Raw genomic sequence first — 72,089 nt, 5'->3', positions numbered from 1 at the left:
ATTTGTGACGGTCTCTGCTGAGGGCGACATCAATGGGACACAAACCATAGAGATAGAACTTGGAATTACTTTATTGTGTCAAGTTTCAAAGAGCTAGCACAAACCGTGTTCGATTTAGAGTTCCAACTACATGTATCCATATAGGAGAAAACAGAGTGAAACCTAAAAATTAAAACTGTTACTGCCTACGAACGGTTTAACGTAGAAGAATGAAATTTGGTGAGCCAAGTGGGATTGGGGTACTGATCATTACCTGAAAGTGTCATCAAGATTGTGTGAAAAAATGTATGCTGAGATTTCAGGAAACTCATACCTTTTTCGAAGATTGGCAACCCCTTTCCATGGAATTGATTTGCCCCGGTTTCTGCTTAGGGCTACATCAATAGGAAACAAACCATAGAGATAGAACTTGGAAGTACTTTATTGTGTCAAGTTTCAAAGAGCTAGCAAAAACCGTGTTTGATTTAGAGTTCCAACTACATGTATCCATTTAGGAGAAAACAGAGTGAAACCTAAAAATTAAAACTGTTAGTGCCAATGAACGGTTTAACCTAGAAGAACGAAATTTGGTGAGCCAAGTGGGATTGGGGTACTGATCATTACCTGAAAGTGTCGTCAAGATTGGGTGAAAAAATGTGTGCTGAGATTTCAGGAAACTCGTAGTTTTTTGGAAGCCTGGCAACCCCTTTCCATGAAAGGATTTGCGCCGGTCTCTGCTTAGGGCTACATCAATAGGAAAGAAACCTTAGAGATAGAACTTGGAACTACTTAATTGTGTCAAGTTTTCAAGAGCTAGCACAAACCGTGTTTGATTTAGAGTTCCAACTACATGTATCCATATAGGAGAAAACAGAGTGAAACCTAAAAATTAAAACTGTTACTGCCAACGAACAGTTAAACCTAGAAGAACGAAATTTGGTGAGATAAGTGGGATAGGGGTACTGATCATTACCTGAAAGATTGGGTGAAAAAATGTGTGCTGAGATTTCAGGAAACTCGTAGTTTTTTGGAAGCTTGGCAACCCCTTTCCATTAAAGTGATTTGCTCCGGTCTCTGCTTAGGGCTACATCAATAGGAAACAAACCATAGAGATAGAACTTGGAACTACTTTATTGTGTCAAGTTTCAAAGTGCTAGCACAAACCGTGTTTGATGTAGAGTTCCAACTACATGTATCCATATATGTGAAAACAGATTGAAACATAAAAATTAAAACTGTTACTGAAAACGAACGGTTTAACCTAGAAGAACGAAATTTGGTGAGCTAAGTGGGATTGGGGTAGTGATCATTACCTGAAAGTGTCATAAAGATTGGGTGAAAAAATGTGTGCTGAGATTTCAGAAAACTTGTAGTTTTTTGGAAGCTTGTCAACCCCTTTCCATGAAAGTGATTTGCGCTGGTCTCTGCTTAGGGCTACAACAATAGGAAACAAACCATAGAGATAGAACTTGGAACTACTTTATTGTGTCAAGTTTTCAAGAGCTAGCACAAACCGTGTTTTTTTAGAGTTCCAACTACATGTATCCATATAGGAGAAAACAGAGTGAAACCTGAAAATTAAAACTGTTACTGCCAACGAACAGTTTAACCTAGGAGAACGAAAATTGGTGAGCCAAGTGGGATTGGGGTACTGATCATTACCTGAAAGTGTCATCAAGATTGGGTGAGAAAATATGTGCTGAGATTTCAGGAAACTCGTAGATTTTGGAAGCTTGGCAACCCCTTTCCATGAAAGTGATTTGGGCCGGTCTCTGCTTAGGGCCACATCAATAGGAAACAAAACATAGAGATACACTTGGAACTACTTTATTGTGTCAAGTTTCAAAGAGCTAGCACAAACCTTGTTTGATTCAGAGTTCCTACTACATGTATCCATATAGGAGAAAACAGATTGAAACCTTAAAATTAAAACTCTTACTGCCAATGTTCGGTTTATCCTAGAAGAACGAAATTTGCTGAGCCAAGTGGGATTGGGGTACTGATCATTACCTGAAAGTGTCATCAAGATTGGGTGAAAAAATGTGTGCTGAGATTTCAGGAAACTCGTAGTTTTTTTTAAGCTTGGCAACCCCTTTCCATGAAAGTGATTTGGGCCGGTCTCTGCTTAGGGCCACATCAATAGGAAACAAAACATAGAGATACACTTGGAACTACTTTATTGTGTCAAGTTTTCAAGAGCTAGCACAAACCGTGTTTGAATTAGGGTTCCAACTACATGTATCCATATAGGAGAAAACAGAGTGAAACCTAAAAATTAAAACTGTTACTGCCAACGAACAGTTTAACCTAGGAGAACAAAAGTTGGTGAGCCAAGTGGGATTGGGGTACTGATCATTACCTGAAAGGGTCATCAAGATTGGGTGAAAAAAATGTATGCTGAGATTTCAGGAACCTCGTAGTTTTTTGGAAGCTTGGCAACCCCTTTCCATGAAAGTGATTTGCGCCGGACTCTGCTTAGGGCTACATCAATAGGAAACAAACCATAGAGATAGAACTTGGAACTACTTTACTGTGTCAAGTTTCAAAGAGCTAGCACAAACCGTGTTTGATTTAGAGTTCCAACTACATGTATCCATATAGGAGAAAACAGAGTGAAACCTAAAAATTAAAACTGATACTGCCAATGAACGGTTTAACCTATAAGAATGAAATTTGGTGAGCCAAGTGGGATTGGGGTACTGATCATTACCTGAAAGTGTCATTCAGATTGGGTGAAAAAATGAGTGCTGAGATTTCAGGAATCTCGTAGTTTTTTGGAAGCTTGGCAACCCCTTTCCTTGAAAGTGATTTGCGCCAGTCTCTGCTTAGGGCTACATCAATAGGAAACAAACCATAGAGATAGAACTTGGAACTACTTTATTGTGTCAAGAATCCAAGGGCTAGCACAAACCGTGTTTGATTTAGAGTTCCAACTACATGTATCCATATAGGGGAAAACAGAGTGAAACCTAAAAATTAAAACTCATACTGCCAACGAACGGTTTAACCTAGAAGAACCAAATTTGGTGAGCCAAGTGGGATTGTGGTGCTGATCATTACCTGAAAGTGTCATCAAGATTGGGTGAAAAAATGTGTGCTGAGATATCAGGAAACCCGTATTTTTTTTAAGCTTGGCAACCCCTTTCCATGAAAATGATTTGCGCCAGTCTCTGCTTAGGGCTACATCAATAGGAAACAAACCATAGAGATAGACCTTTGAACTACTTTATTTTGTCAAGTTTCCAAGAGCTAGCATAAACCGTGTTTGATTTAGAGTTCCAACTACATGTATCCATATAGGAGAAAACAGAGTGAAACCTAAAAATTAAAACTGTTACTGCCAACGAACGGTTTAACCTAGAAGAACGAAATTTGGTGAGCCAAGTGGGATTGGGGTACTGATCATTACCTGAAAGTGTCTTCAAGATTGGGTGATTAAATGTATGCTGAGATTTCAGGAAACTCACAGTTTTTTGGAAGCTTGGCAACCCCTTTCCATGAAAGTGATTTGCGCCAGTCTCTGCTTAGGGCTACATAAATAGGAAACAAACCATAGAGATAGAACTTGGAACTACTTTACTGTGTCAAGTTTCCAAGGGCTAGCACAAACCGTGTTTGATTTAGAGTTCCAACTGCATGTATCCATGTAGGAGAAAACAGAGTGAAACCTAAAAAGTAAAACTGTTACTGCCAATGAACGGTTTAACCTAGAAGAACGAAATTTGGTGAGCCAAGTGGGATTGGGGTACTGATCATTACCTGAAAGTGTCATCAAGATTGGGTGAAAAAATGTATGCTGAGATTTCAGGAAACTCGTAGTTTTTTGGAAGCTTGGCAACCCGTTTCCATGAAAGTGATTTGCGCCAGTCTCTGCTTAAGGCTACATAAATAGGAAACAAACCATAGAGATAGAACTTGGAACTACTTTACTGTGTGAAGTTTCCAAGGGCTAGCACAAACCATGTTTGATTTAGAGTTCCAACTACATGTATCCATATAGGAGAAAACAGAGTGAAACCTAAAAATTAAAACTGTTACTGCCAACGAACGGTTTAACCTAGAAGAACGAAATTTGGTGACCCAAGTGGGATTGGGGTACTGATCATTACCTGAAAGTGTCTTCATGATTGGGTGAAAAAATGTATGCTGAGATTTCAGGAAACTCGTAGTTTTTTGGAAGTTTGGCAACCCCTTTCCATGAAAGTGATTTGCGCCAGTCTCTGCTTAGGGCTACATCAATAGGAAACAAATCATAGAGATAGAACTTGGAACTAGTTTATTGTGTCAAGTTTCCAAGAGCTAGCACAAACCGTGTTTGATTTAGAGTTCCAACTACATGTATCCATATAGGAGAAAACAGAGTGAAACCTAAAAATTAAAATGGTTACTGCCAACGAACAGTTAAACCTAGAAGAACGAAATTTGGTGAGATAAGTGGGATTGGGGTACTGATCATTACCTGAGATATTGGGTGAAAAATCGTGTGCTGAGATTTCACTAAACTCGTAGTTTTTTGGAACCTTGGCAACCCCTTTCCATGAAAGTGATTTGCGCCAGTCTCTGCTTAGGGCTACATCAATAGGAAACAAACCATAGAGATAGAACTTGGAACTTGTTTATTGTGTCTAGTTTCAAAGAGCTAGAAAAACCGTGTTTGATTTAGAGTTCCAACAACTTGTTTCCATATAGGAGAAAACAGAGTGAAACCTAAAAATTAAAACTGATCCTGCCAAGGAACGGTTTAACCTAGAAGAACGAAATTTGGTGAGCCAAGTGGGATTGGGGTACTGATCATTATTTGAAAGTGTCATCAAGATTGGTTGAAAAAAATGTGTGCTGAGATTTGAGGAAACTCGTAGTTTTTTGGAAGCTTGGCAACCCCTTTTTTGAAAATGATTTGTGCCAGTCTCTGCTTAGGGCTACTCAATAGGAAACAAACCATAGAGATAGAACTTGAAACTACTTTATTGTGTCAAGTTTCCAAGGGCTAGCACAAACCGTGTTTGATTTAGAGTTCCAAATACATGTATCCATATAGGAGAAAACAGAGTGAAACCTAAAAATTAAAACTGTTACTGCCAACGAACAGTTTAACTTAGAAGAACGAAATTTGGTGAGCCAAGTGGGATTGGGGTACTGATCATTACCTGAAAGTGTCATCAAGATTGGGTGAAAAAATGTGTGCTGAGATTTCAGGAAACTCGTAGTTTTTTGGAAGCTTGGCAACCCCTTTCTTTTAAAGTGATTTGCGCCGGACTCTACTTAGGGCTACATCAATAGGAAAGAAATCATAGAGATAGAACTTTCAACTACTATATTGTGTCAAGTTTCAAAGAGCTAGCACAAACCGTGTTTGATTTAGAGTTCCAACTACATGTATCCATATAGGAGAAAACAGAGTGAAACCTAAAAATTAAAACTGATACTGAAAACGAACGGTTTAACCTAGAAGAACGAAATTTGGTAAGACAAGTGAGATTGGGGTACTGATCATGACCTGAAAGTGTCATCAAGTTTGGGTGAAAAAATGTGTACTGAGATTTCAGGAAACTCGTAGTTTTTTGGAAGCTTGGCAACCCCTTTCCATGAAAGTGATTTGCGCCAGTCTCTGCTTAGGGCTACATCAATAGGAAACAAAAAATAGAGATAGAACTTGCAACTACTTTATTGTGTCAAGTTTCAAAGAGCTAGCACAAACCGTGTTGATTTAGAGTTCCAACTACATGAATCCATATAGGAGAAAACAGAGTCAAACCTAAAAATTTAAACTGTTACTGTCAATGAACAGTTTAACCTAGAAGAACGAAAATTGGTGAGCTATGTGGGATTGGGGTACTGATCATTACCTGAAACTGTCATCAAGATTGGGTGAAAAAATGTATGCTGAGATTTCAGGAAACTCGTAGTTTTTTGGAAGCTTGGCAACCCCTTTCCATGAGAGTGATTTGAGCCGGTCGCTGCTTAGGCCTATATCAATAGGAAACAAACCATAGAGATAGAACTTGGAACTACTTTATTGTGTCAAGTTTCAAAGTGCTAGCACAAACCGTGTTTGATGTAGAGTTCCAACTACATGTATCCATATATGTGAAAACAGATTGAAACATAAAAATTAAAACTGTTACTGAAAACGAACGGTTTAACCTAGAAGAACGAAATTTGGTGAGCCAAGTGGGATTGGGGTAGTGATCATTACCTGAAAGTGTCATAAAGATTGGGTGAAAAAATGTGTGCTGAGATTTCAGGAAACTCGTTGTTTTTTGGAAGCTTGGCAACCCCTTTCCATGAAATTGATTTGCGCCAGTCTCTGCTTAGGGCTACATCAATAGGAAACAAACCATAGAGATAGAACTTGGAACTACTTTATTGTGTCAAGTTTCAAAGAGCTAGCACAAACCGTGTTGGATTTAGAGTTCCAACTACATGTATCCATATAGGAGAAAGCAGAGTGAAACCTAAAAATTAAAACTGATACTGCCAACGAACGGTTTAACCTAGAAGAACGAAATTTGGTGAGCCAAGTGGGATCGGGGTGCTGATCATTACCGGAAAGTGTCATCAAGATTGGGTGAAAAAATGTGTGCTGAGATTTCAGGAAACTCGTAGTTTTTTGGAAGCTTGGCAACAACTTTCCATGAAAGTGATTTGCGCAGGTCTCTGCTTAGAGCTACATCAATAGGAAAGAAACCATAGAGATAGAACTTGAAACTACTTTATTGTGTCAAGTTTCCATGAGCTAGCACAAACCGTGTTTGATTTAGAGTTCCAACTACATTTATCCATATAGGAGAAAACAGAGTGAAACCTAAAAATTAAAAATGTTACTGCCAACGATCTGTTTAACCTAGGAGAACGAAATTTGGTGAGCCAAGTGGGATTGGCATACTGATCATTACCTGAAAGTGTCATCAAGATTGTATGAAAAAAGTGTGTGCTGAGATTTCAGGAAACTCGTAGTTTTTTGGAAGCTTGGCAACCCCTTTCCATGAAAGTGATTTGCGCCAGTCTCTGATTAGGGCTACATCAATAGGAAAAAAACCATAGAGATAGAACTTGGAACTACTTTATTGTGTCAAGTTTCCAAGATCTAGCACAAACCGTGTTTGGAGTTCCAACTACATGTATCCATATAGGAGAAAACAGAGTGAAACCTAAAAATTAAAACTGATACTGCCAACGAACGGTTTAACCTAGAAGAACGAAATTTGGTGAGCCAAGTGGGATTGGGGTACTGATCATTACCTGAAAGTGTCATCAAGATTGGGTGAAAAAATGTGTGCTGAGATTTCAGGAAACTCATGGTTTTTGGAAGCTTGGCAACCCCTTTCCATGAAATTGATTTGCGCCAGTCTCTGCTTAGGGCTACATCAATAGGAAACAAACCATAGAGATAGAACTTGGAACTACTTTATTGTGTCAAGTTTCAAAGAGCTAGCACAAACCGTGTTGGATTTAGAGTTCCAACTACATGTATCCATATAGGAGAAAACAGAGTGAAACCTAAAAATTAAAACTGAAACTGAAAACGAACGGTTTAACCTACAAGAACGAAATTTGGTGAGCCAAGTGGGAATGGGGTGCTGATCATTACCTGAAAGTGTCATCAAGATTGGGTGAAAAAATGTGTGCTGAGATTTCAGGAAACTCGTAGTATTTTGGAAGCTTGGCAACCGATTTCCATGAAAGTGATTTGTGCCAGTCTCTGCTTAGGGCTACATCAATAGGAAACAAACCACAGAGATAGAACTTGGAACTACTTTTTTGTGTCAAGTGTCCAAGGGCTAGAACAAACCGTGTTTGATTTAGAGTTCCAACTACATGTATCCATATAGGAGAAAACAGAGTGAAACCTAAAAATTAAAACTGATACTGCCAACGAACGGTTTAACTTAGAAGAACGAAATTTGGTGAGCCAAGTGGGATTGGGGTACTGATCATTACCTGAAAGTGTCATCAAGATTGGGTGAAAAAATGTATGCTGAGATTTCAGGAAACACGTAGTTTTTTGGAAGCTTGGAAACCCCTTTCCATGAAAGTGATTTGCGCCGGTCTCTGCTTAGGGCTACATCAATACTAAACAAACCATAGAGATAGAACATGGAACTACTTTATTGTGTCAAGTTTAAAGAGCTAACACAAACCATGTTTGATTTAGAGTTCCAACTACATATATCCATATAGGAGAAAACAGAGTGAAACCTAAAAATTAAAACTGTTACTGCCAACGAACAGTTTAACCTAGAAGAACGAAATTTGGTGAGCCAAGTGGGATTGGGGTACTGATCATTACCTGAAAGTACCATCAAGATTGGTTGAAAAAATGTGTGCTGAGATTTCAGGAAACTCGTAGTTTTTTGGAATCTTGGCAACAACTTTCCATGAAAGTGATTTGCGCCAGTCTCTGTTTAGGGCTACATCAATAGGAAAGAAACCATAAAGATAGAATTTGGAACTACTTTATTGTGTCAAGTTTCAAAGAGCTAGCACGAATCGCGTTTGATTTACAGTTCCAACAACATGTACCCATATAGGAGAAAACAGAGTGAAACCTAAAAATTAAAACTGTTACAGCCAACAAAGGGTTTAACCTAGAAGAACGAAATTTGGTGAGCCAAGTGGGATTGGGGTACTGATCATTAACTGAAAGTGTTATCAAGATTGGGGGAAAAATGTATGCTGAGATTTCAGGAAACACGTAGTTTTTTGGAAGTTTGGCAACCCCTTTCCATGAAAGTGATTTGCGCCAGTCTCTGCTTAGGGCTACATCAATAGGAAACAAACCATAGAGATAGAACTTGGAACTACTTTATTGTGTCAAGTTTCCAAGAGCTAGCACAAACCGTGTTTGATTTAGAGTTCGAAATACATGTATCCATATAGGAGAAAACAGAGTGAAACCTAAAAATTAAAACTGATACTGACAACGAACGGTTTAACCTACAAGAACGAAATTTGGTGAGCCAAGAAGGATTCGGGTACTGATCATTACCTGATAGTGTCATCAGATTGGGTGAAAAAATGTGTGCTGAGATTTCAGGAAACTCGTAGTTTTTTGGAATCTTGGCAACCCCTTTCCATGAAAGTGATTTGCGCCGGTCTCTGCTTAGGGCTACATCAATAGGAAACAAACCATAGAGATAGAAATTGGAACTACTTTATTGTGTCAAGTTTAAAGAGCTAACACAATCCATGTTTGATTTAGAGTTCCAACTACATATATCCATATAGGAGAAAACAGAGTGAAACCTAAAAATTTAAACTGTTACTGCCAACGAACAGTTTAACCTAGAAGAACGAAATTTGGAGAGCCAAGTGGGATTGGGGTACTGATCATTACCTGAAAGTGTCATCAAGATTGGGTGAAAAAATGTGTGCTGAGATTTCAGGAAACTGGTAGTTTTTTGGAAGCTTGGCAACCCCTTTCCATGAAAGTGATTTGCGCCAGTCTCTGCTTAGGGCTACATCAATAGGAAAGAAACCATAGAGACAGAACTTTGAATTACTTTATTGTGTCAAGTTTCCAAGGGCTAGCACAAACCGTGTTTGATTTAGAGTTCCAACTACATGTATCCATATAGGAGAAAACAGAGTGAAACTTAAAAATTAAAACTGTTCCTGCCAACGAACGGTTTAACCTAGAAGAACGAAATTTGGTGAGCCAAGTGGGATTGGGGTACTGATATTTACCTGAAAGTGTCATCAAGATTGGGTGAAAAAATGTGTGCTGAGATTTCAGGAAACTCGTAGTTTTTTGGAAGCTTGGCAACAACTTTCCATGAAAGTGATTTGCGCAGGTCTCTGCTTAGGGATACATCAATAGGAAAAAAACCATAGAGATAGAACTTGGAACTACTTTATTGTGTCAAGTTTCTAAGAGCTAGCACAAAATGTGTTTGATTTAGAGTTCCAACTACATGTATCCATATAGGAGAAAACAGAGTGAAACCTAAAAATTCAAACTGATACTGCCAACGAACGGTTTAACCTAGAATAACGAAATTGGTGAGCCAAGTGGGATAGGGGTACTGATCATTACCTGAAAGTGTCATCAAGATTGGTTGAAAAAATGTGTGCTGAGATTTCAGGAAACTCATAGTTTTTTGGAACCTTGGCAACCCCTTTCCATGAAAGTGATTTGCGCCAGTCTCTGATTATGGCTACATCAATAGGAAACAAACCATAGAGATAGAACTTGGAACTACTTTATTGTGTCAAGTTTCAAAGAGCTAGCACAAACCGTGTTTGATTTAGAGTTCCAACTACATGTATCCATATAGGAGAAAACAGAGTGAAACCTAAAAATTAAAACTGATACTGCCAACGAACGGTTTAACCTAGAAGAACGAAATTTGGTGAGCCAAGTGGGATTGGGGTACTGATCATTACCTGAAAGTGTCATCAAGATTGGTTGAAAAAATGTGTGCTGAGATTTCAGGAAACTCATAGTTTTTTGGAACCTTGGCAACCCCTTTCCATAAAAGTGATTTGCGCCAGTCTCTGATTATGGCTACATCAATAGGAAACAAACCATAGAGATAGAACTTGGAACTACTTTATTGTGTCAAGTTTCAAAGAGCTAGCACAAACCGTGTTTGATTTAGAGTTCCAACTACATGTATCCATATAGGAGAAAACAGAGTGAAACCTAAAAATTAAAACTGATACTGCCAACGAACGGTTTAACCTAGAAGAACGAAATTTGGTGAGCCAAGTGGGATTGGGGTACTGATCATTACCTGAAAGTGTCATCAAGATTGGGTGAAAAAATGTGTGCTGAGATTTCAGGAAACTCATAGTTTTTGGAAGCTTGGCAACCCCTTTCCATGAAATTGATTTGCGCCAGTCTCTGCTTAGGGCTACATCAATAGGAAACAAACCATAGAGATAGAACTTGGAACTACTTTATTTTGTCAAGTTTCAAAGAGCTAGCACAAACCGTGTTGGATTTACAGTTCCAACTACATGTATCCATATAGGAGAAAACAGAGTGAAACCTAAAAATTAAAACTGATACTGCCAACGAACGGTTTAACATAGAAGAATGAAATTTGGTGAGCCAAGTGAGATTGGGATACTGATCATTACCTGAAAGTGTCATCAAGATTGGGTGAAAAAATGTATTCTGAGATTTCAGGAAACACATAGTTTTTTGGAAGCTTGGCAACCCCTTTCCATGAAAGTGATTTGCGCCGGTCTCTGCTTAGGGCTACATCAATACTAAACAAACCATAGAGATAGAACATGGAACTACTTTATTGTGTCAAGTTTAAAGAGCTAACACAAACCATGTTTGATTTAGAGTTCTAACTACATATATCCATATAGGAGAAAACAGAGTGAAACCTAAAAATTAAAACTGATACTGCCAACGAACGGTTTAACCTAGAAGAAGGAAATTTGGTGAGCCAAGTCGGATTGGGGTACTGATCATTACCTGAAAGTGTCTTCAAGTTTGGTTGAATAAATGTATGCTGAGATTTCAGGAAACTCGTAGTTTTTTGGAAGCTTGGCAACCCCTTTCCATGAAAGAGATTTGTGCCAGTCTCTGCTTAGTACTACATCTCTAGGAAACAAACCATAGAGATAGAACTTGGAAATACTTTATTGTGTCAAGTTTCCAAGAGCTAGCACAAACGGTGTTTGATTTAGAGTTCCAACTACATGTATCCATATAGGAGAAAACAGAGTGAAACATAAAAATTAAAACTGTTACTGCCAACGAACGGTTTAACCTAGAAGAACGAAATTTGGTGAGCCAAGTGGGATTGGGGTACTGATCATTACCTGAAAGTGTCATCAAGATTGGGTGAAAAAATGTGTGCTGAGATTTCAGGAAACTCATAGTTTTTTGGAACATTGGCAACCCCTTTCCATGAAAGTGATTTGCGCCAGTCTCTGCTTAGGGCTACATCAATAGGAAAAAAACCATAGAGATAGACCTTGGAACTACTTTATTGTGTCAAGTTTCAAAGAGCTAGCACAAACCGTGTTTGATTTAGAGTTCCAACTACATGTATCCATATAGGAGAAAACAGAGTGAAACCTAAAAATTAAAACTGATACTGCCAACGAACGGTTTAAACTAGAAGAACGAAATTTGGTGAGCCAAGTGGGATTGGGGTACTGATCATTACCTGAAAGTGTCATCAAGATTGGGTGAAAAAATGTGTGCTGAGATTTCAGGAAACTCGTAGTTTTTTGGAAGCTTGGCAACAACTTTCCATGAAAGTGATTTGCGCAGGTCTCTGCTTAGAGCTACATCAATAGGAAAAAAACCATAGAGATAGAACTTGAAACTACTTTATTGTGTAAAGTTTCCATGAGCTAGCACAAAATGTGTTTGATTTAGAGTTCCAACTACATGTATCCATATAGGAGAAAAGAGAGTGAAACCTAAAAATTAAAACTGATACTGCCAAGGAACGGTTTAACCTAGAAGAACGAAATTTGGTGAGCCAAGTGGGATTGGGGTACTGATCATTACCTGAAAGTGTCATCAAGATTGGGTGAAAAAATATGTGCTAAGATTTCAGGAAACTCATAGTTTTTTAGAAGCTTGGCAACCCCTTATATGAAAGTGATTTGCGCCAGTCTCTGCTTAGGGCTATATCAAGATGAAACAAACCATAGAGATAGAACTTGGAACTACTTTATTGTGTCAAGTTTCAAAGAGCTAACACAAACCGTGTTTGATTTAGAGTTCCAACTACATGTATCCATACAGGAGAAAACAGAGTGAAACCTAAAAATTAAAACTGTTACTGCCAATGAACGGTTTAACCTAGAAGAACGAAATTTGGTGAGCCAAGTGGGATTGGGGTACTGATCATTACCTGAAAGTGTCTTCAAGATTGGGTGAAAAAATGTATGCTGAGATTTCAGGAAACTAATAGTTTTTTGGAAGCTTGGCAACCCATTTCCTTGAAATGATTTGTGCCGGTCCTGCTTAGAGCTACATCAATAGGAAACAAACCATAGAGATAGAACTTGGATCTACGTTATTTTGTCAAGTTTCGAAGAGCTAGCACAAACCGTGTTTGATTTAGAGTTCCAACTACATGTATCCATATAGGAGAGAACTGAGTGAAATCTAAAAATTAAAACTGATAATGGCAACGAACGGTTTAACCTAGAAGAACGAAATTTGGTGAGCCAAGTGGGATTGGGGTACTGATGATTACCTGAAAGTGTCATCAATATTAGGTGAAAAAATGTGTGCTGAGATTTCAGGAAACTCGTAGTTTTTTGGAAGCTTGGCAACAACTTTCCATGAAAGTGATTTGAGCAGGTCTCTGCTTAGGGCTACATCAATAGGAAACAAACCATAGAGATAGAACTTGGAACTACTTTATTGTGTCAAGTTTGAAAGAGCTAGCACAAACCGTGTTTGATTTAGAGTTCCAACTACATGTATCCATATAGGAGAAAACAGAGTGAAACCTAAAAATTAAAACTGTTACTGCCAGCGAACGGTTTAACCTAGAAGAATGAAATTTGGTGAGCCAAGTGGGATTGGGGTACTGATCATTACTTGAAAGTGTCATCAAGATTTGGTGAAAAAATGTGTGCTGAGATTTCAGGAAACTCGTAGTATTTTGGAAGATTGGCAACAACTTTCCATAAAAGTGATTTGCGCCGGTCTCTGCTTAGGGCTACATCAATAGGAAACAAACCATACAGATAGAACTTGGAACTACTTTATTGTGTCAAGTTTCCAAGGGCTAGCACAAACCGTGTTTGATTTAGAGTTCCAACTACATGTATCCATGTAGGAGAAAACAGAGTGAAACCTAAAAATTAAAACTGTTACTGCCAACGAACGGTTTAACCTAGAAGAACGAAATTTGGTGAGCCAAGTGGGATTGGGGTACAGATCATTACCTGAATGTGTCATCAAGTTCGGCTGAAAAAATGTGTGCTGAGATATCAGGAAACTCGTAGTTTTTTGGAAGCTTGGCAACCCCATTCCATGAAAGTGATTTGCGCCAGTCTCTGCTTAGTGCTACATCAATAGGAAACAAACCATAGAGATAGAACTTGGAACTACTTTATAGTGTAAATATTCCAAGGGCTAGCACAAACCGTGTTTGATTTAGAGTTCCAACTACATGTATCCATATAGGACAAAACAGAGTGAAACCTAAAAATTAAAACTGATATTGCCAACGAACGGTTTAACTTAGAAGAAACAAATTTGGTGAGCCAAGTGGGATTGGGGTGCTGATCATTACCTGAAAGTGTCATAAAGATTGGGTGAAAAAATGTGTGCAGAAATATCAGGAAACTCGTAGTTTTTTGGAAGCTTGGCAACCCCTTTTTATAAGTGATTTGTGCCAGTCTCTGCTTAGGGCTACTCAATAGGAAACAAACCATAGAGATAGACTTGGAACTACTTTATTGTGTCAAGTTTCCAAGGGCTAGCACAAACCGTGTTTGATTTAGAGTTCCAACTACATGTATCCATGTAGGAGAAAACAGAGTGAAAAATAAAAATTAAAACTGTTACTGCCAATGAACGGTTTAACCTAGAAGAACGAAATTTGGTGAGCCAAGTGGGATTGGGGAACTGATCATTACCTGAAAGTGTCTTCAAGATTGGGTGAAAAAATATATGCTGAGATTTCAGGAATCTCGTAGTTTTTTGGAAGTTTGGCAAACCCTTTCCATAAAAGTGATTTGCGCCGGTCTCTGCTTAGGGCTACATCAATAGGAAACAAACCATAGAGATAGAACTTGGAAATACTTTATTGTGTCAAGTTTCCAAGATCTAGCACAAACCGTGTTTGATTTAGAGTTCCAAATACATGTATCCATATAGGAGAAAACAGAGTGAAACCTAAATATTAAAACTGATACTGCCAACGAACGGTTTAACCTAGAATAACGAAATTTGGTGAGCCAAGTGGGATTGGGGTACGTATCATTACCTGAAAGTGTCATCAAGATTGGGTGAAAGAATGTGTTCTGAGAATTCATGAAACTCGTAGTTTTTTGGAAGCTTGGCAACCCCTTTCCATGAAAGTGATTTGCACCAGTCTCTGCTTAGGGCTACATCAATAGGAAACAAACCATAGAGATAGAACTTGGAACTACTTTATTGTGTCAAGTTTCAAAGAGCTAGCAAAAACCGTGTTTGATTTAGAGTTCCAATTACATGTATCCATATAGGAGAAAACAGAATGAAACATGAAAGTTAAAACTGTTACTGCCAACGAACGGTTTAACATAGAAGAACAAAATTTGGTGAGCCAAGTGGGATTGGGGTACTGATCATTACCTGAAAGTGTCATCAAGATTGGGTGAAAAAATGTGTGCTGCGATTTCGGGAAACTCGTAGTTTTTTGGAAGCTTGGCAACCCCTTTCCATGAAAGTGATTTGCGCCAGTCTCTGCTTAGGGCTACATCAATAGGAAACAAACCATAGAGATAGAACTTGGAACTACTTTATTGTGTCAAGTTTCCAAGAGCTAGCACAAACCATGTTTGATTTAGAGTTCCAACTACATGTATCCATATAGGAGAAAACAGAGTGAAACCTAAAAATTAAAACTGATACTGCCAACGAACGGTTTAACATAGAAGAACGAAAAATGGTGAGCCAAGTGGGATTGGGGTACTGATCATTACCTGAAAGTGTCATCAAGATTGGTTGAAAAAATGTGTGCTGAGATTTCGGGAAACTCGTAGTTTTTTGGAAGCTTGGCAACAAATTTCCATGAAAGTGATTTGCGCCAGTCTCTGCTTAGGGCTACATCAATAGGAAACAAACCATAGAGATAGAACTTTGAACTACTTTATTGTGTCAAGTTTCCAAGAGCTAGCACAAACCGTGTTTGATTTAGAGTTCCAAATACATGTAATCATATAGGAGAAAACAGAGTGAAATCTAAAAATTAAAACTGATACTGCCAACGAACGGTTTAACCTAGAAGAACGAAAATTGGTGAGCCAAGTGGGATTGGGGTACTGATCATTACCTGAAAGTGTCATCAAGATTGGGTGAAAAAATGTATGCTGAGATTTCAGGAAACTCGTAGTTTTTTGGAAGCATGGCAACCCCTTTCCATTAAAGTGATTTGCGCCAGTCTCTGCTTAGGGCTACATCAATAGGAAACAAACCATAGAGAAAGAACTTGGAACTACTATATTGTGTCAATATTCCAAGGGCTAGCACAAACCGTGTTTGATTTAGAGTTTCAATTACATGTATCCATATAGGAGAAAACAGAGATAAACCTAAAAATTAAAACTGTTACTGCCAACGAACAGTTTAAACTAGAAGAACCAAATTTGGTGAGCCAAGTGGGATTGGGGTACTGATATTTACCTGAAAGTGTCATCAAGTTTGGGTGAAAAAAATGTGTGCTGAGATTTCAGGAAACTTGTAGTTTTTTGGAAGCTTGGGAACAACTTTCCATGAAAGTGATTTGCGCAGGTCTCTGCTTAGGGCTACATGAATAGGAAACAAACCATAGAGATAGAACTTGGAACTACATTATTGTGTCACGTTTCAAAGAGCTAGCACAAACCGTGTTTGATTTAGATTTCCAACTACATGTATCCATATCGGAGAAAACACAGTGAAACTTAAAAATTTAAACTGTTACTACCAATGAACGGTTTAACGTAGAAGAACGAAATTTGGTGTGCCAAGTGCGATTGGGGTACTGATCACTATCTGAAAGTGTCATCAAGATTGGGTGAAAAAATCTGTGCTGAGATTTCAGGAAACTCGTAGTTTTTTGGAAGCTAGGCAACGGCTTTCCATTAAAGTGATTTGCGCCAGTCTCTGCTTAGGGCTACATCAATAGGAAACAAACCATAGAGATAGAACTTGGAACTACTTTATTGTGTCAAGTTTCCAAGGGCTAGCACAAACCGTGTTTGATTTAGAGTTCCAACGACATGTATCCGTATAGGAGACAACAGAGTGAAAGCTAAAAATTAAAACTGATACTGACAACGCACGGTTTCACCTAGAAGAATGGAATTTGGTGAGCCAAGTGGGATTGGGGTACTGATCATTACCTGAAAGTGTCATCAAGATTGGGGGAAAAAATGTATGCTGAGATTTCAGGAAAATCGTTGTTTTTTGGAAGCTTGGCAACCGCTTTTTATGAAAGTGATTTGTGCCAGTCTCTGCTTAGAGCTACATCAATAGGAAACAAACCATAGAGATAGAACTTGGAACTACTTTATTGTGTCAAGTTTCCAAGGGCTAGCACAAACCGTGTTTGATTTAGAGTTCCAACGACATGTATATATATAGGAGAAAACAGAGTGAAACCTAAAAATTAAAACTGATACTGCCAACGAACGGTTTAACCTAGAAGAACGAAATTTGGTGAGCCAAGTGGGACTGGGGTACTGATCATTACCTGAAAGTGTCATCAAGATTGGGTGAAAAAATGTGTGCTGAGATTTCAGAAAACTCGTAGTTTTTTGGAAGTTTGGCAACCCCTTTCCATGAAAGTGATTTGCGCCGGTCTCTTCTTAGTGCTACATCAATAGTAAACAAACCATAGAGATAGAACTTGGAACTACTTTATTGTGTCAAGTTTCCAAGATCTAGCACAAACCGTGTTTGATTTAGAGTTCCAACTACAATATCCATATAGGAGAAAACACAGTGAATCCTAAATATTAAAACTGATACTGCCAACGAACGGTTTAACCTAGAAGAACGAAATTTGGTGAGAAAAGTGGGATTGGGGTACTGATCATTACCTGAAAGTGTCATCAAGATTGGGTGAAAAAAATGTGTGCTGAGATTTCAAGAAACTTGTATTTTTTGGAAGCTTGGCAACCCCTTTACATGAAAGTGATTTGCGCCAGTCTCTGCTTAGGGCTACATCAATAGGAAACAAACCATAGAGATAGACTTTGGAACTACTTTATTGTTTGAAGTTTCCAAGAGCTACCACAAACCGTGTTTGATTTAGAGGTCCAACAACATGTATCCATATAGGAGAAAACAGAGTGAAACATAAAAATTAAAACTGATAAGGCCAAGGAACGGTTTAACCTAGAAGAATGAAATTTTTGAGCCAAGTGGGATTGGGGTACTGATCATTACCTGAAAGTGTCATCAAGATTGGGTGAAAAAATGTGTGCTGAGATTTCAGGAAACTCGTAGTTTTTTGGAAGCTTGGCAACAAATTTCCATGAAAGTGATTTGCGCCAGTCTCTGCTTAGGGCTACATCAATAGGAAACAAACCATAGAGTTAGAACTTGGAACTACTTTATTGTGTCAAGTTTCCAAGAGCTAGCACAAACCGTGTTTGATTTAGAGTTCCAACTACATGTATCCATATAGGAGAAAACAGAGTGAAACCTAAAAATTAAAACTGATACTGCCAACGAACGGTTTAACCTAGAAGAACGAAATTTGGTGAGCCAAGTGGGATTGGGGTACTGATCATTACCTGAAAGTGTAATCAAGATTTGGTGAAAAAATGTGTGCTGATATTTCAGGAAACTCGTAGTTTTTTGGAAGCTTGGCAACAACTTTCCATGAAAGTGATTTGCGATGGTCCCTGCTTAGGGCTACATCAATAGGAAAGAAACCATAGAGATAGAACTTGGAACTACTTTATTGTGTCAAGTTTCAAAGAGCTAGCACAAACCGTGTTTGATTTAGAGTTCCAACTACATGTATCCATATAGGAGAAAACAGAGTGAAACCTAAAAATTAAAACTGATACTGCCAACGAACGGTTTAACCTAGAAGAACGAAATTTGGTGAGCCAAGTGGGATTGGGGTACTGATCATTACCTGAAAGTGTCATCACGATTGGGTGAAAAAATGTATGCTGAGATTTCAGGAAACACGTAGTTTTTTGGAGCTTGGCAACCCCTTTCCATGAAAGTGATTTGTGCCAGTCTGTGCTTAGGGCTACATCAATAGGAAACAAACCATAGAGATAGAACTTGGAACTACTTTATTGTGACAAGTTTCCAAGGGCTAGCACAAACCGTGTTTGATTTAGAGTTCCAACTACATGTATCCATATAGGAGAAAACAGAGTGAAACCTAAAAATTAAAACTGTTACTGCCAACGAACGGTTTAACCTAGAAGAACGAAATTTGGTGAGCCAAGTGGGATTGGGGTACTGATCATTACCTGAAAGTGTCATCAAGATTGGGTGAAAAAATGTGTGCTGAGATGTCAGGAAACTCGTAGATTTTTGGAAGGTTGGCAACAACTTTCCATGAAAGTGATTTGCGACGGTCTCTGCTTAGGGCTACATCAATAGGAAAGAAACCATAGAGATAGAACTTGGAACTACTTTATTGTGTCAAGTTTCAAAGACCTAGCACAAACCGTGTTTGATTTAGAGTTCCAACTACATGTATCCATACAGGATAAAACAGAGTGAAACCTAAAAATTAAAACTGATACTGCCAACGAACGGTTGAACCTAAAAGAATGAAATTTGCTGAGCCAAGTGGGATTGGGGTACTGATCATTACCTGAAAGTGTCATCAAGATTGGGTGAAAAAATGTGTGCTGAGATTTCAGGAAACTCGTAGTTTTTTGGAAGCTTGGCAACCCCTTTCCATAAAAGTGATTTGCACCAGTCTCTGCTTAGGGCTACATCAATAGGAAACAAAACATAGAGTTAGAACTTGGAACTACTTTATTGTGTCAAGTTTCAAAGAGCTAGCACAAACCGTGTTTGATTTAGATTTCCAACTACATGTATCCATATACGAGAAAACAGAGTGAAACCTAAAAATTAAAACTGTTACTGCCAACGAACGGTTTTACCTAGAAGAACGAAATTTGGTGAGCCCAGTGGGATTGGGGTACTGATCAATACCTGAAAGTGTCATCACGATTGGGTGAAAAAATGTATGCTGAGATTTCAGGAAACTCGTAGTTTTTTGGAAGCTTACCAACCCCTTTCCATGAAAGTGATTTGTGCCAGTCTCTGCTTAGGGCTACATCAATAGGAAACAAACCATAGAAATAGAACTTGGAACTACTTTATTGTGTCAAGTTTCCAAGGGCTAGCATAAACCGTGTTTGATTTAGAGTTCCAACTACATGTATCCATATAGGAGAAAACAGAGTAAAACCTAAAAATTAAAACTGATACTGCCAACGAACGGTTTAACCTAGAAGAACGAAATTTGGTGAGCCAAGTGGGATTGGGGTACTGATCATTACCTGAAAGTTTCATCAAGATAGGGTGAAAAAATGTATGCTGAGATTTCAGGAAACTCGTAGTTTTTTGGAAGTTTGGCAACCCTTTTCTATGAAAGGGATTCGCGCCAGTCTCTGCTTAGGGCTACATCAATAGGAAACAAACCATAGAGATAGAACTTGGAACTACTTTATTGTGTCAAGTTTCCAAGATCTAGCACAAAACGTGTTTGATTTAGAGTTCCAACTACATGTATCCATATAGGAGAAAACAGAGTGAAACCTAAAAATTAAAACTGTTACTGCCAACGAATGGTTTAACCTAGAAGAACGAAATTTGGTGAGCCAAGTGGGATTGGGGTACTGATCATTACCTAAAAGTGTAATCAAGATTGGGTGAAAAAATGTGTGCTGATATTTCAGGAAACTCGTAGTTTTTTGGAAGCTTGGCAACAACTTTCCATGAAAGTGATTTGCGACGGTCTCTGCTTAGGGCTACATCAATAAAAAACACACCATAGAGAAAGAACTTGGAACTACTTTATTGTGTCAAGTTTCCAAGATCTAGCACAAACCGTGTTTGATTTAGAGTTCCAAATACATGTATCCATATAGGAGAAAACAGAGTGAAACCTAAAAATTTAAACTGATGATGCCAACGAACGGATTAACCTAGAAGAATGAAATTTGGTGAGCTAAGTGGGATTGGGGTACTGATCATTACCTGAAAGTGTCATCAAGATTGGGTGAAAAAATGTGTGCTGAGATTTCAGGAAACTCGTAGTTTTTTGGAAGCTTGGCAACAACTTTCTATGAAAGTGATTTGCGCCAGTCTCTGCTTAGGGCTACATCAATGGGAAACAAACCATAGAGATAGACCTTGGAACTACTTTAATGTTTGAAGTTTCAAAGAGCTAGCACAAACCGTGTTTGATTTAGAGTTCCAACTACATGTATCCATATAGGAAAAAACAGAGTGAAACCTAAAAATTAAAACTGTTACTGCCAACGAACCGTTTAACCTAGAACAACGAAATATGGTGAGCCAAGTGGGATTGGGGTACTGATCATTACCTGAAAGTGTCATCAAGATTGGGTGAAAAAATGTGTGCTGAGATTTCAGGAAACTCGTAGTTTTTTGGAAGCTTGGCAACCCCTTTCCATGAAAGGGATTTGTGCCAGTCTCTGCTTAGGGCTACATCAATAGGAAACAAACCATAGAAACAGAACTTGGAATTACTTTATTGTGTCAAGTTTCCAAGGGCTAGCACAAACCGTGTTTGATTTAGAGTTCCAACTACATGTATCCATATAGGAGAAAACAGAGTGAAACCTAAAAATTAAAACTGATACTGCCAACGAACGGTTTAACCTAGAAGAAGGAAATTTGGTGAGCCAAGTGGGATTGGGGTACTGATATTTACCTGAAAGTGTCATAAAGATTGGGTGAAAAAATGTGTGCTGAGATTTCAGGAATCTCGTAGTTTTTTGGAAGCTTGGCAACAAATTTCCATGAAAGTGATTTGCGCCCATCTCTGCTTAGGGATACATCAATAGGAAACAAACCATAGAGATAGAACTTGGAACTACTTTATTGTGTCAAGTTTCAAAGAGCTAGCACAAACCGTGTTTGATTTAGAGTTCCAACTACATGTATCCATATAGGAGAAAACAGAGTAAAACCTAAAAATTAAAACTGTTACTGCCAACGAACGGTTTAACCGAGAAGAACGAAATTTGGTGAGCCAAGTGGGATTGGGGTACTGATCATTACCTGAAAGTGTCATCATGATTGGGTGAAAAAATGCATGCTGAGATTTCAGGAAACTCGTAGTTTTTTGGAAGCTTGGCAACCCCTTTCCATGAAAGGGATTTGTGCCAGTCTCTGCTTAGGGCTACATCAATAGGAAACAAACCATAGAAATAAAACTTGGAACTACTTTATTGTGTCTAGTTTCCAAGGGCTAGCACAAACCGTGTTTGATTTAGAGTTCCAACGACATGTATCCATATAGGAGAAAACAGAGTGAAACCTAAAAATTAAAACTGTTACTGCCAACGAACGGATTAACCTAGATGAACGAAATTTGGTGAGCCAAGTGGGATTGGGGTACAGATCATTACCTGAAAGTGTAATCAAGATTGGGTGAAAAAATGTGTGCTGATATTTCAGGAAACTCGTAGTTTTTTGGAAGCTTGGCAACAAATTTCAATGAAAGTGATTTGCGCCCATCTCTGCTTAGGGCTACATCAATAGGAAACAAACCATAGAGATAGTACTTGGAACTACTTTAGTGTGTCAAGTTTCAAAGAGCTAGCACAAACCGTGTTTGATTTAGAGTTCCAACTACATGTATCCATATAGGAGAAAACAGAGTAAAACCTAAAAATTAAAACTGTTACTGCCAACGAACGGTTTAACCGAGAAGAACGAAATTTGGTGAGCCAAATGGGATTGGGGTACTGATCATTACCTGAAAGTGTCATCACGATTGGGTGAAAAAATACATGCTGAGATTTCAGGAAACTCGTAGTTTTTTGGAAGCTTGGCAACCCCTTTCCATGAAAGGGATTTGTGCCAGTCTCTGCTTAGGGCTACATCAATAGGAAACAAACCATAGAAATAAAACTTGGAACTACTTTATTGTGTCTAGTTTCCAAGGGCTAGCACAAACCGTGTTTGATTTAGAGTTCCAACTACATGTATCCATATAGGAGAAAAGAGAGTGAAACCTAAAAATTAAAACTGTTACTGCCAACGAACGGTTTAACCTAGAAGAACGAAATTTGGTGAGCCAAGTGGGATTGGGGTACTGATCATTACCTGAAAGTGTAATCAAGATTTGGTGAAAAAATGTGTGCTGATATTTCAGGAAACTCGTAGTTTTTTGGAAGCTTGGCAACAACTTTCCATGAAAGTGATTTGCGATGGTCCCTGCTTAGGGCTACATCAATAGGAAAGAAACCATAGAGATAGAACTTGGAACTACTTTATTGTGTCAAGTTTCAAAGAGCTAGCACAAACCGTGTTTGATTTAGAGTTCCAACTACATGTATCCATATAGGAGAAAACAGAGTGAAACCTAAAAATTAAAACTGATACTGCCAACGAACGGTTTAACCTAGAAGAACGAAATTTGGTGAGCCAAGTGGGATTGGGGTACTGATCATTACCTGAAAGTGTCATCACGATTGGGTGAAAAAATGTATGCTGAGATTTCAGGAAACACGTAGTTTTTTGGAGCATGGCAACCCCTTTCCATGAAAGTGATTTGTGCCAGTCTGTGCTTAGGGCTACATCAATAGGAAACAAACCATAGAGATAGAACTTGGAACTACTTTATTGTGACAAGTTTCCAAGGGCTAGCACAAACCGTGTTTGATTTAGAGTTCCAACTACATGTATCCATATAGGAGAAAACAGAGTGAAACCTAAAAATTAAAACTGTTACTGCCAACGAACGGTTTAACCTAGAAGAACGAAATTTGGTGAGCCAAGTGGGATTGGGGTACTGATCATTACCTGAAAGTGTCATCAAGATTGGGTGAAAAAATGTGTGCTGAGATATCAGGAAACTCGTAGATTTTTGGAAGGTTGGCAACAACTTTCCATGAAAGTGATTAGCGACGGTCTCTGCTTAGGGCTACATCAATAGGAAAGAAACCATAGAGATAGAACTTGGAACTACTTTATTGTGTCAAGTTTCAAAGAGCCAGCACAAACCGTGTTTGATTTAGAGTTCCAACTACATTTATCCATATAGGAGAAAACAGAGTGAAACCTAAAAATTAAAACTGTTACTGCCAACGAACGGTTTAACCTAGAAGAACGAAATTTGGTGAGCAAAGTGGGATTGGGTTACTGATCATTACCTGAAAGTGTCTTCAAGATTGGGTGAAAAAATGTATGCTGAGATTTCAGGAAACTCGTAGTTTTTTGGAAGCCTGGCAACCCCTTTCCATGAAATGATTTGCGCCGGTCTCTGCTTAGGGCTACATCAATAGGAAACAAACCATAGAGATAGAACTTGGAACTACTTTATTGAGTCAAGTTTCCAAGAACTAGCACAAACCGTGTTTGATTTAGAGTTCCAAATACATGTATCCATATAGGAGAAATCAGAGTGAAACCTAAAAATTAAAACTGATACTGCCAAGGAACGGTTTAACCTAGAAGAACGAAATTTGGTGAGCCAAGTGGGATTCCGTACTGCTCATTACCTGAAAGTGTCATCAAGATTGGGTGAAAAAATGTATGCTGAGATTTCAGGAGACTCTTAGTTTTTTGGAAGCGTGGCAACCCCTTTCCATGAAAGTGATTTGCGCCAGTCTCTGCTTAGGGCTACATCAATAGGAAACAAACCATAGAGATAGAACTTGGAACTACTCTATTGTGTCAAGATTCCAAGGGCTAGCACAAACCGTGTTTGATTTAGACTTCCAACTACATGTATCCATATAAAAGAAAACAGAGTGAAACCTAAAAATTAAAAGTGTTACTCCAACGAACTGTTTAACCTAGAAGAATGAAATTTGGTGAGCCAAGTGGGATTGGGGTACTGATCATTACCTGAAAGTGTCATCAAGATTGGGTGAAAAAATGTGTTCTGATATGTCAGGAAACTCGTAGTTTTTTGGAAGCTTGGCAACAACTTTCCATGAAAGTGATTTGCGCAGGTCTCTGCTTAGGGCTACATCAATACGAAACAAACCATAGAGATAGAACTTGGAACTACTTTATTGTGTCACGTTTCCAAGAGCTAGCACAAACCGTGTTTGATTTAGAGTTCCAACTACATGTATCCATACAGGAGAAAACAGAGTGAAACCTAAAAATTAAAACTGATACTGCCAACGAACGGTTTAACCTAGAAGAACGAAATTTGTTGAGCCAAGTGGGATTGGGGTACTGATCATTACCTAAAAATTAAAACTGTTACTGCCAACGAATGGTTTAACCTAGAAGAACGAAATTTGGTGAGCCAAGTGGGATTGGAGTACGGATCATTACCTGAAAGTGTCATCAAGATTGGGTGAAAAAATGTATGATGAGATTTCAGGAAACTCGTACTTTTTGGAAATTTGGAAACCCCTTTCCATGAAAGTGATTTGCACCGCTCTGTGCTTAGGGCTACATCAAAAGGAAACAACCATAGAGATAGAACTTGGAACTACTTTATTGTGTCAAGTTTCCAAGATCTAGCACAAACCGTGTTTGATTTAGAGTTCCAACTACATGTATCCATACAGGAGAAAACAGAGTGAAACCTAAAAATTAAAACTGATACTGCCAACGAACGGTTTAACCTAGAAGAATGAAATTTGGTGAGCCAAGTGGGATTGGGGTACTTATCATTACTTGAAAGTGTCATCAAGATTGGGTGAAAAAATGTATGCTGAGATTTCAGGAACTCGTAGTTTTTTGGAAGTTTGGCAACTCCTTTCCATGAAAGTGATTCGCGCCGGTCTCTGCTCATGGCTACATCAATAAAAAACAAATCATAGAGATAGAACTTGGAACTACTTTATTGTGTCATGTTTCCAAGATCTAGCACAAACAGTGTTTGATTTAGAGTTCCAAATACATGTATCCATATAGGAGAAAACAGAGTGAAACCTAAAAATTAAAACTTATACTGCCAACGAACGGTTTAACCTAGAAGAATGAAATTTGGTGAGCCAAGTGGGATTGGGGTACTGATCATTACCTGAAAGTGTCATCAACATTGGGTGAAAAAATGTGTGCTGAGATTTCAGGAAACTCGTAGTTTTTTGGAAGCTTGGCAACAAATTTCCATGAAAGTGATTTGCGCCCATCTCTGCTTAGGGCTACATCAATACGAAACAAACCATAGAGATAGAACTTGGAACTACTTTATTGTGTCAATTTCAAAGAGCTAGCACAAACCGTGTTTGATTTAGAGTTCTAACTACATTTATCCATATAGGAGAAAACAGAGTGAAACCTAAAAATTAAAATTGTTACTGCCAACGAACGGTTAAACCGAGAAGAACGAAATTTGGTGAGCCAAGTGGGATTGGGGTACTGATCATTACCTGAAAGTGTCATCAAGATTGGGTGAAAAAATGTGTGCTGAGATTTCAGGAAACTCGTAGTTTTTTTGAAGCTTGGCAACAACTTTCCATGAAAGTGATTTGCGCAGGTCTCTGCTTAGGGCTACATCAATAGGAAACAAACCATAGAGATAGAACTTGGAACTACTTTATTGTGTCACGTTTCCAAGAGCTAGCACAAACCGTGTTTGATTTAGAGTTCCAACTACATGTATCCATATAGGAGAAAACAGAGTGAAACCTAAAAATTAAAACTGATACTGCCAACGAACGGTTTAACCTAGAAGAACGAAATTTGTTGAGCCAAGTGGGATTGGGGTACTGATCATTACTTAAAAATTAAAACTGTTACTGCCAACGAATGGTTTAACCTAGAAGAACGAAATTTGGTGAGCCAAGTGGGATAGGGGTACGGATCATTACCTGAAAGTGTCATCAATATTGGGTGAAAAAATGTATCATGAGATTTCAGGAAACTCGTACATTTTGGAAGTTTGGAAACCCCTTTCCATGAAAGTGATTTGCACCGCTCTGTGCTTAGGGCTACATCAAAAGGAAACAACCATAGAGATAGAACTTGGAACTACTTTATTGTGTCAAGTTTCCAAGATCTAGCACAAACCGTGTTTGATTTAGAGTTCCAACTACATGTATCCATACAGGAGAAAACAGAGTGAAACCTAAAAATTAAAACTGATACTGCCAACGAACGGTTTAACCTAGAAGAATGAAATTTGGTGAGCCAAGTGGGATTGGGGTACTGATCATTACTTGAAAGTGTCATCAAGATTGGGTGAAAAAATGTATGCTGAGATTTCAGGAAACTCGTAGTTTTTTGGAAGCTTGGCAACAAATTTCCATGAAAGTGATTTGCGCCCATCTCTGCTTAGGGCTACATCAATACGAAACAAACCATAGAGATAGAACTTGGAACTACTTTATTGTGTCAATTTCAAAGAGCTAGCACAAACCGTGTTTGATTTAGAGTTCTAACTACATTTATCCATATAGGAGAAAACAGAGTGAAACCTAAAAATTAAAACTGATACTGCCAACGAACGGTTTAACCTAGAAGAACGAAATTTGTTGAGCCAAGTGGGATTGGGGTACTGATCATTACTTAAAAATTAAAACTGTTACTGCCAACGAATGGTTTAACCTAGAAGAACGAAATTTGGTGAGCCAAGTGGGATAGGGGTACGGATCATTACCTGAAAGTGTCATCAATATTGGGTGAAAAAATGTATCATGAGATTTCAGGAAACTCGTACATTTTGGAAGTTTGGAAACCCCTTTCCATGAAAGTGATTTGCACCGCTCTGTGCTTAGGGCTACATCAAAAGGAAACAACCATAGAGATAGAACTTGGAACTACTTTATTGTGTCAAGTTTCCAAGATCTAGCACAAACCGTGTTTGATTTAGAGTTCCAACTACATGTATCCATACAGGAGAAAACAGAGTGAAACCTAAAAATTAAAACTGATACTGCCAACGAACGGTTTAACCTAGAAGAATGAAATTTGGTGAGCCAAGTGGGATTGGGGTACTGATCATTACTTGAAAGTGTCATCAAGATTGGGTGAAAAAATGTATGCTGAGATTTCAGGAAACTCGTAGTTTTTTGGAAGCTTGGCAACAAATTTCCATGAAAGTGATTTGCGCCCATCTCTGCTTAGGGCTACATCAATACGAAACAAACCATAGAGATAGAACTTGGAACTACTTTATTGTGTCAATTTCAAAGAGCTAGCACAAACCGTGTTTGATTTAGAGTTCTAACTACATTTATCCATATAGGAGAAAACAGAGTGAAACCTAAAAATTAAAATTGTTACTGCCAACGAACGGTTTAACCGAGAAGAACGAAATTTGGTGAGCCAAGTGGGATTGGGGTACTGATCATTACCTGAAAGTGTCATCAAGATTGGGTGAAAAAATGTGTTCTGATATGTCAGGAAACTCGTAGTTTTTTGGAAGCTTGGCAACAACTTTCCATGAAAGTGATTTGCGCAGGTCTCTGCTTAGGGCTACATCAATAGGAAACAAACCATAGAGATAGAACTTGGAACTACTTTATTGTGTCACGTTTCCAAGAGCTAGCACAAACCGTGTTTGATTTAGAGTTCCAACTACATGTATCCATATAGGAGAAAACAGAGTGAAACCTAAAAATTAAAACTGTTACTGCCAACGAACGGTTTAACCTAGAAGAATGAAATTTGGTGATCCATGTGGGATTAGGGTACTGATATTTACCTGAAAGTGTCATCAAGATTGGGTGAAAAAATGTGTGCTGAGATTTCAGGAAACTCATAGTTTTTTGGAAGGTTGGCAACAACTTTCCATGAAAGTGATTTGCGACGGTCTCTGCTTAGGGCTACATCAATAGGAAAGAAACCATAGAGATAGAACTTGGTACTACTTTATTTTGTCAAGTTTCAAAGAGCTAGCACAAACCGTGTTTGATTTAGAGTTCCAACTATATGTATCCATATTGGAGAAAACAGAGTGAAACCTAAAAATTAAAACTGATACTGCCAACGAACATTTTAACCTAGAAGAACGAAATTTGGTGAGCCAAGTGGGATTGGGGTACTGATCATTACATGAAAGTGTCATCTAGATTGGGTGAATAAATGTATGCTGTGATTTCAGGAAACTCGAAGTTTTTTGGAAGCTTGGCAACCCCTTTCCATGAAAGTGATTTGCGCCAGTCTCTGCTTAGGGCTACATCAATAGGATACAAACCATAGAGATAGAACTTGGAACTACTTTATTGTGTCAAGATTCCAAGGGCTAGCAAAAACCGTGTTTGATTTAGAGTTCCAACTACATGTATCCATATAGGAGAAAACAGAGTGAAACCTAAAAATTAAAACTGATACTGCCAACGAACGGTTTCACCTAGAAGAACGAAATTTGGTGAGCCAAGTAGGATTGGGGTACTGATCATTACCTTAAAGTGTCATCAAGATTGGGTGAAAAAGTGTATGCTGAGATTTCAGGAAACTCGTAGTTTTTTGGAAGCGTGGCAACCCCTTTCCATGAAAGGGCTTTGCGCCAGTCTCTGCTTAGGGCTACATCAATAGGAAACAAACCATAGAGATAGAACTTGGAACTACTTTATTGTGTCAAGATTCCAAGGGAATGCACAAACCGTGTTTGATTTAGAGTTCCAACTACATGTATCCATATAGGGGAAAACAGAGTGAAACCTCAAATTTAAAACTGTTACTCCAACGAACGGTTTAATCTAGAAGAACGAAATTTGGTGAGCCAAGTGGGATTGGGGTACTGATCATTACCTGAAAGTGTCATCAAGATTGGTTGAAAAAATGTGTGCTGAAATTTCTGGAAACTCGTAGTTTTTTGGAAGATTGGCAACAACTTTCCATGAAAGTGATTTACGCAGGTCTCTGCTTAGGTCCACATCAATAGCAAACAAACTATAGTGATAGAAGTTGGAACTACTTTATTGTGTCAAGTTTCCAAGAGCTAGCACAAACCGTGTTTGATTTAGAGTTCCAACTACAAGTATCCATATAGGAGAAAACAGAGTGAAACCTAAAAATTAAAACTCATACTGCCAACGAACGGTTTAACATGGAAGAACGAAATTTGGTGAGCCAAGTGGGATTGGGGTACTGATCATTACCTGAAAGTGTCATCAAGATTGGGTGAAAAAATATGTGCTGATATTTCAGGAAACTCGTAGTTTTTTGGAAGCTTGGCAACCCCTTTCCATGAAAGTGATTTGCGCCAGTCTCTGCTTAGGGCTACATCAATAGGAAACAAACCATAGAGATAGAACTTGGAACTACTTTATTGTGTCAATTTTCCAAGTTCTAGCACAAACCGTGTTTGATTTAGAGTTCCAACTACATGTATCCATACAGGAGAAAAGAGAGTGAAACCTAAAAATTAAAACTGATACTGCCCACGAACGGTTTAAACTAGAAGAATGAAATTTGGTGAGCCAAGTGCGATTGGGGTACTGATCATTACCTGAAAGTGTCATCCAGATTGGGTGAAAAAATGTATGCTGAGATTTCAGGAAAATCGTAGTTTTTTGGAAGCTTGGCAACCCCTTTCCATGAAAGTGATTTGCGCAAGTCTCTGCTTAGGGCTACATCAATAGGAAACAAACCATAGAGATAGAACTTGGAACTACTTTATTGTGTGAAGTTTCCAAGGGCTAGCACAAACCGTGTTTGATTTAGAGTTCCAACTACATGTATCCATATAGGAGAAAACAGAGTGAAACCTAAAAATTAAAACTGATACTGCCAACGAACGGTTTAACCTAGAAGAATGAAATTTGGTGAGCCAAGTGGGATTGGGGTACTGATCTTTACCTGAAAGTGTCATCAACACTGGGTGAAAAAATGTGTGCTGAGATTTCAGGAAACTCGTAGTTTTTTGGAAGCTTGGCAACAAATTTCCATGTAAGGGATTTGCGCCCATCTCTGCTTAGGGCTACATCAATAGGAAACAAACCATAGAGATAGAACTTGGAATTACTTTATTGTGTCAAGTTTCAAAGAGCTAGCACAAACCGTGTTTGATTTAGAGTTCCAACTACAAGTATCCATATAGGAGAAAACAGAGTGAAACCTAAAAATTAAAACTGTTACTGCCAACGAACGGTTTAACCTAGAAGAACGAAATTTGATGAGCCAAGTGGGATTGGGGTACTGATCATTACCTGAAAGTGTCATCACGATTGGGTGAAAAAACGCATGCTGAGATTTCAGGAAACTCGTAGTTTTTTGGAAGCTTGGCAACCCCTTTCCATGAAAGGGATTTTTGCCAGTCTCTGCTTAGGGCTACATCAATAGGAAACAAACCATAGAAATAAAACTTGGAACTACTTTATTGTGTCTAGTTTCCAAGGGCTAGCACAAACCGTGTTTGATTTAGAGTTCCAACTACATGTATCCATATAGGAGAAAACAGAGTGAAACCTAAAAATTAAAACTGTTACTGCCAACGAACGGTTTAACGTAGAAGATCGAAATTTGGTGAGCCAAGTGGGATTGGGGTACTGATCATTACCTGAAAGTGTAATCAAGATTGGGTGAAAAAATGTGTGCTGATATATCAGGAAAATCGTAGTTTTTTGGAAGCTTGGCAACAACTTTCCATGAAAGTGATTTGCGCCAGTCTCTGCTTAGGGCTACATCAATAGGAAACAAACCATAGAGATAGAACTTGGAACTACTTTATTGTGTCAACTTTCATAGAGCTAGCACAAACCGTGTTTGATTTAGAGTTCCAACTACATGTATCCATGTAGGAGAAAACAGAGTGAAACCTAAAAATTAAAACTGTTACTGCCAACGAACGGTTTAACCTAGAAGAACGAAATTTGGTGAGCCAAGTGGGATTGGGGTACGGATCATTACCTGAAAGTGTCATCAAGATTGGGTGAAAAAATGTATGATGAGATTTCAGGAAACTCGTAATTTTTTGGAAGTTTGGAAACCCCTTTCCATGAAAGTGATTTGCGCCGGTCTGTGCTTAGGGCTACATCAATAGGAAACAAACCATAGAGATAGACCTTGGAACTACTTTATTGTGTCAAGTTTCAAAGAGCTAGCACAAACCGTGTTTGATTTAGAGTTCCAACTACATGTATCCATACAGGAGAAAAGAGAGTGAAACCTAAAAATTAAAACTGATACTGCCAACGAACGGTTTAACCTAGAAGAATGAAATTTGGTGAGCCAAGTGGGATTGGGGTACTGATCATTACCTGAAAGTGTCATAAAGATTGGGTGAAAAAATGTATGCTGAGATTTCAGGAAACTCGTAGTTTTTTGGAAGTTTGGCAACTCCTTTCCATGAAAGTGCTTTGCGCCGGTCTCTGCTTAGGTCTACATCAATAAAAAACAAACCATAGAAATAGAACTTGGAACTACTTTATTGTGTCAAGTTTCCAAGATCTAGCACAAACCGTGTTTGATTTAGAGTTCCAAATACATGTATCCATATAGGAGAAAACAGAGTGAAACCTAAAAATTAAAACTGATACTGCCAACGAACGGTTTAACCTAGAAGAATGAAATTTGGTGAGCCAAGTGGGATTGGGGTACTGATCATTACCTGAAAGTGTCATCAACACTGGGTGAAAAAATGTGAGCTGAGATTTCAGGAAACTCGTAGTTTTTTGGAAGCTTGGCAACAAATTTCCATGAAAGGGATTTGCGCCCATCTCTGCTTAGGGCTACATCAATAGGAAACAAACCATAGAGATAGAACTTGGAACTACTTTATTGTGTCAAGTTTCAAAGAGCTAGCACAAACCGTGTTTGATTTAGAGTTCCAACTACAAGTATCCATATAGGAGAAAACAGAGTGAAACCTAAAAATTTAAACTGTTACTGCCAATGAACGGTTTAACCGAGAATAATGAAATTTGATGAGCCAAGTGGGATTGGGGTACTGATCATTACCTGAAAGTGTCATCACGATTGGGTGAAAAAGCGCATGCTGAGATTTCAGGAAACTCGTAGTTTTTTGAAGTTTGGCAACCCCTTTCCATGAAAGTGATTTGCGCCAGTCTCTTATTAGGGCTACATCAATAGGAAAAAAACCATAGAGATAGAACTAGGAACTACTTTATTGTGTCAAGTTTCCAAGATCTAGCACAAACCGTGTTTGATTTAGAGTTCCAACTACATGTATCCATACAGGAGAAAACAGAGTGAAACCTAAAAATTAATACTGATACTGCCAACGAACGGTTTAATCTAGAAGAATGAAATTTGGTAAGCCAAGTGGGATTGGGGTACTGATCATTACCTAAAAATTAAAACTGTTACTGCCAACGAATGGTTTAACCTAGAAGAACGAAATTTGGTGAGCCAAGTGGGATTGGGGTACGGATCATTACCTGAAAGTGTCATCAATATTGGGTGAAAAAATGTATGATGAGATTTCAGGAAACTCGTACTTTTTGGAAGTTTGGAAACCCCTTTCCATGAAAGTGATTTGCACCACTCTGTGCTTAGGGCTACATCAGAAGGAAAAAACCATAGAGATAGAACTTGGAACTACTTTATTGTGTCAAGTTTCCAAGATCTAGCACAAACCGTGTTTGATTTAGAGTTCCAACTACATGTATCCATACAGGAGAAAACAGAGTGAAACCTAAAAATTAAAACTGATACTGCCAACGAACGGTTTAACCTAGAAGAATGAAATTTGGTGAGCCAAGTGGGATTGGGGTACTGATCATTACTTGAAAGTGTCATCAAGATTGGGTGAAAAAATGTATGCTGAGATTTCAGGAAACTCGTAGTTTTTTGGAAGTTTGGCAACTCCCTTCCATGAAAGTGATTCGCGCCGGTCTCTGCTCATGGCTACATCAATAAAAAACAAATCATAGAGATAGAACTTGGAACTACTTTATTGTGTCATGTTTCCAAGGTCTAGCACAAACCGTGTTTGATTTAGAGTTCCAAATACATGTATCCATATAGGAGAAAACAGAGTGAAACCTAAAAATTAAAACTTATACTGCCAACGAACGGTTTAACCTAGAAGAATGAAATTTAGTGAGCCAAGTGTGATTGGGGTACAGATCATTACCTGAAAGTGTCATCAACATTGGGTGAAAAAATGTGTGCTGAGATTTCAGGAAACTCGTAGTTTTTTGGAAGCTTGGCAACAAATTTCCATGAAAGTGATTTGCGCCCATCTCTGCTTAGGGCTACATCAATACGAAACAAACCATAGAGATAGAACTTGGAACTACTTTATTGTGTCAATTTCAAAGAGCTAGCACAAACCGTGTTTGATTTAGAGTTCTAACTACATTTATCCATATAGGAGAAAACAGAGTGAAACCTAAAAATTAAAATTGTTACTGCCAACGAACGGTTTAACCGAGAAGAACGAAATTTGGTGAGCCAAGTGGGATTGGGGTACTGATCATTACCTGAAAGTGTCATCAAGATTGGGTGAAAAAATGTGTGCTGAGATTTCAGGAAACTCGTAGTTTTTTGGAAGCTTGGCAACAACTTTCCATGAAAGTGATTCGCGCCGGTCTCTGCTCATGGCTACATCAATAGGAAACAAACCATAGAGATAGAACTTGGAACTACTTTATTGTGTCAACTTTCATAGAGCTAGCACAAACCGTGTTTGATTTAGAGTTCCAACTACATGTATCCATATAGGAGAAAACAGAGTGAAACCTAAAAATTAAAACTGATACTGCCAACGAACGGTTTAACCTAGAAGAAGGAAATTTGGTGAGCCAAGTGGGATTGGGGTACAGATCATTACCTGAAAGTGTCATCAACACTGGGTGAAAAAATGTGTGCTGAGATTTCAGGAAACTCGTAGTTTCTTGGAAGCTTGGCAACAAATTTCCATGAAAGGGATTTGCGCCCATCTCTGCTTAGGGCTACGTCAATAGGAAACAAACCATAGAGATAGAACTTGGAACTACTTTATTGTGTCAAGTTTCAAAGAGCTAGCACAAACCGTGTTTGATTTAGAGTTCCAACTACAAGTATCCATATAGGAGAAAACAGAGTGAAACCTAAAAATTTAAACTGTTACTGCCAACGAACGGTTTACCCAAGAAGAATGAAATTTGATGAGCCAAGTGGGATTGGGGTACTGATCATTACCTGAAAGTGTCATCACGATTGGGTGAAAAAACGCATGCTGAGGTTTCAGGAAACTTGTAGTTTTTTGGAAGCTTGGCAACCCCTTTCCATGAAAGGGATTTGTGCCAGTCTCTGCTTAGGGCTACATCAATAGGAAACAAACCATAGAAATAAAATTTGGAACTACTTTATTGTGTCTAGTTTCCAAGGGCTAGCACAAACCGTGTTTGAATTAGAGTTCCAACTACATGTATCCATATAGGAGAAAACAGAGTGAAACCTAAAAATTAAAACTGTTACTGCCAACGAACGGTTTAACCTAGAAGAACGAAATTTGGTGAGCCAAGTGAAATTGGGGTACTGATCATTACCTGAAAGTGTAATCAAGATTCGGTGAAAAAATGTGTGCTGATATTTCAGGAAACTCGTAGTTTTTTGGAAGCTTGGCAACAACTTTCCATGAAAGTGATTTGCGCCAGTCTCTGCTTAGGGATACATCAATAGGAAACAAACCATAGAGATAGAACTTGGAACTATTTTATTGTGTCAACATTCATAGAGCTAGCACAAACCGTGTTTGATTTAGATTCCAACTACATGTATCCATATAGGAGAAAACAGAGTGAAACCTAAAAATTAAAACTGTTACTGCCAACGAACGGTTTAACCTAGAAGAACGAAATATGGTGAGCCAAGTAGGATTGGGGTACTGATCATTACCTGAAAGTGTCATCAAGATTGGGTGAAAAAATGTATGGTGAGATTTCAGGAAACTCGTAGTTTTTTGGAAGTTTGGCAACCCCTTTCCATGAAAGTGATTTGCGCCGGTCGCTAATTAGGGCTACATCAATAGGAAAAAAACCATAGAGATAGAACTAGGAACTACTTTATTGTGTCAAGTTTCCAAGATCTAGCACAAACCGTGTTTGATTTAGACTTCCAACTACATGTATGCATACAGGAGAAAACAGAGTGAAACCTAAAAATTAATACTGATACTGCCAACGAACGGTTTAACCTAGAAGAATGAAATTTGGTGAGCCAAGTGGGATTGGGGTACTGATCATTACCTGAAAGTGTTATCAAGATTGGGTGAAAAAATGTGTGCTGAGATTTCAGGAAACTCGTAGTTTTTGGAAGCTTGGCAACAAATTTCCATGAAAGTGATTTGCGCCAGTCTCTGCTTAGGGCTACATCAATAGGAAACAAACCATAGAGTTAGAACTTGGAACTACTTTATTGTGTCACGTTTAAAAGAGCTAGCACAAACCGTGTTTGATTTAGAGTTCCAACTACATGTATTCATATAGGAGAAAACAGAGTGAAACCTAAAAATTAAAACTGTTACTGCCAACGAACGGTTTAACCTAGAAGAACGACATTTGGTGAGCCAAGTGGGATTGGGTTACTGATCAATACCTGAAAGTGTCATCACGATTGGGTGAAAAAATGTATGCTGAGATTTCAGGAAACTCGTAGTTTTTTGGAAGCTTGGCAACCCCTTTCCATGAAAGTGCTTTGTGCCAGTCTCTGCTTAGGGCTACATCAATAGGAAACAAACCATAGAGATAGACCTTGGAACTACTTTATTGTGTCAAGTTTCAAAGAGCTAGCACAAACCGTGTTTGATTTAGAGTTCCAACTACATGTATCCATATAGGAGAAAACAGAGTGAAATCTAAAAATTAAAACTGTTACTGCCAACGAACGGTTTAACCTAGAAGAACGAAATTTGGTGAGCCAAGTGGGATTGGGGAACTGATCATTACCTGAAAGTGTCATCACGATTGGGTGAAAAAATGTGTTCTGATATGTCAGGAAACTCATAGTTTTTGGAAGCTTGGCAACAACTTTCCATGAAAGTGATTTGCGCAGGTCTCTGCTTAGGGCTACATCAATAGGAAACAAACCATAGAGATAGAACTTGGAACTACTTTATTGTGTCAAGTTTCCAAGAGCTAGCACAAACCGTGTTTGATTTAGAGTTCCAACTACATGTATCCATATAGTATAAAACAGAGTGAAACCTAAAAATTAAAACTGATACTGCCAACGAACGGTTTAACCTAGAAGAACGAAATTTGTTGAGCCAAGTGGGATTGGGGTACTGATCATTACCTAAAAATTAAAACTCTTACTGCCAACGAATGGTTTAACCTAGAAGAACGAAATTTGGTGAGCCAAGTGGGATTGGGGTACGGATCATTACCTGAAAGTGTCATCAAGATTGGGTGAAAAAATGTATGATGAGATTTCAGGAAACTCGTACTTTTTGGAAGTTTGGAAACCCCTTTCCATGAAAGTGATTTGCGCCGCTCTTGCTTAGGGCTACATCAAAAGGAATCAACCATAGATATAGAACTTGGAACTACTTTATTGTGTCAATTTCCAAGAGCTACCACAAACCGTGTTTGATTTAGAGTTCCAACTACATGTATCCATATAGGAGAAAACAGAGTGAAACCTAAAAATTAATACTGATACTGCCAACGAACGGTTTAACCTAGAAGAATGAAATTTGGTGAGCCAAGTGGGATTGGGGTACTGATAATTACCTGAAAGTGTCATCAAGATTGGGTGAAAAAATGTGTGCTGAGATTTCAGGAAACTCGTAGTTTTTGGAAGCTTGGCAACAAATTTCCATGAAAGTGATTTGCGCCAGTCTCTGCTTAGGGCTACATCAATAGGAAACAAACCATAGAGTTAGAACTTGGAACTACTTTATTGTGTCACGTTTCCAAGAGCTAGCACAAACCGTGTTTGATTTAGAGTTCCAACTACATGTATTCATATAGGAGAAAACAGAGTGAAACCTAAAAATTAAAACTGTTACTGCCAACGAACGGTTTAACCTAGAAGAACGAAATTTGGTGAGCCAAGTGGGATTGGGGTACTGATCAATACCTGAAAGTGTCATCACGATTGGGTGAAAAAATGTATGCTGAGATTTCAGGAAACTCGTAGTTTTTTGGAAGCTTGGCAACCCCTTTCCATGAAAGTGATTTGCGCCAGTCTCTGCTTAGGGCTACATCAATAGGAAACAAACAGTAGAGATAGACCTTGGAACTACTTTATTGTGTCAAGTTTCAAAGAGCTAGCACAAACCGTGTTTGATTTAGAGTTCCAACTACATGTATCCATATAGGAGAAAACAGAGTGAAATCTAAAAATTAAAACTATTACTGCCAACGAACGGTTTAACCTAGAAGAACGAAATTTGTTGAGCCAAGTGGGATTGGGGTACTGATCATTACCTAAAAATTAAAACTGTTACTGCCAACGAATGGTTTAACCTAGAAGAACGAAATTTGGTGAGCCAAGTGGGATTGGGGTACGGATCATTACCTGAAAGTGTCATCAAGATTGGGTGAAAAAATGTGTTCTGATATGTCAGGAAACTCGTAGTTTTTTGGAAGCTTGGCAACAACTTTCCATGAAAGTGATTTGCGCAGGCCTCTGCTTAGGGCTACATCAATAGGAAACAAACCATAGAGATAGAACTTGGAACTACTTTATTGTGTCAAGTTTCCAAGAACTAGCACAAACCGTGTTTGATTTAGAGTTCCAACTACATGTATCCATATAGGAGAAAACAGAGTGAAACCTAAAAATTAAAACTGATACTGCCAACGAACGGTTTAACCTAGAAGAATGAAATTTGGGGAGCCAAGTGGGATTGGGGTACTGATCATTACCTGAAAGTGTCATCACGATTGGGAGAAAAAACGTATGCTGAGATTTCAGGAAACTCGTAGTTTTTTGGAGCTTGGCAACCCCTTTCCATGAAAGTGATTTGTGCCAGTCTCTGCTTAGGGCTACATCAATAAAAAACAAACCATAGAGAGAGAACTTGGAACTACTTTATTGTGACAAGTTTCCAAGGGCTAGCACAAACCGTGTTTGATTTAGAGTTCCAACTACATGTATCCATATAGGAGAAAACAGAGTGAAACCTAAAAATTAAAACTGTTACTGCCAACGAACGGTTTAACCTAGAAGAACGAAATATGGTGAGCCAAGTGGGATTGGGGTACTGATCATTACCTGAAAGTGTCATCAAGATTGGGTGAAAAAATATATGCTGAGATTTCAGGAAACTTGTAGTTTTTTGGAAGCTTGGCAACCCGTTTCCATTAAAGTGATTTGTGCCAGTCTCTGCTTAGGGCTACATCAATAGGAAAAAAACCATAGAGACAGAACTTGGAACTACTTTATTGTGACAAGTTTCCAAGGGCTAGCACAAACCGTGTTTGATTTAGAGTTCCAACTACACGTATCCATATAGGAGAAAACAGAGTGAAATCTAAAAATTAAAACTGTTTCTGCCAACGAACGGTTTAACCTAGAAGAACGAAATTTGGTGAACCATGTGGGATTGGGGTACTGATAATTACCTGAAAGTGTCATCAAGATTGGGTGAAAAAATGTGTGCTGAGATTTCAGGAAACTCGTAGTTTTTTGGAAGCTTGGCAACAACTTTCCATGAAAGTGATTTGCGCCAGTCTCTGCTTAGGGCTACATCAATAGGAAACAAACCATAGAGATAGAACTTGGAACTACTTTATTGTGTCAACTTTCATAGAGCTAGCACAAACCGTGTTTGATTTAGAGTTCCAACTACATGTATCCATATAGGAGAAAACAGAGTGAAACCTAAAAATTAAAACTGTTACTGCCAACGAACGGTTTAACATAGAAGAACGAAATTTGGTGAGCCAAGTGGGATTTGGGTACGGATCATTACCTGAAAGTGTCATCAAGATTTGGTGAAAAAATGTATGATGAGATTTCAGGAAACTCGTAATTTTTTGGAAGTTTGGAAACCCCTTTCCATGAAAGTGATTTGCGCCGGTCTGTGCTTAGGGCTACATCAATAGGAAACAAACCATAGAGATAGAACTTGGAACTACTTTATTGTGTCAAGTTTCCAAGATCTAGCACAAACCGTGTTTGATTTAGAGTTCCAACTACATGTATCCATATAGGAGAAAACAGAGTGAAACCTAAAAATTAAAACTGATACTGCCAACGAACGGTTTAACCTAGAAGAAGGAAATTTGGTGAGCCAAGTGGGATTGGGGTACTGATCATTACCTGAAAGTGTCATCAACACTGGGTGAAAAAATGTGTGCTGAGATTTCAGGAAACTCGTAGTTTTTTGGAAGCTTGGCAACAACTTTCCATGAAAGTGATTTGCGCCAGTCTCTGCTTAGGGCTACATCAATAGGAAACAAACCATAGAGATAGAACTTGGAACTACTTTATTGTGTCAATTTTCATAGAGCTAGCACAAACCGTGTTTGATTTAGAGTTCCAACTACATGTATCCATATAGGAGAAAACAGAGTGAAACCTAAAAATTAAAACTGTTACTGCCAACGAACGGTTTAACATAGAAGAACGAAATTTGGTGAGCCAAGTGGGATTGGGGTACGGATCATTACCTGAAAGTGTCATCAAGATTTGGTGAAAAAATGTATGATGAGATTTCAGGAAACTCGTGATTTTTTGGAAGTTTGGAAACCCCTTTCCATGAAAGTGATTTGCGCCGGTCTGTGCTTAGGGCTACATCAATAGGAAACAAACCATAGAAATAGAACTTGGAACTACTTTATTGTGTCAAGTTTCCAAGATCTAGCACAAACCGTGTTTGATTTAGAGTTCCAACTACATGTATCCATATAGGAGAAAACAGAGTGAAACCTAAAAATTAAAACTGATACTGCCAACGAACGGTTTAACCTAGAAGAAGGAAATTTGGTGAGCCAAGTGGGATTGGGGTACTGATCATTACCTGAAAGTGTCATCAACACTGGGTGAAAAAATGTGTGCTGAGATTTCAGGAAACTCGTAGTTTCTTGGAAGCTTGGCAACAAATTTCCATGAAAGGGATTTGCGCCCATCTCTGCTTAGGGCTACGTCAATAGGAAACAAACCATAGAGATAGAACTTGGAACTACTTTATTGTGTCAAGTTTCAAAGAGCTAGCACAAACCGTGTTTGATTTAGAGTTCCAACTACAAGTATCCATATAGGAGAAAACAGAGTGAAACCTAAAAATTTAAACTGTTACTGCCAACGAACGGTTTACCCAAGAAGAACGAAATTTGATGAGCCAAGTGGGATTGGGGTACTGATCATTACCTGAAAGTGTCATCACGATTGGGTGAAAAAACGCATGCTGAGATTTCAGGAAACTCGTAGTTTTTTGGAAGCTTGGCAACCCCTTTCCATGAAAGGGATTTGTGCCAGTCTCTGCTTAGGGCTACATCAATAGAAAACAAACCATAGAAATAAAATTTGGAACTACTTTATTGTGTCTAGTTTCCAAGGGCTAGCACAAACCGTGTTTGATTTAGAGTTCCAACTACATGTATCCATATAGGAGAAAACAGAGTGAAACCTAAAAATTAAAACTGTTACTGCCAACGAACGGTTTAACCTAGAAGAACGAAATTTGGTGAGCCAAGTGGGATTGGGGTACTGATCATTACCTGAAAGTGTAATCAAGATTGGGTGAAAAAATGTGTGCTGATATTTCAGGAAACTCGTAGTTTTTTGGAAGCTTGGCAACAACTTTCCATGAAAGTGATTTGCGCCAGTCTCTGCTTAGGGATACATCAATAGGAAACAAACCATAGAGATAGAACTTGGAACTACTTTATTGTGTCAACTTTCATAGAGCTAGCACAAACCGTGTTTGATTTAGATTCCAACTACATGTATCCATATAGGAGAAAACAGAGTGAAACCTAAAAATTAAAACTGTTACTGCCAACGAACGGTTTAACCTAGAAGAACGACATTTGGTGAGCCAAGTAGGATTGGGGTACTGATCATTACCTGAAAGTGTCATCAAGATTTGGTGAAAAAATGTATGGTGAGATTTCAGGAAACTCGTAGTTTTTTGGAAGTTTGGCAACCCCTTTCCATGAAAGTGATTTGCGCCGGTCTCTAATTAGGGCTACATCAATAGGAAAAAAACCATAGAGATAGAACTAGGAACTACTTTATTGTGTCAAGTTTCCAAGATCTAGCACAAACCGTGTTTGATTTAGACTTCCAACTACATGTATGCATACAGGAGAAAACAGAGTGAAACCTAAAAATTAATACTGATACTGCCAACGAACGGTTTAACCTAGAAGAATGAAATTTGGTGAGCCAAGTGGGATTGGGGTACTGCTCATTACCTGAAAGTGTTATCAAGATTGGGTGAAAAAATGTGTGCTGAGATTTCAGGAAACTCGTAGTTATTGGAAGCTTGGCAACAAATTTCCATGAAAGTGATTTGCGCCAGTCTCTGCTTAGGGCTGCATCAATAGGAAACAAACCATAGAGTTAGAACTTGGAACTACTTTATTGTGTCACGTTTAAAAGAGCTAGCACAAACCGTGTTTGATTTAGAGTTCCAACTACATGTATTCATATAGGAGAAAACAGAGTGAAACCTAAAAATTAAAACTGTTACTGCCAACGAACGGTTTAACCTAGAAGAACGAAATTTGGTGAGCCAAGTGGGATTGGGGTACTGATCAATACCTGAAAGTGTCATCACGATTGGGTGAAAAAATGTATGCTGAGATTTCAGGAAACTCGTAGTTTTTTGGAAGCTTGGCAACCCCTTTCCATGAAAGTGCTTTGTGCCAGTCTCTGCTTAGGGCTACATCAATAGGAAACAAACCATAGAGATAGACCTTGGAACTACTTTATTGTGTCAAGTTTCAAAGAGCTAGCACAAACCGTGTTTGATTTAGAGTTCCAACTACATGTATCCATATAGGAGAAAACAGAGTGAAATCTAAAAATTAAAACTGTTACTGCCAACGAACGGTTTAACCTAGAAGAACGAAATTTGGTGAGCCAAGTGGGATTGGGGCACTGATCATTACCTGAAAGTGTCATCAAGATTGGGTGAAAAAATGTGTTCTGATATGTCAGAAAACTCATAGTTTTTTGGAAGCTTGGCAACAACTTTCCATGAAAGTGATTTGCGCAGGTCTCTGCTTAGGGCTACATCAATAGGAAACAAACCATAGAGATAGAACTTGGAACTACTTTATTGTGTCAAGTTTCCAAGAGCTAGCACAAACCGTGTTTGATTTAGAGTTCCAACTACATGTATCCATATAGGATAAAACAGAGTGAAACCTAAAAATTAAAACTGATACTGCCAACGAACGGTTTAACCTAGAAGAACGAAATTTGTTGAGCCAAGTGGGATTGGGGTACTGATCTTTACCTAAAAATTAAAACTCTTACTGCCAACGAATGGTTTAACCTAGAAGAAGGAAATTTGGTGAGCCAAGTGGGATTGGGGTACGGATCATTACCTGAAAGTGTCATCAAGATTGGGTGAAAAAATGTATGATGAGATTTCAGGAAACTCGTACTTTTTGGAAGTTTGGAAACCCCTTTCCATGAAAGTGATTTGCGCCGCTCTGTGCTTAGGGCTACATCAAAAGGAATCAACCATAGATATAGAACTTGGAACTACTTTATTGTGTCAATTTCCAAGAGCTACCACAAACCGTGTTTGATTTAGAGTTCCAACTACATGTATTTATATAGGAGAAAACAGAGTGAAACCTAAAAATTAATACTGATACTGCCAACGAACGGTTTAACCTAGAAGAATGAAATTTGGTGAGCCAAGTGGGATTGGGGTACTGATCATTACCTGAAAGTGTTATCAAGATTGGGTGAAAAAAATGTGTGCTGAGATTTCAGGAAACTCGTAGTTTTTGGAAGCTTGGCAACAAATTTCCATGAAAGTGATTTGCGCCAGTCTCTGCTTAGGGCTACATCAATAGGAAACAAACCATAGAAATAAAACATGGAACTACTTTATTGTGTCTAGTTTCCAAGGGCTAGCACAAACCGTGTTTGATTTAGAGTTCCAACTACATGTATCCATATAGGAGAAAACAGAGTGAAACCTAAAAATTAAAACTGTTACTGCCAACGAACGGTTTAACCTAGAAGAACGAAATTTAGTGAGCCAAGTGGGATTGGGGTACTTATCATTACCTGAAAGTGTCATCACGATTGGGAGAAAAAATGTATGCTGAGATTTCAGGAAACTCGTAGTTTTTTGGAGCTTGGCAACCCCTTTCCATGAAAGTGATTTGTGCCAGTCTCTGCTTAGGGCTACATCAATAGGAAACAAACCATAGAGAGAGAACTTGGAACTACTTTATTGTGACAAGTTTCCAAGGGCTAGCACAAACCGTGTTTGATTTAGAGTTCCAACTACATGTATCCATATAGGAGAAAAGAGAGTGAAACCTAAAAATTAAAACTGTTACTGCCAACGAACGGTTTAACCTAGAAGAACGAAATATGGTGAGCCAAGTGGGATTGGGGTACTGATCATTACCTGAAAGTGTCATCAAGATTGGGTGAAAAAATATATGCTGAGATTTCAGGAAAATTGTAGTTTTTTGGAAGCTTGGCAACCCGTTTCCATTAAAGTGATTTGTGCCAGTCTCTGCTTAGGGCTACATCAATAGGAAACAAACCATAGAGACAGAACTTGGAACTACTTTATTGTGTCAAGTTTCCAAGGGCTAGCACAAACCGTGTTTGATTTAGAGTTCCAACTACATGTATCCATATAGGAGAAAACAGAGTGAAATCTAAAAATTAAAACTGTTTCTGCCAACGAACGGTTTAACGTAGAAGAACGAAATTTGGTGAACCATGTGGGATTGGGGTACTGATCATTACCTGAAAGTGTCATCAAGATTGGGTGAAAAAATGTGTGCTGAGATTTCAGGAAACTCGTAGTTTTTTGGAAGCTTGGCAACAACATTCCATGAAAGTGATTTGCGACGGTCTCTGCTTAGGGCTACATCAATAGGAAAGAAACCATTGAGATAGAACTTGGAACTACTTTATTGTGTCAAGTTTCAAAGAGCTAGCACAAACCGTGTTTGATTTAGAGTTCCAACTACATGTATCCATATAGGAGAAAACAGAGTGAAACCTAAAAATTAAAACTGATACTGCCAACGAACGGTTTAACCTTGAAGAACGAAATTTGGTGAGCCAAGTGGGATTGGGGTACTGATCATTACCTGAAAGTGTCATCAAGATTGGGTGAAAAAATGCATGCTGAGATTTCAGGAAACTCGTAGTTTTTTGGAAGCTTGGCAACAACTTTCCATGAAAGTGATTTGCGCAGGTCTCTGCTTAGGGCTACATCCATAGCAAACAAACTATAGTGATAGAAGTTGGAACTACTTTATTGTGTCAAGTTTCCAAGAGCTAGCACATACCGTGTTTGATTTAGAGTTCCAACTACAAGTATCCACATAGGAGAAAACTGAGTGAAACCTAAAAATTAAAACTTATACTGCCAACGAACGGTTTAACCTGGAAAAACGAAATTTGGTGAGCCAAGTGGGATTCGGGTACTGATCATTACCTGAAAGTGTCATCAAGATTGGGTGAAAAAATGTGTGCTGAGATTTCAGGAAACTCGTAGGTTTTTGGAAGCTTGGCAACCCCTTTCCATGAAAGTGATTTGCGCCAGTCTCTGCTTAGGGCTACATCAATAGGAAACAAACCATAGAGATAGAACTTGGAACTACTTTATTGTGTCAAGTTTCCAAGAGCTAGCACAAACCGTGTTTGATTTAGAGTTCCAACTACATGTATCCATATAGGAGAAAACAGAGTGAAACGTAAAAATTAAAACTGATACTGCCAACGAACGGTTTAACCCAGAAGAATGAAATTTGGTTAGCCAAGTGGGATTGGGGTACAGATCATTACTTGAAAGTGTCATCAAATTGGGTGAAAAAAATGTGTGCTGAGATTTCAGGAAACTCGTAGGTTTTTGGAAGCTTGGCAACCCCTTTCCATGAAAGTGATTCGCGCCGGTCTCTGCTTAGGGCTACATCAATAGGAAACAAACCATAGAGATAGAACTTGGAACTACTTTATTGTGTCAAGTTTCCAAGAGCTACCATAAGCCGTGTTTGATTTAGAGTTCTAACTACATGTATCCATATAGGAGAAAACAGAGTGAAACCTAAAAATTAAAACTGTTACTGCCAACGAACGGTTTAACCTAGAAGAATGAAATTTGGTGAGCCATGTGGGATTAGGGTACTGATCATTACCTGAAACTGTCATCAAGATTGGGTGAAAAAATTTGTGCTGATATTTCTGGAAACTGGTAGTTTTTTGGAAGCTTGGCAACCCCTTTCCATGAAAGTGATTTGCGCCAGTCTCTGCTTAGAGCTACATCAATAGGAAACAAACCATTGAGATAGAACTTGGAACTACTTTATTGTGTCAAGTTTCAAAGAGCTAGCGCAAACCGTGTTTGATTTAGAGTTCCAACTACATGTATCCATATATGAGAAAACAGAGTGAAACCTAAAAATTAAAACTGTTACTGCCAACGAACGGTTTAACCTAGAAGATCGAAATTTGGTGAGCAAAGTGGTATTGGGGTACTGATCTTTACCTGAAAGTGTCATCAAGATTGGGTGAAAAAATGTGTGCTGAGATTTCAGGAAACTCGTAGTTTTTTGGAAGCTTGGCAACCCCTTTCCATGAAAGTGATTCGCGCCGGTCTCTGCTTAGGGATACATAAATAGGAAACAAACCATAGAGATAGAACTTGGAACTACTTTATTGTGTCAAGTTTCCAAGAGCTACCATAAGCCGTGTTTCATTTAGAGTTCCAACTACATGTATCCATATAGGAGAAAACAGAGTGAAATCTAAAAATTAAAACTGATACTGCCAACGAACGGTTTCACATAGAAGAACGAAATTTGGTGAGCCAAGTGGGATTGGGGTACTGATCATTACCTGAAAGTGTCATCAAGATTGGGTGAAAAAATGTATGCTGAGATTTCAGGAAACTCGTAGTTTTTTTGAAGCGTGGCAACCCCTTTCCATGAAAGTGATTTGCGCTAGTCTCTGCTTAGGGCTACATCAATAGGAAACAAACCATTGAGATAGAACTTGGAACTACTTTATTGTGTCAAGTTTCAAAGAGCCAGCACAAACCGTGTTTGATTTAGAGTTCCAACTACATTTATCCATATAGGAGAAAACAGAGTGAAACCTAAAAATTAAAACTGTTACTGCCAACGAACGGTTTAACCTAGAAGAACAAAATTTGGTGAGCAAAGTGGGATTGGGTTACTGATCATTACCTGAAAGTGTCTTCAAGATTGGGTGAAAAAATGTATGCTGAGATTTCAGGAAACTCGTAGTTTTTTGGAAGCCTGGCAACCCCTTTCCATGAAATGATTTGCGCCGGTCTCTGCTTAGGGCTACATCAATAGGAAACAAACCATAGAGATAGAACTTGGAACTACTTTAATGTGTCAAGTTTCCAAGGGCTAGCACAAACCGTGTTTGATTTAGAGTTCCAACTACATGTATCCATATAGGAGAAAACAGAGTGAAATCTAAAAATTAAAACTGTTTCTGCCAACGAACGGTTTAACCTTGAAGAACGAAATTTGGTGAGCCAAGTGGGATTGGGGTACTGATCATTACCTGAAAGTGTCATCAAGATTGGGTGAAAAAATGCATGCTGAGATTTCAGGAAACTCGTAGTTTTTTGGAAGCTTGGCAACAACTTTCCATGAAAGTGATTTGCGCAGGTCTCTGCTTAGGGCTACATCCATAGCAAACAAACTATAGTGATAGAAGTTGGAACTACTTTATTGTGTCAAGTTTCCAAGAGCTAGCACATACCGTGTTTGATTTAGAGTTCCAACTACAAGTATCCACATAGGAGAAAACTGAGTGAAACCTAAAAATTAAAACTGTTACTGCCAACGAACGGTTTAACCTGGAAAAACGAAATTTGGTGAGCCAAGTGGGATTCGGGTACTGATCATTACCTGAAAGTGTCATCAAGATTGGGTGAAAAAATGTGTGCTGAGATTTCAGGAAACTCGTAGGTTTTTGGAAGCTTGGCAACCCCTTTCCATGAAAGTGATTTGCGCCAGTCTCTGCTTAGGGCTACATCAATAGGAAACAAACCATAGAGATAGAACTTGGAACTACTTTATTGTGTCAAGTTTCCAAGAGCTAGCACAAACCGTGTTTGATTTAGAGTTCCAACTACATGTATCCATATAGGAGAAAACAGAGTGAAACGTAAAAATTAAAACTGATACTGCCAACGAACGGTTTAACCCAGAAGAATGAAATTTGGTTAGCCAAGTGGGATTGGGGTACTGATCATTACTTGAAAGAGTCATCAAGATTGGGTGAGAAAATGTGTGCTGAGATTTCAGGAAACACGTAGGTTTTTGGAAGCTTGGCAACCCCTTTCAATGAAAGTGATTCGCGCCGGTCTCTGCTTAGGGCTACATCAATAGGAAACAAACCATAGAGATAGAACTTGGAACTACTTTATTGTGTCAAGTTTCCAAGAGCTACCATAAGCCGTGTTTGATTTAGAGTTCCAACTACATGTATCCATATAGGAGAAAACAGAGTGAAACCTAAAAATTAAAACTGTTACTGCCAACGAACGGTTTAACCTAGAAGATCGAAATTTGGTGAGCAAAGTGGTATTGGGGTACTGATCATTACCTGAAAGTGTCATCAAGATTGGGTGAAAAAATGTGTGCTGAGATTTCAGGAAACTCGTAGTTTTTTGGAAGCTTGGCAACCCCTTTCCATGAAAGTGATTCGCGCCGGTCTCTGCTTAGGGATACATAAATAGGAAACAAACCATAGAGATAGAACTTGGAACTACTTTATTGTGTCAAGTTTCCAAGAGCTACCATAAGCCGTGTTTCATTTAGAGTTCCAACTACATGTATCCATATAGGAGAAAACAGAGTGAAATCTAAAAATTAAAACTGATACTGCCAACGAACGGTTTCACATAGAAGAACGAAATTTGGTGAGCCAAGTGGGATTGGGGTACTGATCATTACCTGAAAGTGTCATCAAGATTGGGTGAAAAAATGTATGCTGAGATTTCAGGAAACTCGTAGTTTTTTTGAAGCGTGGCAACCCCTTTCCATGAAAGTGATTTGCGCCAGTCTCTGCTTAGGGCTACATCAATAGGAAACAAACCATTGAGATAGAACTTGGAACTACTTTATTGTGTCAAGTTTCAAAGAGCCAGCACAAACCGTGTTTGATTTAGAGTTCCAACTACATTTATCCATATAGGAGAAAACAGAGTGAAACCTAAAAATTAAAACTGTTACTGCCAACGAACGGTTTAACCTAGAAGAACGAAATTTGGTGAGCAAAGTGGGATTGGGTTACTGATCATTACCTGAAATTGTCTTCAAGATTGGGTGAAAAAATGTATGCTGAGATTTCAGGAAACTCGTAGTTTTTTGGAAGCCTGGCAACCCCTTTCCATGAAATGATTTGCGCCGGTCTCTGCTTAGGGCTACATCAATAGGAAACAAACCATAGAGATAGAACTTGGAACTACTTTATTGAGTCAAGTTTCCAAGAACTAGCACAAACCGTGTTTGATTTAGAGTTCCAAATACATGTATCCATATAGGAGAAATCAGAGTGAAACCTAAAAATTAAAACTGATACTGCCAAGGAACGGTTTAACCTAGAAGAACGAAATTTGGTGAGCCAAGTGGGATTCCGTACTGCTCATTACCTGAAAGTGTCATCAAGATTGGGTGAAAAAATGTATGCTGAGATTTCAGGAGACTCTTAGTTTTTTGGAAGCGTGGCAACCCCTTTCCATGAAAGTGATTTGCGCCAGTCTCTGCTTAGGGCTACATCAATAGGAAACAAACCATAGAGACAGAACTTGGAACTACTCTATTGTGTCAAGATTCCAAGGGCTAGCACAAACCGTGTTTGATTTAGACTTCCAACTACATGTATCCATATAAAAGAAAACAGAGTGAAACCTAAAAATTAAAAGTGTTACTCCAACGAACTGTTTAACCTAGAAGAATGAAATTTGGTGAGCCAAGTGGGATTGGGGTACTGATCATTACCTGAAAGTGTCATCAAGATTGGGTGAAAAAATGTGTTCTGATATGTCAGGAAACTCGTAGTTTTTTGGAAGCTTGGCAACAACTTTCCATGAAAGTGATTTGCGCAGGTCTCTGCTTAGGGCTACATCAATACGAAACAAACCATAGAGATAGAACTTGGAACTACTTTATTGTGTCACGTTTCCAAGAGCTAGCACAAACCGTGTTTGATTTAGAGTTCCAACTACATGTATCCATACAGGAGAAAACAGAGTGAAACCTAAAAATTAAAACTGATACTGCCAACGAACGGTTTAACCTAGAAGAACGAAATTTGTTGAGCCAAGTGGGATTGGGGTACTGATCATTACCTAAAAATTAAAACTGTTACTGCCAACGAATGGTTTAACCTAGAAGAACGAAATTTGGTGAGCCAAGTGGGATTGGAGTACGGATCATTACCTGAAAGTGTCATCAAGATTGGGTGAAAAAATGTATGATGAGATTTCAGGAAACTCGTACTTTTTGGAAATTTGGAAACCCTTTTCCATGAAAGTGATTTGCACCGCTCTGTGCTTAGGGCTACATCAAAAGGAAACAACCATAGAGATAGAACTTGGAACTACTTTATTGTGTCAAGTTTCCAAGATCTAGCACAAACCGTGTTTGATTTAGAGTTCCAACTACATGTATCCATACAGGAGAAAACAGAGTGAAACCTAAAAATTAAAACTGATACTGCCAACGAACGGTTTAACCTAGAAGAATGAAATTTGGTGAGCCAAGTGGGATTGGGGTACTTATCATTACTTGAAAGTGTCATCAAGATTGGGTGAAAAAATGTATGCTGAGATTTCAGGAAACTCGTAGTTTTTTGGAAGTTTGGCAACTCCTTTCCATGAAAGTGATTCGCGCCGGTCTCTGCTCATGGCTACATCAATAAAAAACAAATCATAGAGATAGAACTTGGAACTACTTTATTGTGTCATGTTTCCAAGATCTAGCACAAACAGTGTTTGATTTAGAGTTCCAAATACATGTATCCATATAGGAGAAAACAGAGTGAAACCTAAAAATTAAAACTTATACTGCCAACGAACGGTTTAACCTAGAAGAATGAAATTTGGTGAGCCAAGTGGGATTGGGGTACTGATCATTACCTGAAAGTGTCATCAACATTGGGTGAAAAAATGTGTGCTGAGATTTCAGGAAACTCGTAGTTTTTTGGAAGCTTGGCAACAAATTTCCATGAAAGTGATTTGCGCCCATCTCTGCTTAGGGCTACATCAATACGAAACAAACCATAGAGATAGAACTTGGAACTACTTTATTGTGTCAATTTCAAAGAGCTAGCACAAACCGTGTTTGATTTAGAGTTCTAACTACATTTATCCATATAGGAGAAAACAGAGTGAAACCTAAAAATTAAAATTGTTACTGCCAACGAACGGTTAAACCGAGAAGAACGAAATTTGGTGAGCCAAGTGGGATTGGGGTACTGATCATTACCTGAAAGTGTCATCAAGATTGGGTGAAAAAATGTGTGCTGAGATTTCAGGAAACTCGTAGTTTTTTTGAAGCTTGGCAACAACTTTCCATGAAAGTGATTTGCGCAGGTCTCTGCTTAGGGCTACATCAATAGGAAACAAACCATAGAGATAGAACTTGGAACTACTTTATTGTGTCACGTTTCCAAGAGCTAGCACAAACCGTGTTTGATTTAGAGTTCCAACTACATGTATCCATATAGGAGAAAACAGAGTGAAACCTAAAAATTAAAACTGATACTGCCAACGAACGGTTTAACCTAGAAGAACGAAATTTGTTGAGCCAAGTGGGATTGGGGTACTGATCATTACTTAAAAATTAAAACTGTTACTGCCAACGAATGGTTTAACCTAGAAGAACGAAATTTGGTGAGCCAAGTGGGATAGGGGTACGGATCATTACCTGAAAGTGTCATCAATATTGGGTGAAAAAATGTATCATGAGATTTCAGGAAACTCGTACATTTTGGAAGTTTGGAAACCCCTTTCCATGAAAGTGATTTGCACCGCTCTGTGCTTAGGGCTACATCAAAAGGAAACAACCATAGAGATAGAACTTGGAACTACTTTATTGTGTCAAGTTTCCAAGATCTAGCACAAACCGTGTTTGATTTAGAGTTCCAACTACATGTATCCATACAGGAGAAAACAGAGTGAAACCTAAAAATTAAAACTGATACTGCCAACGAACGGTTTAACCTAGAAGAATGAAATTTGGTGAGCCAAGTGGGATTGGGGTACTGATCATTACTTGAAAGTGTCATCAAGATTGGGTGAAAAAATGTATGCTGAGATTTCAGGAAACTCGTAGTTTTTTGGAAGCTTGGCAACAAATTTCCATGAAAGTGATTTGCGCCCATCTCTGCTTAGGGCTACATCAATACGAAACAAACCATAGAGATAGAACTTGGAACTACTTTATTGTGTCAATTTCAAAGAGCTAGCACAAACCGTGTTTGATTTAGAGTTCTAACTACATTTATCCATATAGGAGAAAACAGAGTGAAACCTAAAAATTAAAATTGTTACTGCCAACGAACGGTTTAACCGAGAAGAACGAAATTTGGTGAGCCAAGTGGGATTGGGGTACTGATCATTACCTGAAAGTGTCATCAAGATTGGGTGAAAAAATGTGTTCTGATATGTCAGGAAACTCGTAGTTTTTTGGAAGCTTGGCAACAACTTTCCATGAAAGTGATTTGCGCAGGTCTCTGCTTAGGGCTACATCAATAGGAAACAAACCATAGAGATAGAACTTGGAACTACTTTATTGTGTCACGTTTCCAAGAGCTAGCACAAACCGTGTTTGATTTAGAGTTCCAACTACATGTATCCATATAGGAGAAAACAGAGTGAAACCTAAAAATTAAAACTGTTACTGCCAACGAACGGTTTAACCTAGAAGAATGAAATTTGGTGATCCATGTGGGATTAGGGTACTGATATTTACCTGAAAGTGTCATCAAGATTGGGTGAAAAAATGTGTGCTGAGATTTCAGGAAACTCATAGTTTTTTGGAAGGTTGGCAACAACTTTCCATGAAAGTGATTTGCGACGGTCTCTGCTTAGGGCTACATCAATAGGAAAGAAACCATAGAGATAGAACTTGGTACTACTTTATTTTGTCAAGTTTCAAAGAGCTAGCACAAACCGTGTTTGATTTAGAGTTCCAACTATATGTATCCATATTGGAGAAAACAGAGTGAAACCTAAAAATTAAAACTGATACTGCCAACGAACATTTTAACCTAGAAGAACGAAATTTGGTGAGCCAAGTGGGATTGGGGTACTGATCATTACATGAAAGTGTCATCTAGATTGGGTGAATAAATGTATGCTGTGATTTCAGGAAACTCGAAGTTTTTTGGAAGCTTGGCAACCCCTTTCCATGAAAGTGATTTGCGCCAGTCTCTGCTTAGGGCTACATCAATAGGATACAAACCATAGAGATAGAACTTGGAACTACTTTATTGTGTCAAGATTCCAAGGGCTAGCACAAACCGTGTTTGATTTAGAGTTCCAACTACATGTATCCATATAGGAGAAAACAGAGTGAAACCTAAAAATTAAAACTGATACTGCCAACGAACGGTTTCACCTAGAAGAACGAAATTTGGTGAGCCAAGTAGGATTGGGTACTGATCATTACCTTAAAGTGTCATCAAGATTGGGTGAAAAAGTGTATGCTGAGATTTCAGGAAACTCGTAGTTTTTTGGAAGCGTGGCAACCCCTTTCCATGAAAGGGCTTTGCGCCAGTCTCTGCTTAGGGCTACATCAATAGGAAACAAACCATAGAGATAGAACTTGGAACTACTTTATTGTGTCAAGATTCCAAGGGAATGCACAAACCGTGTTTGATTTAGAGTTCCAACTACATGTATCCATATAGGGGAAAACAGAGTGAAACCTCAAATTTAAAACTGTTACTCCAACGAACGGTTTAATCTAGAAGAACGAAATTTGGTGAGCCAAGTGGGATTGGGGTACTGATCATTACCTGAAAGTGTCATCAAGATTGGTTGAAAAAATGTGTGCTGAAATTTCTGGAAACTCGTAGTTTTTTGGAAGCTTGGCAACAACTTTCCATGAAAGTGATTTACTCAGGTCTCTGCTTAGGTCCACATCAATAGCAAACAAACTATAGTGATAGAAGTTGGAACTACTTTATTGTGTCAAGTTTCCAAGAGCTAGCACAAACCGTGTTTGATTTAGAGTTCCAACTACAAGTATCCATATAGGAGAAAACAGAGTGAAACCTAAAAATTAAAACTCATACTGCCAACGAACGGTTTAACATGGAAGAACGAAATTTGGTGAGCCAAGTGGGATTGGGGTACAGATCATTACCTGAAAGTGTCATCAAGATTGGGTGAAAAAATATGTGCTGATATTTCAGGAAACTCGTAGTTTTTTGGAAGCTTGGCAACCCCTTTCCATGAAAGTGATTTGCGCCAGTCTCTGCTTAGGGCTACATCAATAGGAAACAAACCATAGAGATAGAACTTGGAACTACTTTATTGTGTCAATTTTCCAAGTTCTAGCACAAACCGTGTTTGATTTAGAGTTCCAACTACATGTATCCATATAGGAGAAAACAGAGTGAAACCTAAAAATTAAAACTGATACTGCCAACGAACGGTTTAACCTAGAAGAATGAAATTTGGTGAGCCAAGTGGGATTGGGGTACTGATCTTTACCTGAAAGTGTCATCAACACTGGGTGAAAAAATGTGTGCTGAGATTTCAGGAAACTCGTAGTTTTTTGGAAGCTTGGCAACAAATTTCCATGTAAGGGATTTGCGCCCATCTCTGCTTAGGGCTACATCAATAGGAAACAAACCATAGAGATAGAACTTGGAATTACTTTATTGTGTCAAGTTTCAAAGAGCTAGCACAAACCGTGTTTGATTTAGAGTTCCAACTACAAGTATCCATATAGGAGAAAACAGAGTGAAACCTAAAAATTAAAACTGTTACTGCCAACGAACGGTTTAACCTAGAAGAACGAAATTTGATGAGCCAAGTGGGATTGGGGTACTGATCATTACCTGAAAGTGTCATCACGATTGGGTGAAAAAACGCATGCTGAGATTTCAGGAAACTCGTAGTTTTTTGGAAGCTTGGCAACCCCTTTCCATGAAAGGGATTTTTGCCAGTCTCTGCTTAGGGCTACATCAATAGGAAACAAACCATAGAAATAAAACTTGGAACTACTTTATTGTGTCTAGTTTCCAAGGGCTAGCACAAACCGTGTTTGATTTAGAGTTCCAACTACATGTATCCATATAGGAGAAAACAGAGTGAAACCTAAAAATTAAAACTGTTACTGCCAACGAACGGTTTAACGTAGAAGATCGAAATTTGGTGAGCCAAGTGGGATTGGGGTACTGATCATTACCTGAAAGTGTAATCAAGATTGGGTGAAAAAATGTGTGCTGATATATCAGGAAAATCGTAGTTTTTTGGAAGCTTGGCAACAACTTTCCATGAAAGTGATTTGCGCCAGTCTCTGCTTAGGGCTACATCAATAGGAAACAAACCATAGAGATAGAACTTGGAACTACTTTATTGTGTCAACTTTCATAGAGCTAGCACAAACCGTGTTTGATTTAGAGTTCCAACTACATGTATCCATGTAGGAGAAAACAGAGTGAAACCTAAAAATTAAAACTGTTACTGCCAACGAACGGTTTAACCTAGAAGAACGAAATTTGGTGAGCCAAGTGGGATTGGGGTACGGATCATTACCTGAAAGTGTCATCAAGATTGGGTGAAAAAATGTATGATGAGATTTCAGGAAACTCGTAATTTTTTGGAAGTTTGGAAACCCCTTTCCATGAAAGTGATTTGCGCCGGTCTGTGCTTAGGGCTACATCAATAGGAAACAAACCATAGAGATAGACCTTGGAACTACTTTATTGTGTCAAGTTTCAAAGAGCTAGCACAAACCGTGTTTGATTTAGAGTTCCAACTACATGTATCCATACAGGAGAAAAGAGAGTGAAACCTAAAAATTAAAACTGATACTGCCAACGAACGGTTTAACCTAGAAGAATGAAATTTGGTGAGCCAAGTGGGATTGGGGTACTGATCATTACCTGAAAGTGTCATAAAGATTGGGTGAAAAAATGTATGCTGAGATTTCAGGAAACTCGTAGTTTTTTGGAAGTTTGGCAACTCCTTTCCATGAAAGTGCTTTGCGCCGGTCTCTGCTTAGGTCTACATCAATAAAAAACAAACCATAGAAATAGAACTTGGAACTACTTTATTGTGTCAAGTTTCCAAGATCTAGCACAAACCGTGTTTGATTTAGAGTTCCAAATACATGTATCCATATAGGAGAAAACAGAGTGAAACCTAAAAATTAAAACTGATACTGCCAACGAACGGTTTAACCTAGAAGAATGAAATTTGGTGAGCCAAGTGGGATTGGGGTACTGATCATTACCTGAAAGTGTCATCAACACTGGGTGAAAAAATGTGAGCTGAGATTTCAGGAAACTCGTAGTTTTTTGGAAGCTTGGCAACAAATTTCCATGAAAGGGATTTGCGCCCATCTCTGCTTAGGGCTACATCAATAGGAAACAAACCATAGAGATAGAACTTGGAACTACTTTATTGTGTCAAGTTTCAAAGAGCTAGCACAAACCGTGTTTGATTTAGAGTTCCAACTACAAGTATCCATATAGGAGAAAACAGAGTGAAACCTAAAAATTTAAACTGTTACTGCCAATGAACGGTTTAACCGAGAATAATGAAATTTGATGAGCCAAGTGGGATTGGGGTACTGATCATTACCTGAAAGTGTCATCACGATTGGGTGAAAAAACGCATGCTGAGATTTCAGGAAACTCGTAGTTTTTTGAAGTTTGGCAACCCCTTTCCATGAAAGTGATTTGCGCCAGTCTCTTATTAGGGCTACATCAATAGGAAAAAAACCATAGAGATAGAACTAGGAACTACTTTATTGTGTCAAGTTTCCAAGATCTAGCACAAACCGTGTTTGATTTAGAGTTCCAACTACATGTATCCATACAGGAGAAAACAGAGTGAAACCTAAAAATTAATACTGATACTGCCAACGAACGGTTTAATCTAGAAGAATGAAATTTGGTAAGCCAAGTGGGATTGGGGTACTGATCATTACCTAAAAATTAAAACTGTTACTGCCAACGAATGGTTTAACCTAGAAGAACGAAATTTGGTGAGCCAAGTGGGATTGGGGTACGGATCATTACCTGAAAGTGTCATCAATATTGGGTGAAAAAATGTATGATGAGATTTCATGAAACTCGTACTTTTTGGAAGTTTGGAAACCCCTTTACATGAAAGTGATTTGCACCACTCTGTGCTTAGGGCTACATCAAAAGGAAAAAACCATAGAGATAGAACTTGGAACTACTTTATTGTGTCAAGTTTCCAAGATCTAGCACAAACCGTGTTTGATTTAGAGTTCCAACTACATGTATCCATACAGGAGAAAACAGAGTGAAACCTAAAAATTAAAACTGATACTGCCAACGAACGGTTTAACCTAGAAGAATGAAATTTGGTGAGCCAAGTGGGATTGGGGTACTGATCATTACTTGAAAGTGTCATCAAGATTGGGTGAAAAAATGTATGCTGAGATTTCAGGAAACTCGTAGTTTTTTGGAAGTTTGGCAACTCCCTTCCATGAAAGTGATTCGCGCCGGTCTCTGCTCATGGCTACATCAATAAAAAACAAATCATAGAGATAGAACTTGGAACTACTTTATTGTGTCATGTTTCCAAGGTCTAGCACAAACCGTGTTTGATTTAGAGTTCCAAATACATGTATCCATATAGGAGAAAACAGAGTGAAACCTAAAAATTAAAACTTATACTGCCAACGAACGGTTTAACCTAGAAGAATGAAATTTAGTGAGCCAAGTGTGATTGGGGTACTGATCATTACCTGAAAGTGTCATCAACATTGGGTGAAAAAATGTGTGCTGAGATTTCAGGAAACTCGTAGTTTTTTGGAAGCTTGGCAACAAATTTCCATGAAAGTGATTTGCGCCCATCTCTGCTTAGGGCTACATCAATACGAAACAAACCATAGAGATAGAACTTGGAACTACTTTATTGTGTCAATTTCAAAGAGCTAGCACAAACCGTGTTTGATTTAGAGTTCTAACTACATTTATCCATATAGGAGAAAACAGAGTGAAACCTAAAAATTAAAATTGTTACTGCCAACGAACGGTTTAACCGAGAAGAACGAAATTTGGTGAGCCAAGTGGGATTGGGGTACTGATCATTACCTGAAAGTGTCATCAAGATTGGGTGAAAAAATGTGAGCTGAGATTTCAGGAAACTCGTAGTTTTTTGGAAGCTTGGCAACAACTTTCCATGAAAGTGATTTGCGCCAGTCTCTGCTTAGGGCTACATCAATAGGAAACAAACCATAGAGATAGAACTTGGAACTACTTTATTGTGTCAACTTTCATAGAGCTAGCACAAACCGTGTTTGATTTAGAGTTCCAACTACATGTATCCATATAGGAGAAAACAGAGTGAAACCTAAAAATTAAAACTGTTACTGCCAATGAACGGTTTAACATAGAAGAACGAAATTTGGTGAGCCAAGTGGGATTGGGGTACGGATCATTACCTGAAAGTGTCATCAATATTGGGTGAAAAAATGTATGATGAGATTTCAGGAAACTCGTACTTTTTGGAAGTTTGGAAACCCCTTTCCATGAAAGTGATTTGCACCGCTCTGTGCTTAGGGCTACATCAAAAGGAAACAACCATAGAGATAGAACTTGGAACTACTTTATTGTGTCAAGTTTCCAAGATCTAGCACAAACCGTGTTTGATTTAGAGTTCCAACTACATGTATCCATACAGGAGAAAACAGAGTGAAACCTAAAAATTAAAACTGATACTGCCAACGAACGGTTTAACCTAGAAGAATGAAATTTGGTGAGCCAAGTGGGATTGGGGTACTGATCATTACTTGAAAGTGTCATCAAGATTGGGTGAAAAAATGTATGCTGAGATTTCAGGAAACTCGTAGTTTTTTGGAAGTTTGGCAACTCCTTTCCATGAAAGTGATTCGCGCCGGTCTCTGCTCATGGCTACATCAATAAAAAACAAATCATAGAGATAGAACTTGGAACTACTTTATTGTGTCATGTTTCCAAGGTCTAGCACAAACCGTGTTTGATTTAGAGTTCCAAATACATGTATCCATATAGGAGAAAACAGAGTGAAACCTAAAAATTAAAACTTATACTGCCAATGAACGGTTTAACCTAGAAGAATGAAATTTGGTGAGCCAAGTGTGATTGGGGTACTGATCACTACCTGAAAGTGTCATCAACATTGGGTGAAAAAATGTGGGCTGAGATTTCAGGAAACTCGTAGTTTTTTGGAAGCTTGGCAACAAATTTCCATGAAAGTGATTTGCGCCCATCTCTGCTTAGGGCTACATCAATACGAAACAAACCATAGAGATAGAACTTGGAACTACTTTATTGTGTCAATTTCAAAGAGCTAGCACAAACCGTGTTTGATTTAGAGTTCTAACTACATTTATCCATATAGGAGAAAACAGAGTGAAACCTAAAAATTAAAATTGTTACTGCCAACGAACGGTTTAACCGAGAAGAACGAAATTTGGTGAGCCAAGTGGGATTGGGGTACTGATCATTACCTGAAAGTGTCATAAAGATTGGGTGAAAAAATGTGTGCTGAGATTTCAGGAAACTCGTAGTTTTTTGGAAGCTTGGCAACAACTTTCCATGAAAGTGATTTGCGCAGGTCTCTGCTTAGGGCTACATCAATAGGAAACAAACCATAGAGATAGAACTTGGAACTACTTTATTGTGTCACGTTTCCAAGAGCTAGCACAAACCGTGTTTGATTTAGAGTTCCAACTACATGTATCCATATAGGAGAAAACAGAGTGAAACCTAAAAATTAAAACTGATACTGCCAACGAACGGTTTAACCTAGAAGAACGAAATTTGTTGAGCCAAGTGGGATTGGGGTACTGATCATTACCTAAAAATTAAAACTGTTACTGCCAACGAATGGTTTAACCTAGAAGAACGAAATTTGGTGAGCCAAGTGGGATTGGGGTACGGATCATTACCTGAAAGTGTCATCAATATTGGGTGAAAAAATGTATGATGAGATTTCAGGAAACTCGTACTTTTTGGAAGTTTGGAAACCCCTTTCCATGAAAGTGATTTGCACCGCTCTGTGCTTAGGGCTACATCAAAAGGAAACAACCATAGAGATAGAACTTGGAACTACTTTATTGTGTCAAGTTTCCAAGATCTAGCACAAACCGTGTTTGATTTAGAGTTCCAACTACATGTATCCATACTTGAGAAAACAGAGTGAAACCTAAAAATTAAAACTGATACTGCCAACGAACGGTTTAACCTAGAAGAATGAAATTTGGTGAGCCAAGTGGGATTGGGGTACTGATCATTACTTGAAAATGTCATCAAGATTGGGTGAAAAAATGTATGCTGAGATTTCAGGAAACTCGTAGTTTTTTGGAAGTTTGGCAACTCCTTTCCATGAAAGTGATTCGCGCCGGTCTCTGCTCATGGCTACATCAATAAAAAACAAATCATAGAGATAGAACTTGGAACTACTTTATTGTGTCATGTTTCCAAGGTCTAGCACAAACCGTGTTTGATTTAGAGTTCCAAATACATGTATCCATATAGGAGAAAACAGAGTGAAACCTAAAAATTAAAACTTATACTGCCAATGAACGGTTTAACCTAGAAGAATGAAATTTGGTGAGCCAAGTGTGATTGGGGTACTGATCACTACCTGAAAGTGTCATCAACATTGGGTGAAAAAATGTGTGCTGAGATTTCAGGAAACTCGTAGTTTTTTGGAAGCTTGGCAACAAATTTCCATGAAAGTGATTTGCGCCCATCTCTGCTTAGGGCTACATCAATACGAAACAAACCATAGAGATAGAACTTGGAACTACTTTATTGTGTCAATTTCAAAGAGCTAGCACAAACCGTGTTTGATTTAGAGTTCTAACTACATTTATCCATATAGGAGAAAACAGAGTGAAACCTAAAAATTAAAATTGTTACTGCCAACGAACGGTTTAACCGAGAAGAACGAAATTTGGTGAGCCAAGTGGGATTGGGGTACTGATCATTACCTGAAAGTGTCAACAAGATTGGGTGAAAAAATGTGTGCTGAGATTTCAGGAAACTCGTAGTTTTTTGGAAGCTTGGCAACAACTTTCCATGAAAGTGATTTGCGCAGGTCTCTGCTTAGGGCTACATCAATAGGAAACAAACCATAGAGATAGAACTTGGAACTACTTTATTGTGTCACGTTTCCAAGAGCTAGCACAAACCGTGTTTGATTTAGAGTTCCAACTACATGTATCCATATAGGAGAAAACAGAGTGAAACCTAAAAATTAAAACTGATACTGCCAACGAACGGTTTAACCTAGAAGAACGAAATTTGTTGAGCCAAGTGGGATTGGGGTACTGATCATTACCTAAAAATTAAAACTGTTACTGCCAACGAATGGTTTAACCTAGAAGAACGAAATTTGGTGAGCCAAGTGGGATTGGGGTACGGATCATTACCTGAAAGTGTCATCAATATTGGGTGAAAAAATGTATGATGAGATTTCAGGAAACTCGTACTTTTTGGAAGTTTGGAAACCCCTTTCCATGAAAGTGATTTGCACCGCTCTGTGCTTAGGGCTACATCAAAAGGAAACAACCATAGAGATAGAACTTGGAACTACTTTATTGTGTCAAGTTTCCAAGATCTAGCACAAACCGTGCTTGATTTAGAGTTCCAACTACATGTATCCATACTTGAGAAAACAGAGTGAAACCTAAAAATTAAAACTGATACTGCCAACGAACGGTTTAACCTAGAAGAATGAAATTTGGTGAGCCAAGTGGGATTGGGGTACTGATCATTACTTGAAAGTGTCATCAAGATTGGGTGAAAAAATGTATGCTGAGATTTCAGGAAACTCGTAGTTTTTTGGAAGTTTGGCAACTCCTTTCCATGAAAGTGATTCGCGCCGGTCTCTGCTCATGGCTACATCAATAAAAAACAAATCATAGAGATAGAACTTGGAACTACTTTATTGTGTCATGTTTCCAAGGTCTAGCACAAACCGTGTTTGATTTAGAGTTCCAAATACATGTATCCATATAGGAGAAAACAGAGTGAAACCTAAAAATTAAAACTTATACTGCCAATGAACGGTTTAACCTAGAAGAATGAAATTTGGTGAGCCAAGTGTGATTGGGGTACTGATCACTACCTGAAAGTGTCATCAACATTGGGTGAAAAAATGTGTGCTGAGATTTCAGGAAACTCGTAGTTTTTTGGAAGCTTGGCAACAAATTTCCATGAAAGTGATTTGCGCCCATCTCTGCTTAGGGCTACATCAATACGAAACAAACCATAGAGATAGAACTTGGAACTACTTTATTGTGTCAATTTCAAAGAGCTAGCACAAACCGTGTTTGATTTAGAGTTCTAACTACATTTATCCATATAGGAGAAAACAGAGTGAAACCTAAAAATTAAAATTGTTACTGCCAACGAACGGTTTAACCGAGAAGAACGAAATTTGGTGAGCCAAGTGGGATTGGGGTACTGATCATTACCTGAAAGTGTCAACAAGATTGGGTGAAAAAATGTGTGCTGAGATTTCAGGAAACTCGTAGTTTTTTGGAAGCTTGGCAACAACTTTCCATGAAAGTGATTTGCGCAGGTCTCTGCTTAGGGCTACATCAATAGGAAACAAACCATAGAGATAGAACTTGGAACTACTTTATTGTGTCACGTTTCCAAGAGCTAGCACAAACCGTGTTTGATTTAGAGTTCCAACTACATGTATCCATATAGGAGAAAACAGAGTGAAACCTAAAAATTAAAACTGATACTGCCAACGAACGGTTTAACCTAGAAGAACGAAATTTGTTGAGCCAAGTGGGATTGGGGTACTGATCATTACCTAAAAATTAAAACTGTTACTGCCAACGAATGGTTTAACCTAGAAGAACGAAATTTGGTGAGCCAAGTGGGATTGGGGTACGGATCATTACCTGAAAGTGTCATCAATATTGGGTGAAAAAATGTATGATGAGATTTCAGGAAACTCGTACTTTTTGGAAGTTTGGAAACCCCTTTCCATGAAAGTGATTTGCACCGCTCTGTGCTTAGGGCTACATCAAAAGGAAACAACCATAGAGATAGAACTTGGAACTACTTTATTGTGTCAAGTTTCCAAGATCTAGCACAAACCGTGTTTGATTTAGAGTTCCAACTACATGTATCCATACAGGAGAAAACAGAGTGAAACCTAAAAATTAAAACTGATACTGCCAACGAACGGTTTAACCTAGAAGAATGAAATTTGGTGAGCCAAGTGGGATTGGGGTACTGATCATTACTTGAAAGTGTCATCAAGATTGGGTGAAAAAATGTATGCTGAGATTTCAGGAAACTCGTAGTTTTTTGGAAGTTTGGCAACTCCTTTCCATGAAAGTGATTCGCGCCGGTCTCTGCTCATGGCTACATCAATAAAAAACAAATCATAGAGATAGAACTTGGAACTACTTTATTGTGTCATGTTTCCAAGGTCTAGCACAAACCGTGTTTGATTTAGAGTTCCAAATACATGTATCCATATAGGAGAAAACAGAGTGAAACCTAAAAATTAAAACTTATACTGCCAATGAACGGTTTAACCTAGAAGAATGAAATTTGGTGAGCCAAGTGTGATTGGGGTACTGATCACTACCTGAAAGTGTCATCAACATTGGGTGAAAAAATGTGTGCTGAGATTTCAGGAAACTCGTAGTTTTTTGGAAGCTTGGCAACAAATTTCCATGAAAGTGATTTGCGCCCATCTCTGCTTAGGGCTACATCAATACGAAACAAACCATAGAGATAGAACTTGGAACTACTTTATTGTGTCAATTTCAAAGAGCTAGCACAAACCGTGTTTGATTTAGAGTTCTAACTACATTTATCCATATAGGAGAAAACAGAGTGAAACCTAAAAATTAAAATTGTTACTGCCAACGAACGGTTTAACCGAGAAGAACGAAATTTGGTGAGCCAAGTGGGATTGGGGTACTGATCATTACCTGAAAGTGTCAACAAGATTGGGTGAAAAAATGTGTGCTGAGATTTCAGGAAACTCGTAGTTTTTTGGAAGCTTGGCAACAACTTTCCATGAAAGTGATTTGCGCAGGTCTCTGCTTAGGGCTACATCAATAGGAAACAAACCATAGAGATAGAACTTGGAACTACTTTATTGTGTCACGTTTCCAAGAGCTAGCACAAACCGTGTTTGATTTAGAGTTCCAACTACATGTATCCATATAGGAGAAAACAGAGTGAAACCTAAAAATTAAAACTGATACTGCCAACGAACGGTTTAACCTAGAAGTACGAAATTTGTTGAGCCAAGTGGGATTGGGGTACTGATCATTACCTAAAAATTAAAACTGTTACTGCCAACGAATGGTTTAACCTAGAAGAACGAAATTTGGTGAGCCAAGTGGGATTGGGGTACGGATCATTACCTGAAAGTGTCATCAATATTGGGTGAAAAAATGTATGATGAGATTTCAGGAAACTCGTACTTTTTGGAAGTTTGGAAACCCCTTTCCATGAAAGTGATTTGCACCGCTCTGTGCTTAGGGCTACATCAAAAGGAAACAACCATAGAGATAGAACTTGGAACTACTTTATTGTGTCAAGTTTCCAAGATCTAGCACAAACCGTGTTTGATTTAGAGTTCCAACTACATGTATCCATACAGGAGAAAACAGAGTGAAACCTAAAAATTAAAACTGATACTGCCAACGAACGGTTTAACCTAGAAGAATGAAATTTGGTGAGCCAAGTGGGATTGGGGTACTGATCATTACTTGAAAGTGTCATCAAGATTGGGTGAAAAAATGTATGCTGAGATTTCAGGAAACTCGTAGTTTTTTGGAAGTTTGGCAACTCCTTTCCATGAAAGTGATTCGCGCCGGTCTCTGCTCATGGCTACATCAATAAAAAACAAATCATAGAGATAGAACTTGGAACTACTTTATTGTGTCATGTTTCCAAGGTCTAGCACAAACCGTGTTTGATTTAGAGTTCCAAATACATGTATCCATATAGGAGAAAACAGAGTGAAACGTAAAAATTAAAACTTATACTGCCAATGAACGGTTTAACCTAGAAGAATGAAATTTGGTGAGCCAAGTGTGATTGGGGTACTGATCACTACCTGAAAGTGTCATCAACATTGGGTGAAAAAATGTGTGCTGAGATTTCAGGAAACTCGTAGTTTTTTGGAAGCTTGGCAACAAATTTCCATGAAAGTGATTTGCGCCCATCTCTGCTTAGGGCTACATCAATACGAAACAAACCATAGAGATAGAACTTGGAACTACTTTATTGTGTCAATTTCAAAGAGCTAGCACAAACCGTGTTTGATTTAGAGTTCTAACTACATTTATCCATATAGGAGAAAACAGAGTGAAACCTAAAAATTAAAATTGTTACTGCCAACGAACGATTTAACCAAGAAGAACGAAATTTGGTGAGCCAAGTGGGATTGGGGTACTGATCATTACCTGAAAGTGTCATCAAGATTGGGTGAAAAAATGTGTGCTGAGATTTCAGGAAACTCGTAGTTTTTTGGAAGCTTGGCAACAACTTTCCATGAAAGTGATTTGCGCAGGTCTCTGCTTAGGGCTACATCAATAGGAAACAAACCATAGAGATAGAACTTGGAACTACTTTATTGTGTCACGTTTCCAAGAGCTAGCACAAACCGTGTTTGATTTAGAGTTCCAACTACATGTATCCATATAGGAGAAAACAGAGTGAAACCTAAAAATTAAAACTGATACTGCCAACGAACGGTTTAACCTAGAAGAACGAAATTTGTTGAGCCAAGTGGGATTGGGGTACTGATCATTACCTAAAAATTAAAACTGTTACTGCCAACGAATGGTTTAACCTAGAAGAACGAAATTTGGTGAGCCAAGTGGGATTGGGGTACGGATCATTACCTGAAAGTGTCATCAATATTGGGTGAAAAAATGTATGATGAGATTTCAGGAAACTCGTACTTTTTGGAAGTTTGGAAACCCCTTTCCATGAAAGTGATTTGCACCGCTCTGTGCTTAGGGCTACATCAAAAGGAAACAACCATAGAGATAGAACTTGGAACTACTTTATTGTGTCAAGTTTCCAAGATCTAGCACAAACCGTGTTTGATTTAGAGTTCCAACTACATGTATCCATACAGGAGAAAACAGAGTGAAACCTAAAAATTAAAACTGATACTGCCAACGAACGGTTTAACCTAGAAGAATGAAATTTGGTGAGCCAAGTGGGATTGGGGTACTGATCATTACTTGAAAGTGTCATCCAGATTGGGTGAAAAAATGTATGCTGAGATTTCAGGAAACTCGTAGTTTTTTGGAAGTTTGGCAACTCCTTTCCATGAAAGTGATTCGCGCTGGTCTCTGCTCATGGCTACATCAATAAAAAACAAATCATAGAGATAGAACTTGGAACTACTTTATTGTGTCATGTTTCCAAGGTCTAGCACAAACCGTGTTTGATTTAGAGTTCCAAATACATGTATCCATATAGGAGAAAACAGAGTGAAACCTAAAAATTAAAACTTATACTGCCAATGAACGGTTTAACCTAGAAGAATGAAATTTGGTGAGCCAAGTGTGATTGGGGTACTGATCACTACCTGAAAGTGTCATCAACATTGGGTGAAAAAATGTGTGCTGAGATTTCAGGAAACTCGTAGTTTTTTGGAAGCTTGGCAACAAATTTCCATGAAAGTGATTTGCGCCCATCTCTGCTTAGGGCTACATCAATACGAAACAAACCATAGAGATAGAACTTGGAACTACTTTATTGTGTCAATTTCAAAGAGCTAGCACAAACCGTGTTTGATTTAGAGTTCTAACTACATTTATCCATATAGGAGAAAACAGAGTGAAACCTAAAAATTAAAATTGTTACTGCCAACGAACGATTTAACCGAGAAGAACGAAATTTGGTGAGCCAAGTGGGATTGGGGTACTGATCATTACCTGAAAGTGTCATCAAGATTGGGTGAAAAAATGTGTGCTGAGATTTCAGGAAACTCGTAGTTTTTTGGAAGCTTGGCAACAACTTTCCATGAAAGTGATTTGCGCAGGTCTCTGCTTAGGGCTACATCAATAGGAAACAAACCATAGAGATAGAACTTGGAACTACTTTATTGTGTCACGTTTCCAAGAGCTAGCACAAACCGTGTTTGATTTAGAGTTCCAACTACATGTATCCATATAGGAGAAAACAGAGTGAAACCTAAAAATTAAAACTGATACTGCCAACGAACGGTTTAACCTAGAAGAACGAAATTTGTTGAGCCAAGTGGGATTGGGGTACTGATCATTACCTAAAAATTAAAACTGTTACTGCCAACGAATGGTTTAACCTAGAAGAACGAAATTTGGTGAGCCAAGTGGGATTGGGGTACGGATCATTACCTGAAAGTGTCATCAATATTGGGTGAAAAAATGTATCATGAGATTTCAGGAAACTCGTACTTTTTGGAAGTTTGGAAACCCCTTTCCATGAAAGTGATTTGCACCGCTCTGTGCTTAGGGCTACATCAAAAGGAAACAACCATAGAGATAGAACTTGGAACTACTTTATTGTGTCAAGTTTCCAAGATCTAGCACAAACCGTGTTTGATTTAGAGTTCCAACTACATGTATCCATACAGGAGAAAACAGAGTGAAACCTAAAAATTAAAACTGATACTGCCAACGAACGGTTTAACCTAGAAGAATGAAATTTGGTGAGCCAAGTGGGATTGGGGTACTGATCATTACTTGAAAGTGTCATCAAGATTGGGTGAAAAAATGTATGCTGAGATTTCAGGAAACTCGTAGTTTTTTGGAAGTTTGGCAACTCCTTTCCATGAAAGTGATTCGCGCCGGTCTCTGCTCATGGCTACATCAATAAAAAACAAATCATAGAGATAGAACTTGGAACTACTTTATTGTGTCATGTTTCCAAGGTCTAGCACAAACCGTGTTTGATTTAGAGTTCCAAATACATGTATCCATATAGGAGAAAACAGAGTGAAACCTAAAAATTAAAACTTATACTGCCAATGAACGGTTTAATCTAGAAGAATGAAATTTGGTGAGCCAAGTGTGATTGGGGTACTGATCACTACCTGAAAGTGTCATCAACATTGGGTGAAAAAATGTGTGCTGAGATTTCAGGAAACTCGTAGTTTTTTGGAAGCTTGGCAACAAATTTCCATGAAAGTGATTTGCGCCCATCTCTGCTTAGGGCTACATCAATACGAAACAAACCATAGAGATAGAACTTGGAACTACTTTATTGTGTCAATTTCAAAGAGCTAGCACAAACCGTGTTTGATTTAGAGTTCTAACTACATTTATCCATATAGGAGAAAACAGAGTGAAACCTAAAAATTAAAATTGTTACTGCCAACGAACGGTTTAACCGAGAAGAACGAAATTTGTTGAGCCAAGTGGGATTGGGGTACTGATCATTACCTGAAAGTGTCAACAAGATTGGGTGAAAAAATGTGTGCTGAGATTTCAGGAAACTCGTAGTTTTTTGGAAGCTTGGCAACAACTTTCCATGAAAGTGATTTGCGCAGGTCTCTGCTTAGGGCTACATCAATAGGAAACAAACCATAGAGATAGAACTTGGAACTCCTTTATTGTGTCAACTTTCATAGAGCTAGCACAAACCGTGTTTGATTTAGAGTTCCAACTACATGTATCCATATAGGAGAAAACAGAGTGAAACCTAAAAATTAAAACTGTTACTGCCAATGAACGGTTTAACATAGAAGAACGAAATTTGGTGAGCCAAGTGGGATTGGGGTACGGATCATTACCTGAAAGTGTCATCAAGATTGGGTGAAAAAATGTATGATGAGATTTCAGGAAACTCGTAATTTTTTGGAAGTTTGGAAACCCCTTTCCATGAAAGTGATTTGCGCCGGTCTGTGCTTAGGGCTACATCAATAGGAAACAAACCATAGAGATAGACCTTGGAACTACTTTATTGTGTCAAGTTTGAAAGAGCTAGCACAAACTGTGTTTGATTTAGAGTTCCAACTACATGTATCCATATAGGAGAAAACAGAGTGAAATCTAAAAATTAAAACTGTTACTGCCAACGAACGGTTTAACCTAGAAGAACGAAATTTGGTGAGCCAAGTGGGATTGGGGTACTGATCATTACCTGAAAGTGTCATCAAGATTGGGTGAAAAAATGTGTTCTGATATGTCAGGAAACTCGTAGTTTTTTGGAAGCTTGGCAACAACTTTCCATGAAAGTGATTTGCGCAGTTCTCTGCTTAGGGCTACATCAATAGGAAACAAACCATAGAGATAGAACTTGGAACTACTTTATTGTGTCACGTTTCCAAGAGCTAGCACAAACCGTGTTTGATTTAGAGTTCCAACTACATGTATCCATATAGGAGAAAACAGAGTGAAACCTAAAAATTAAAACTGATACTGCCAACGAACGGTTTAACCTAGAAGAACGAAATTTGTTGAGCCAAGTGGGATTGGGGTACTGATCATTACCTAAAAATTAAAACTGTTACTGCCAACGAATGGGCTAACCTAGAAGAACGAAATTTGGTGAGCCAAGTGTGATTGGGGTACGGATCATTACCTGAAAGTGTCATCAATATTGGGTGAAAAAATGTATGATGAGATTTCAGGAAACTCGTACTTTTTGGAAGTTTGGAAACCCCTTTCCATGAAAGTGATTTGCACCGCTCTGTGCTTAGGGCTACATCAAAAGGAAACAACCATAGAGATAGAACTTGGAACTACTTTATTGTGTCAAGTTTCCAAGATCTAGCAAAAACCGTGTTTGATTTAGAGTTCCAACTACATGTATCCATACAGGAGAAAACAGAGTGAAACCTAAAAATTAAAACTGATACTGCCAACGAACGGTTTAACCTAGAAGAATGAAATTTGGTGAGCCAAGTGGGATTGGGGTACTGATCATTACTTGAAAGTGTCATCAAGATTGGGTGAAAAAATGTATGCTGAGATTTCAGGAAACTCGTAGTTTTTTGGAAGTTTGGCAACTCCGTTCCATGAAAGTGATTCGCGCCGGTCTCTGCTCATGGCTACATCAATAAAAAACAAATCATAGAGATAGAACTTGCAACTACTTTATTGTGTCATGTTTCCAAGATCTAGCACAAACCGTGTTTGATTTAGAGTTCCAAATACATGTATCCATATAGGAGAAAACAGAGTGAAACCTAAAAATTAAAACTTATACTGCCAACGAACGGTTTAACCTAGAAGAATGAAATTTGGTGAGCCAAGTGTGATTGGGGTACTGATCATTACCTGAAAGTGTCATCAACATTGGGTGAAAAAATGTGTGCTGAGATTTCAGGAAACTCGTAGTTTTTTGGAAGCTTGGCAACAACTTTCCATGAAAGTGATTTGCGCAGGTCTCTGCTTAGGGCTACATCAATAGGAAACAAACCATAGAGATAGAACTTGGAACTACTTTATTGTGTCACGTTTCCAAGAGCTAGCACAAACCGTGTTTGATTTAGAGTTCCAACTACATGTATCCATATAGGAGAAAACAGAGTGAAACCTAAAAATTAAAACTGATACTGCCAACGAACGGTTTAACCTAGAAGAACGAAATTTGTTGAGCCAAGTGGGATTGGGGTACTGATCATTACCTAAAAATTAAAACTGTTACTGCCAACGAATGGTTTAACCTAGAAGAACGAAATTTGGTGAGCCAAGTGGGATTGGGGTACGGATCATTACCTGAAAGTGTCATCAATATTGGGTGAAAAAATGTATGATGAGATTTCAGGAAACTCGTTCTTTTTGGAAGTTTGGAAACCCCTTTCCATGAAAGTGATTTGCACCGCTCTGTGCTTAGGACTACATCAAAAGGAAACAACCATAGAGATAGAACTTGGAACTACTTTATTGTGTCAAGTTTCCAAGATCTAGCACAAACCGTGTTTGATTTAGAGTTCCAACTACATGTATCCATACAGGAGAAAACAGAGTGAAACCTAAAAATTAAAACTGATACTGCCAACGAACGGTTTAACCTAGAAGAATGAAATTTGGTGAGCCAAGTGGGATTTGGGTACTGATCATTACTTGAAAGTGTCATCAAGATTGGGTGAAAAAATGTATGCTGAGATTTCAGGAAACTCGTAGTTTTTTGGAAGTTTGGCAACTCCTTTCCATGAAAGTGATTCGCGCCGGTCTCTGCTCATGGCTACATCAATAAAAAACAAATCATAGAGATAGCACTTGGAACTACTTTATTGTGTCATGTTTCCAAGATCTAGCACAAACCGTGATGATTTAGAGTTCCAAATACATGTATCCATATAGGAGAAAACAGAGTGAAACCTAAAAATTAAAACTTATACTGCCAACGAACGGTTTAATCTAGAAGAATGAAATTTAGTGAGCCAAGTGTGATTGGGGTACTGATCATTACCTGAAAGTGTCATCAACATTGGGTGAAAAAATGTGTGCTGAGATTTCAGGAAACTCGTAGTTTTTTCGAAGCTTGGCAACAAATATCCATGAAAGTGATTTGCGCCCATCTCTGCTTAGGGCTACATCAATACAAAACAAACCATAGAGATAGAACTTGGAACTACTTTATTGTGTCAATTTCAAAGAGCTAGCACAAACCGTGTTTGATTTAGAGTTCTAACTACATTTATCCATATAGGAGAAAACAGAGTGAAACCTAAAAATTAAAATTGTTACTGCCAATGAACGGTTTAACCGAGAAGAACGAAATTTGGTGAGCCAAGTGGGATTGGGGTACTGATCATTACCTGAAAGTGTCATCAAGTTTGGGTGAAAAAATGCATGCTGATATTTCAGGAAACTCGTAGTTTTTTGGAAGCTTGGCAACCCCTTTCCATGAAAGGGATTTGTGCCAGTCTCTGCTTAGGGCTACATCAATAGGAAACAAACCATAGAAATAAAACATGGAACTACTTTATTGTGTCTAGTTTCCAAGGGCTAGCACAAACTGTGTTTGATTTAGAGTTCCAACTACATGTATCTATATAGGAGAAAACAGAGTGAAACCTAAAAATTAAAACTGTTACTGCCAACGAACGGTTTAACCTAGAAGAACGAAATTTGGTGAGCCA

Source organism: Spermophilus citellus (assembly GCF_964194105.1).
Source record: "Spermophilus citellus genome assembly, chromosome: 4".
NCBI classification, from domain to species: Eukaryota; Metazoa; Chordata; class Mammalia; order Rodentia; family Sciuridae; genus Spermophilus; species Spermophilus citellus.
Note: the sequence above shows the minus strand (reverse complement) of the source record.